This window comes from Salvia miltiorrhiza, chromosome 3 (genome assembly GCF_028751815.1).
Source record: "Salvia miltiorrhiza cultivar Shanhuang (shh) chromosome 3, IMPLAD_Smil_shh, whole genome shotgun sequence".
Taxonomy (NCBI): domain Eukaryota; kingdom Viridiplantae; phylum Streptophyta; class Magnoliopsida; order Lamiales; family Lamiaceae; genus Salvia; species Salvia miltiorrhiza.
In genome coordinates, this window is record NC_080389.1 from 39,640,530 (window position 1) to 39,701,477 (window position 60,948).

Sequence of the window (60,948 nt, forward strand, 5' to 3'; positions counted from 1 at the left end):
GTATTTTCCTGAGAGCTGACAGCTGTATTTAATAATACAGAAAACTGAGAGGGGGCGCCAGTTTCTATGTGAGGGCCGAAAATCTGCCCTACTTGGGCTAGGAGACATTGGGCCAGCCCAGGGACCAGATACAAGGAATAAAGATGGCCCTCAAATAAATTAATTTATCTATGGTCAGCCCAGACCATAATTAATTTATAAATATCAGTTCATTCCACTAGAGAACCGATACTGACTTACCCCTTTATTGTCGGTGATGAGTCGGGGCTTGTATTTAGACTTATTAAATCTCCGTATTTAAAATATCCGACATCCATTAATTAATTAGAGCTCTGACAACTTAAATTAATTAATCTCTTAATAATTCCTTAAGCAGTACCACTCAAACTTTATTATTACGCCTGAACTTAATCAACCTGCAGGGTTTAGCGTAATAAACCTTATTGAGCTCCTTAAGGGGATGTCATTATCCTATACCGGATACGGGTACTAATACAGATAATCAAATATCATATATTAACCGCTATCACCCAAGATACAGAGTAGTCGAGTTAGTATATAACTTTCACCCATAGTAAGTCAAAGTGATATACGAATTAACATATATATCTGAATACTTATTAGTATTAAGATCTTATAAGTCACCGAGATCTTGATTCTTCACTTAAGTCAGATAGAAGAATACATCTCAACTGTGGTCCTATCAATACGTAATGACGTACCAGTATAGACAAGTAGCCAAGACAAACTACTTCCATCTATACTGCAGCCTAAACCAATAACTTGTCCTAGAGTTATTTCGGCTGTGATCATATTATATCTCTTAAGGTTATTCCAATTATATGGTCTTCTGTGATCTACAACACACCATATAATCTACTTATATAGAGATAAAGAACATACATATGCAATCATGAACACAATCAGATAGGAGATTAGATAGTGAACTTAGGAAACATTGTATACAAGCATAAAACGTTCTTGCTTTCAGTATACAAATCCAACAATCTCCCACTTATACTAAAGCAAACTTTTAGTATACAATGCGTCTATTTACCAATCACCTAACACTTCTCCCACTTATACTTAAAGTCTCCTAAGTGGGTGGCATCAATCTGGCATCAATCGCATTCCCATCTTTCAATGACCATTTGCGATAAGCCTTTTGTGAAAGATCAGTAGGTTTCTCCAATATGTGAGAATTTATTCTTTGAGCACAAAACCTCGATTTACGAATAATCGTATAACTTGGTACTTACTCTCCATGTGTTTAACCCCTTGTGGTTCTTGGATTCCTTAGAGTTCGCAACTGCACTTGAGGTATCACGAAGGTGATGCTCCCACGCAAACTAGGAATTACCCTTAGATCCTGGAGGTAGTGGTCAAACCAAAAGGTTTTACCTCCCAAGAAAAAACACATAGCTCGAGGTAATTATTCTTTGTTCCGGTCAGCCTGGAAATCCGAAATCATATAATCCAAAAAGGAACTAAACTGTCTAACTGGTAAACTATCCTTATTCTCTAGTCAGGGACTTGAGAATATAGTTTACCACAATTCAGTGTCCTTAACTAGGACTATACTGATATCTTACAACCATGCTAACTGCATAGCAAATATAAGATCTCGTACATAGCAATCCATACATGAAGCTATCTACTGCGGAAACGTAGAATACTGCCTTCATTTCCTCAACCTTAATAGGCATCTTAAGACATAGTCTTTAGATAAAGGAACGCCATATCTAAAAGTTAGCAATCCTTTCTTGGCGGTATTCATACTACAACGAGTATTCTCAGTATCAATGTAAGACACTCGAGATAAGCCCAACATCCTTTTCTAGTGATCCCTTATTACTTTGATCACAAAGATGTATACTGTACCTCCTTAGTCTTTCATATGAGACTGTTCGGATAACCATTACTTTATGTCTTGACAATAGCTCCATATTGTCGCCAATTAGAAGGATATTGTTTACATAAAATGCAAGATAAACCACATCACCGATGACACGAGAGCGATTGACACGAGATGCTTCTCTCCCTCCCTCACGTAACCTTCAGGTTGTTGTACATGGCTGTCCTTACCTTTTTCAAGGTAATATATATGACATCCATTTGCCAGACCTCGATGGTTTAAGTGAGCTGCTATGGGTAAAATGATCCTAATGTTCTGAGCATGGCACTGGCGAAAATATCATCATAACCTATACCCTTACACTGGGCATAACCTTTCGCCATCAGTCTAGCTTCGAAAGCTACGACCTTGCTCATTCGGGCCTGTCATTATCTTGTATACTCACTTACAACCTAAGGCTTTACAGCCTTCTGGTAGCAAGATTTTCTAGTATACACCCATATTCTTAATGGATTGCTCCATTGAAGCGTGCCAAGAATCTACATTCTCGTCTTCCACTAATTCCAAGTAGATATCTGGGTCGATTCTCTTATATTCACTACCAGGGACTGAATCTAAAGATCTTCCCAAGAACATAAATCGATCGGGTTGTCTCACAACCCTTCCACTACAATGGATCTGTGGTGGCACATGTGTGTCAACAGTGCGTGCAGTGTCTTGTGGTACAAAACTCTTGCACACTTGGCTTGGGTGATGGAATCGCCTGTCTAATGTCTTCAATTTCTTGAAGCACACTATCTGACTTGGATTAGTGATTACTCCCATAGTCCACTTCTAAGAATCGTGTGTCATTGCTAATAACCACTTTCTGATTCTTTAGGACTAATTGCAAAGATACATAACTCATCATCGAACATATTTTTCCAAGAGTGACCTATTTCTTCTCTCCACCACACCATTTTATATAGGGATTACACGGTGTAGTAAACTGGGTTGGAATCCCAAACACTGACAATGAATCAGAAAAGATCATTCCTAACACATTATTGGCCCTTTATCCCCTTTGCCATTAATGACCTGGTCTCCATCTTTTCCTCTATATAGGATTCGCAGGTTCCAAATAGTACAACCTGGATTGAATCCAATGTACTTATTTAGACACGAGCCTTTGGATCCTGTTAAGATAGATGTGACCTATTTCTAGGGTATCAATATATGTGTAAGATCCTCATGAGAGATTAGCCTTAACTTTTCTCTTTCTTTTGTTCGATGATGTAAATGCAATATAAAGGTATTTTGTAGACAAGTTATAGTATGAAGAGAGATGTTCAAAATACCAGAATAGACAACTTTGTCATTTCTTATGATAGAAACACCACTATCAAAAATGACATAAGATCCATCTATTCAAAATTTTGGAACATGATAAGGAACTTCTCAAAAACTAAACTATGTCTTTAGAACTTAAAGACAAGTCTCCAATTGCAACAACTGCGACTCTAGTCACGTTGCTTATGAAGACAATCATCTCATCACTTCTCAACTTCCTTGTCAGCCTAAAAGCCATGCAAGGTGCAACAATCATTATCAGTTTCTCTCGTTATCCACTACTCACAACTGAGTAGAAAACGAGCTGACATGTCTCAGTTACTATAGCAAGTGAAGTACCTTAACCCTTTGCCTTGAGTATTGAAAGAAGAAATCTCCAATACTCAATCTTATCACACCACTACTCCCACTATTTCCCTTGTTTTTCTTGTCCCTTGGACCCTTCTTCTTCCCGTCATTCGACGAAGAAGATGGCTCACCTTTGGCAATAACAAGTGCTTGCACATCTCTTTCCCACAACTTACTTAGTCGTAACTAGAGCATTCAACAACTCAAAAGAAGTATTTTCTTGCTCATAACAGCATTGAGGCGGAAGTTCTTAATTAAAAGACTTGGGAAGAGAGTTCAGGATAACATCGACTTTTGCCTCACCGTCGATACTCCCACTGAGCAAATCAAGTCAGTCAAAAATTGCATGACATGCTCGTGCACTGAGCTGTGCTCACTCATAAAAATAACAAGATTACTCTCATCAAATTTAAATGAGCAGCTCAGTCTGACTCTCCGAACACTTTCTTGAGATTCAGCATGATGCTAATAGCATCGTCCATGCCCTGATGTTGGAGCTACAAGGTTTGTGACATTATACTCATAATATAGCATATAGCCACATTATTCGTCTTATGCCACCTTTTATGTAATTCCTTTTTCTCATCAGTTGACCAATGTTCGGACCATAAGAACGTGGAGTAGTAGGCAACACAAAAATTGTGTTTAGTTTGTGATAAAGATAAAAATCCAAAACTCCGTTTCCATTTTATATAAGTGGACCGATTAAAAGACTTTGTGCAAGAATAAAGAAACAGGAGACATAGACATATCTGAAAGTAACGAACATAAAGCACATAATTCGTAACAATAATATTGTAACCTTTTGATAAAACAATATTAGTGAAACCTCCAACGGCTCAAAGAATTCCATATGTAAGCCACGTGGGGTGGACAGTTACACACGAACTCCTCAACCAGACTATTCACCTAGTCATTTAATTTCCATGTCAACTTAACCTTTTGACAAAAGAAATTAATAGTTGGCACCTTAACTAGACCATATCATCATCAAGAAGGGACTCCGTGGGGGAGTTGTACATTGTACTTGATATGATATCTAAGCAATGACCACATTTTAACCTTGAAAATTAAATTCTCGAAATTGACATACTCACTCGGACCATGCCGCTTTCAATTTAATTTTCTTGGTTATCTTATTTAATACCATTCTCCAAAGTACTTGTGAAAATTACACAAGTAAGCCACGTGGGGTGGACCGTTACTGCATAACTCGCACTACTTTAATGGTTTAAATATTTTTATAGAAACTTCTTCTGACAAACTTATGAGAAACAAATACGAAGTAAGCCACGTGGGGTGGACCGTTACTCATATTGCTAAACACTTTGTCTAGAGACCGCATGTGGAGGTCTACATAATTTTAAGAATAAAAATTAATAAGAAATAACCACAATTTAACTTTGAAATTAAATTCTTGAATTTGACATACTCACTCGGACCATGCCGCATTCAATTTAATTTCTTAGTTATCTTATTTAATTCCATCCTCTAAATACTTGTGAAAATTACACAAGTAAGCCACGTGGGGTGGACCGTTACTGCATAACTCCCACTACTTTAATGGATTTAAATATTTTTATAGAAACCTCATCTGACAAACTTATGAAAAACAAATACGAAGTAAGCCACGTGGGGTGGACCGTTACTCATATTGCTAAACACTTTGTCTAGAGACCGCTTGTGGAAATCTAAATAATTTTTAATCATCCATAAAATTATTAAGCTTAGTCTTTTTTCTTTCAAAAGGTTTGATCATGCTCAACACATAATCCTAAACATGCTCATCTAGAACGCAACATGTAAAACATGCAAACAGAATTCTAAAACATGCTTAAGAAAACGATAAACCTAGCATGCTTGTCTAAGCGCAGTTAATAAACACATATTAACAAGCAGAGACAATAACAGCATGCAAAGAGCATAAAGGATTAACACCACGACATGCAAAGAACAAAATTAAAGAATTAAATTCTTCGTGACCCATTCGTGGAACCCCAACATTTCTAATCTATTACAAAGAACAGAAAAGAAATAAAAATTCAAAAACGTAAACTCGGCCCGAAAAGCTTCAAACAGGTCCGTCTTTAAAAAAAAAAGGGTTTGGGCCCCCTAGGGTTTGGAAAACTCGGCCACCTAGGGTTTGGAAACCCTAGGCGCCGCCGCCTCCCTTGGCAGCCGCCCCTCCACCGCGCAGCAGCCACCCGGCGCTGCAGCAGCGCCCCGGCGCTCAAGGCAGCCCGGCGCTGGCAGTAGCCTCCTCGGCAAGCAGCAGCGGCAGTCGGCAGCGCTCGGCTCCTCCAGCAGTAGCAGCAGCAGCAGCCCTCGGCGCTTCCAGCAACAGCAGCGCACGTCCAGCAGCAACAGCGCACGGCGACAGCAGCGGCAGCGTGTCGCCCGCTGGGCGCGCAGCGCGCAGAGCGCGCACGCGCGGCCCCGGGCGCGCACCGCCCCTGCCGGCTGCCTCCTCCGTCTCGCCCAGCCACAGCGCGCAGCAGCTCGTGCAGCCTCGGCAGAACCAGCGTGAAGACAGCAGCCTCGCAGCAGCGGCAGCGTGTCGCCCGCTGGGCGCACAGCGCGCAGAGCGCGCACGCGCGGCCCCGGGCGCGCACCGCCCCTGCCGGCTGCCTCCTCCGTCTCGCCCAACCTTGCTCGACCAGCCTCGGCAGCACACGGCGCACACCAGAGGCCACAGCAGCGGCGGCCAAGCATCGCCCGACCGGGTGCGCAGCGCACAGCGCGCGCGCGACCCTCAGCTTGCACAGCCCCCTGCCTCGCCCTGGTCTGTCTCGCCTCTCACACGACATCTGGTAAGTCTCAGCAGCCGTAGGCGCGCGCGCAGCAGCGCACGGGCACGCGCGATAGCGCCGCCCGGCGCGCCTGCGGCGCATGCCGCCTCCCGGCGCAAACTTACCTCCGTGGATCTTAACTCCAATCCGTCCTTCGTTATTCCGGTCTGATCTTCGTCGTCTTCGTCTTGTTTTCCACAATTTTACAGATTACAAAGGAAAAACAAATACAATTTGAAATCCTAATCTAACCACGGATTTTCTCGCGGTAAAAAACGATTACAACGTCAAAACGACGTATCCCACGAATCAACAGACCACGAAGAACAACAGCAGTAAAAACAACGCACATTATTAATCGTACATAAATTAATAATAGAGCCAAGAAATTAATCCTGGGCTCTGATACCAATTGAAGGAATATTAAACTGAATTAATGCTCCGTTTGCCCGATGATCGTTTCTTGGATTATTATTAATTTATCATACAACGATTAATCCTAACATGCTCCTATGAATTTAACAACTGCACGTTGGAGTTAGAAAATACCTGAAGAATTCCTAAGAATTCGTCAATCTGTCGCTGAACAGGTCAGTCAGCTTCAAGCCTTCGTTTGAAGCCTCAAACGTCCTCAAATCGTATTTCGCCCAGAAATAAGACTTCTTCGTCTTCGAGAGAGCTTTCCGTGGCCGCCTGATTCGTCTGAATCGGAGTTCTGTGGAGGAAGTTATGGCCGTTTTACGGAGACTGCCTGAACTTGATTTCCTGCGAAAAACTGACTCCAGCTCTGATCTTCTCGACTGTATCCCACTCAATTCCCAACGTTGGATGGACAACGAGCTATGGAAATTCCCATGACAGAAATCACCTCACGTTTTCCTGCGCCTCTCTCTGCTCTCAAAAACCCTAATTTTATCAGTGTATTTTCCTGAGAGCTGACAGCTGTATTTAATAATACAGAAAACTGAGAGGGGGCGCCAGTTTCTATGTGAGGGCCGAAAATCTGCCCTACTTGGGCTAGGAGACATTGGGCCAGCCCAGGGACCAGATACAAGGAATAAAGATAGGTCTCAAATAAATTAATTTATCTATGGTCAGCCCAGACCATAATTAATTTATAAATATCAGTTCATTCCACTAGAGAACCGATACTGACTTACCCCTTTATTGCCGGTGATGAGTCGGGGCTTGTATTTAGACTTATTAAATCTCCGTATTTAAAATATCCGACATCCATTAATTAATTAGAGCTCTGACAGCTTAAATTAATTAATCTCTTAATAATTCCTTAAGCAGTACCACTCAAACTTTATTATTACGCCTGAACTTAATCAACCTGCAGGGTTTAGCGTAATAAACCTTATTGAGCTCCTTAAGGGGATGTCATTATCCTATACCGGATACGGGTACTAATACAGATAATCAAATATCATATATTAACCGCTATCACCCAAGATACAGAGTACTCGAGTTAGTATATAACTTTCACCCATAGTAAGTCAAAGTGATATACGAATTAACATATATATCTGAATACTTATTAGTATTAAGATCTTATAAGTCACCGAGATCTTGATTCTTCACTTAAGTCAGATAGAAGAATACATCTCAACTGTGGTCCTATCAATACGTAATGACGTACCAGTATAGACAAGTAGCCAAGACAAACTACTTCCATCTATACTGCAGCCTAAACCAATAACTTGTCCTAGAGTTATTTCGGCTGTGATCATATTATATCTCTTAAGGTTATTCCAATTATATGGTCTTCTGTGATCTACAACACACCATATAATCTACTTATATAGAGATAAAGAACATACATATGCAATCATGAACACAATCAGATAGGAGATTAGATAGTGAACTTAGGAAACATTGTATACAAGCATAAAACGTTCTTGCTTTCAGTATACAAATCCAACAATAGGGACATGACCTCCATGGACTTCCCTCTGCCTGGAGGAAAGCTCTGGGTAGGGGTAGTCACCCCAGCTATGTCAGACACCGTCCGAGAGGTGTCCATCCCCGAGCCAGCAGGCTGCTCGGCTGTATCTATCCTGGAGCTGGTGTCTCTAGAGCCCTGCCCTCCAGCGCCAGATGGATGATCGGCTAAAAGAGTGGCCCGGCACTTCTGTCTCCACGACATGCCTGCAAGACATACAACATTACCTTATCAGGATCAGAGTAATGATTATATATATATATTTACTAACACGTTATATTACCTATAGCTGTGGGTGGATACAGGGGGAACAGGTCATTGGCTGCTAGAGCCGAGTTGCTGTGTGTAAGCTGTTTGCAGGGGAAGGGGTTCTTGTCATTGAGGGCGTTTAATTTGGCTATCACCCCCAGATCAAAGTCACTGGGGGTTCCCTGGGAGGAAGGCTTGTGCTTAGTGTGGAGCTCATCCCACTTTAGCTCTTGAGCACCGTATTGGCGCCAAGTGCCAGTGGAGGTCACCACGAAGCAATAAAAGGGCAGGAAGCCCTTGTCGTAGGAATTGAGGGAGTTGAGGAAAGTAGTGGGATAGGTTTTGCGGGCGGCGAAGCTGTATAGGGGACCGCCCTACAATCTCAAGGATTTGGGTTTGAAGAAACAATTTTTTGGTGTCTTCGACACCGTGAGCTCTACATAGAATATGAAAACAAAATAACCTCCGAATGGCGGAGGGAGTTATTTGGTAAAAAGGGATTTGGAAATTGTTACAAACCTCCACTAAGAGTGGAGGAAGAGGAAGCCTCAGGCCGGCATCAATCTGGGCTCGCCATATGGCCGCATTGTTCATTGGCATCCTACGGAGCGACTACAAGGATTTGGACTGGGGTTCAAATCTTAGGCCGGGAGGATTCCTACACTTCTCGGCCATCCTATTCATAACTGCGATATCCAGCCTGGAATCGGGAACGGGCTTCGGCATTTTAGGAGTGGAAGGAGTAGATTCGGGGGAGGCCGAAAGGTCTTGAGGGTGGGGAGGGGCAGATGAAGTCGGAGGGTCCGGGAAATGCTGGGGAGCGGGAGAGGAAAGTGGAGAAGCCGGAGGAGAGGGAGAGGGAAAAGAGGAAAAAACAGGTTGGGCGGCGGAGGAGAAAGCTATGGACGGTAAAATCTAAGGTTTACACGCTTAATCAGAGCACCAACAGATTTAATATGACTAATCTATACTGAATATAAGTACCAGGGGAGGAAGATGCGCGATTTACGTAGGTAAGTTGGTGGAGGGGACTGGAAAATGAAGGTCGCGAAGTATACGCCGAAACTGAAGAAAGAGGATCGCCAAAAATTGGGAGAGCAGTTGAAATAATTCGAAGTGAAAGTGAAGAAGATGAAAAATGAGAAACTAAGTTTGAAATTGCTAAGTATAACCTACGCGGGCAACAGCAAAGTAGCGGGATGAACGACACGTGGCACCTAGGAAAAGGATCGACGGTCAAGGATTTCTACGGGAACACGAAAAGATGGAAGGTCTGAAAAGATAACCTTGGGATACGGAAAAGTATGCTGCAGGAAGGCAGGCATTTAATGCAGGTGACGTCAGCAACACGGGTGAATACTTTGACTAGTTACTTCGTTTCAAAGCAACTAGCTAGACCAGAGGGGGGAGTAGCTGATGAGGAGTAATATATGCAGAGCAGAGGAATCAACCTGAATAGAGGAATCGTTCGGGTCAGATGAATCATCTACATCAGAGGAATGGACTCAGTCAGAGGAATGAACTTAGTCAGAGGAATCGCTGAAGTCAGAGGAATGCTCTACCATATAAGATAATCAATGATAAGAATGACCGCTTTACCCGGGAAGCACCAGAGCAGAGGAATTGTCCGTTTACAGAGAAATCGCCCGATTACAGGCGATATTACCACTATACCCTGACCACGCGGGGAGCATGTCCTTTAGGCTGAAATTACTATTTTACCCCTAGCATGTATTCTATAAATACCCATGCACATGTATCTTGTAAAGACACGCTCTCTCTTAATACTACAACAATTTTACTCTTTTCCAAGCAATTCAACTCTTTCTCTCGATTCTCACGTTCAAACGCTAGGTAAAATCCGTAATCTAGATTAGGTGTTGATAAGATACTTTATCAGAAAGATGGAGGAATTATAGAAGGGAGAGGAGCAATATATATATATATATATATATATATATATATATATATATATATAGGCTAAAGTTCAATTGAGAAGCTCAAATGTGTTGAGAAGTGAGAAGGAATTTACAAGTTAGTACATTTTGATGAACTTTACTGTAAATTCTTATGAACTCGCGGTTGATCTGGGATCAATTCTTGGTTGTAGCATCTTTTTTAACAAATTAAATAGATTTGTGGGTTCGTCAGTTATATTGAAAAGTTCATTAATCTCATTTACAGCTTCTCACTAGAATTGAACCCTATATATATATATATATGTGTGTGTGTGTGTGTGTGTGTGTGTGTGTGTGTGTATGGAAGAGAGCCGTTGAACGTCTCTCTGCAAAAAAAATGGCCATTTTTTGAATTTTTGTCAAATTAATTAATACTCCCTCCGTCTACGGAAAAGAGTCTCATTTAAGGATGTACACGAGTTTTAATAAAGTTGTTAAAGTTGTTGTAAGTAGGATAAAAGTACAATTTGTAAGTACAACAAAGTAGAATGAAAGTATATTTTTAGTTAAAAAAATAGAATTACAGTACAATTTATAGTTAAATATAGGAAATAAAGTATAATGTGATGGTTCAAAAAGTAAAATGAGACTATTTTTTTTGACAAAAAAAGAGGTAAGTATGACTATTTTTCGTGGACGGATGGAGTATTTATTTATTTACTTATTTTAATCGGGGTCTTTTTCCTGATTGGGTCGTGAGAATCATGTGCTGAATCCTTCGGCCTTCTGCACCAGGAGCGGAGCTAGGCATATGTTGCACGAGGGGCGGGTGCGGACGTGTGCTGAATCCTTCGATCTCCTACAAATAAAGTTCTTTTCATTGCCCATTAACAAAATCAATCGAAAATTATGAAATTACAATGCATAAAATAAATGCAGACAAATTCACAAAAAATAATCAAATTAACGAAACCACATCTGCCCCCTTCCAATCAACAAGATTGAAAAAATAGAATCAATTACCAAGCAACAAGATTGAATAAGTTCTTGCCTTTAATTACCAAGCAAAAAGATTCTAGAATCAAATTTATGAAATTGTAAAAACATCAAATCGTAATTATGAATAAACAAAAATGAGATCGATCTGCATAATCGCCTAACATAAATGAGATCGAAAACTGTATAGTCACCAAATCCGTCCTTATAACAAAGAGATATGCATATCCCAAACCCACAAACAAAAATAAATTAATTCAAGTAAAAAGACGAAAATTCACTCAATTCAAAACAATCAACTGACGTGTGGAAAGGGCTTTCGGCAACTCCGATCAAAAGAACTCGAGCTTCTTCTTCTGCGAGGTCACGAAAATCTAGAACTACACCTCCTTCTCCGAAGTGCCTTCAGCGAAAAATGAGATCTATCTCGAGATGGACGATTGCTCGCACTTCGGCATCGAGCCGCTGCTAGAGTTTCACTCAGGGGGGGTGGACGGGTGGACGATGACGGCACTAGGGTGTAGGTGGACGAGGTGGCGCTAAACTCAACGAGTGGAGATGGTAGAGGAGGAAAATCGCAGTAGTGGCATGAAGGCGGTGGAGGCAGCGCAAGGTTGAGGGTGTTGGAGGCGCAAGGGTGGAGGGATGGGAGGCAACGAAGAAGAATAGTAGAGAGAGATGGGATGAGGCAAAAGTTTTCACAGAGAGAGACATAAAATAAGGGATTCATTAAATTATTAATTAATCCATAATTTTGTCCCAAATAGAAAACAGACCATTTAATTTGGGACTCCCCTAAATAGAATACGAGCCATAAATAATGGGACATAGGGAGTATTTCATAAGACAACTAATTTAGGTCAATTTCAAATAAATGTTACATTTTTTATTTTAAAATAATTTCATTTAATAATTTATTTTAGTAAATGGAATTCATGAATAAAAAATTGCATTAGATAATTTCAATAATTTATATAATAATATTTTTCCCTTGGTTTTTCAAATAATTCTTAAACTACTTATTTATATAGTAAAATAAACAAAATCGATAATTTAGGCGACGCACCTCTCACACAATCTTAGGGTTCCTGAGAGAGCAGAGAGCTCAGTGCTTGCAGCGCCGTTATAGTATAGAAGGAGTCAGAATTTATGGAAATTGATTTTCTGGCCGAATGCGACGAACTTTGTAATTACTTGTCGGAAACTCAACAGTATGATTAATTGGCAGACTATTATTTTAATTTATGGTGCGTATGGTTGAAAATCAAAATAAATGGCTCAATGTGCAACTCGAGTTAGCTTTTTAAAAAAAATATTTAAAGTCTTGGATAAACTAAAAGCACCTGCTGCATAAGAAATAAACTAAAAGCACCTGCTGCATATGAACACCGTCTGTCAAGTGTTTTATAAAACACCCGAGCCAAAAATAAAAGCTCCCTCTGCATAAAAAAACATCGCTTGCCAGGTGTAAGATAATTAAACCAAGCCAAAGACTGACCTCCCCAACTCCAGATGGACACCGGGAAGTAACGAAAGTCCAATGGCGTAAATTAATTTTGACGAACATAGTTGTGCATCGACAAATCCCTGGTAACGATATCACGAATAAGGTCAATACTATGAGATCACCAACCTTCCGGGGTGTGAGGGCTTGCCATGATGTCAGCGGGAACATTTTTTTCCCCGAAAATATGTGAGATTCTAAAATCAATATTCTCAAGAATCTTGAGGGCTCTGTTCCATATGGTCGCGAAACACCATGAGATGCGGCGTGACTTTGTAGACAAGATGTGGACCACATACGAGGAATCCGCCTCAAACCAAATCTTCGACCATCCGCCCCTATGTGCCAATTCAATAGCCGTTATGATACCCAAAAGTTCTGCTTCAAAAGCAAAAACCTTCCCTCTTTCCACATGTAAAAAACCCCGAACGAAGCATTTCCAGTCTCTAAACACCCCACCAGCATAGATGCGACCCGGAGCACCGATAGCCAATCCATCCGTATTCGCTTTAATCCAAGAAAAAGCCGGCGGTGACCAGTAAACCGAATCCAACTGCGGGGGTGGCCGTTGACGCACCCTGATACCCAGCTGCCTTACTACTAAGTAATCCGCCCAATAATTATAAATATTGCCTATTTTAGTGAAGGTAGCATCAGTTTCAATGAAAGTGGACTTAACAAAACTGAGGACGACTTAACTTTGGAAGCTAACATCCCTCAAAATGGCTATGGTTTCGGGCACTCCATAGCGCCCATATTATCGACATAACACCAAGCTTCCAAAAACAATTAAGTTGCGAGCTCAACTTAATCGACCACGAGAAAATGATGAACCCATTAATATCATAGCAACGCTGCCCCTCCAATTGATTAAACCACCCAAAAAACTCCACCCAGATCGGCTTAACTTTCTCACAAGACCACAAAAGATGATCCATATCCTCAGCAGTCTGGAAGCATAAAGAGCAGTAATTAGGCGAGATAAGCCATCTTTTGATGAGCTTGTCACGAGTAGGCAGCCTGTTAAAAATAATCCGCCAGCAAGTCATAGACCGACAAACCAGGATATACGCTTACTAAAGCCAGGGACCCCAGGTAACTCGCGGGAAGCGATGACATTGTGATGTAAACGCCAACACCGAGGTAACAACTCCATGCATCGAAGGCTTCCATAAACAATATTAGGGGATTCCTCCACAAAATCTGGAGAAAAATGCAACCCCATTATAGAAGTAATCTGCCACTGTCTACTGCAATCTAGAGCACATAAAAATCAGAATCTGAAGCTCGTCAGCAATCGAATACCCAAGCCAGTCATCGTGCCAGAAATAAACCGACGAGCCGTTCCCCAAAAGGCAATAAGAGTTTTCAATCAAATCTGGAACCAACTATTTTATACCACTCCAAACCGAGGAGGAAAGAATCGATGTACGCCGCGGCCTACCAAAGCTATCCAAAATAATGGTTTCGAATGATATCAAAACTAAACTGACGCCCCAAGATCACTTTCCAAGCAAGCTTCATGATGAAAACGTTATTGATCATGTCAAATGACCGAATACCCAAACCGCCCTTGTTGGGACACAAAAAGATATATCCAACCTTCTGGTTTTGATGATACCAAAATTGATAGAAAGTCTCTCTAGATTAATACTCTTTTTTGGACTTAAGTGTTTTAGTCCTCAACAGTTTAGACTGAAGCGGCAAAGACTGGAGACTAATGCCTGAAGACACTAAACTGAAGACTGAAGATTGTTGACTGAAGCATGAGATTGAAGATACATGATCAGCAGAGCCGACTGAAGGAATGACACTGAAGACTCATTGACAATACTCGGACTGATACTTTAGAACGCATCAGTCCGTTCCTCAAGAAGCTAAAGTAGTCAACCGCCATACATGGTGAAATTAATGCAAAGGATAGAAGCATTAAATGTCGAAGATAGGAGATCATCCTTCCTGACACAAAGTTTCTTTTGTCGTGTCACGTCGGCCTGCAACACCATCTCCAAGAGAAAGAAGACGTTACCTCTTTCAGCCTTATGGAGATCAGAAGACAGAAGACTTGAGCCCAAATTCAAGCTTGTCTCACAACGACAATTTTGAAGAACATCTCCTCCAACGGATCTATTCAAGACATTGCCTATAAATAGGCTCAACGTTCAAGTTCACTCATCACCGATTCAAAGACTTACGCTGAAGCTCTACCAAAATATCGAGTCAGCCACTTACTTAGCAATCAAACTTGAATCGAGGAAGAGAGTATACCCTGTTGTAAAAATCAATTGTCCTGATTTTCAAACACTCTCTTAGAAACGTCTAGGCAAACATTTTCATACATCCTTAGCCTAGCCCTTGATTATTCGAGAGCCTGTTCTCGGTAATCCTAGTTGAAATATTTTCAAACTCCTTTTCTACCGAGCGAAAAGAGTGTTTGAGTGATAGAGTTTTAGACGGTTGTCTAAACTCGAAGAGTTCTCAGCCCCCGCAAGCAAGACGAGTGAAGTCTTAGCATATCTGTGAGATTGAGAAAAGAGACGAGAAGTCCAACCCAGTTTGTTGGCACTGAAACAGTTGTTTCAGTCGTAAGGTTAGTTGTGCACCCGTAAGCACAAGCGAGTACTCATCAGCCTGATCGACTGACCGTGGATGTAGGAACGTATTTCTGAACCACGTAAAAATCTTGTGTCATTTACAACTTTCAGTATTTTCTTTTGATTTTCGTTCTCAATCATTCTATACTGAAACTGATAACTTGAAAAGAGAAACCTTAAAATCTGTAACTTGTCGCACTAAAGGCTTTTTGTGTACACTTGCTTCTGCACCTGTGCGAGAATTTCTACTGATATTTCCTCGGACTATCGAAAAGAATTCTCACCTTACTATGTGTTTATCTTTACTTGACTGAACTCTTTTATAAGCAATTGAAACTCCCTTGTGTGTCAGACCAACAATTTTAGTCTTATTTCTGACCCCATCAGTCGAAAAAGTTTTAAAAAGCCTACTGGTGTATCCCCCCCATACACCAGTTCTATAGCACCCCGGGACCCAACAACCCTCTTCTTTAATCCCACAAATGCAATCCCAACTAACGGAGCTTTAGGGTTTCTAGCTAATATGACCCAACCAAATGAAATTCCTGCAAGCCGTATCAAGCTCCTTAATAAGCGAGCGTGGCCATCTATCAATCATCATCGTATGCACCAGAGAACTCTGAATAACCGAACGCACCAGACAAATCCTTTCGGCATCGACACTTGTAAGCCGTTCCAGCGGAAGAACTTATTGACAATACGATCCTTCACAGCAGTGAGGAGAATGAATTTTAGGGCTACCCGTAAAATGAGGCACACCCAAATAAACCGTAGGAAGCTTTCCTACCGAAAAACGAAGAATACGATCAATCTGTCTTTGATTACAAGAGGAGACACCTTTGGCAAAGTAGATATGCGACTTCTCGCGACTACATAGTTGCCCAGAAAGAGAACCATAAAGCTGAAGGATGCCCCAAATAGCACAAGCATTTTGAGTAGAGGCCTTGCAGAAAATGAGAATGTCATCTGCATAAAGTAGATGGGTGGGGGGGAAGCAATGTGAACTACTCATTTTCGTAGGCGTCAACTTGTTAGAGGCCACAGCCCTCAAGATTAAGCAACTAAGAACGTCTTCAGCAATACCAAAAATAATAGGCGCGAGGGGATCGCCCTGCCTCACTCCACGCGAACACGAGAAATAACCACATAGCTGACCTTTATACAAAATCGAGAGGTTAGCCGAAGAGAAATGGTGGAAATCCATCCTATGAAAGAATGCTTCAAAGCCCATCGCCTGCATAACACATAAGATAAAACGCCAGCTAATGGTGTCAAAAGCCTTCTTAATATCAACTTTGCAGGCTATGTTTTACAAAATCCCAAAACTCCGGGTGCAGCAACCACATCGAAAAAAACTTGAAGTGATGACTCCGAGCAACCCCTCCCTCCTGACATTGAAAGATGAGAGGCGAATAGTCTGAAGTCAACCGTGGAAGGATATAAGTGTTGAGAGAATCCCACATAGAAGCAAAGCTGGTAGAAAATAAGTACTAATCTAATAACGACTCCACATGTGAAGGCAAGTGTCGGCGCCCACACCAGGTAAAAGGAAGACCCATAGTGCACGACTCAATGAAACCTGATGCAGCAATGAAGTCACAAAACTCCCTATAAGACGTCGCGCTCAGTAAACATATGATTTTTTGCTCGTGAGCACCTTTAACGGCATTAAAATCCCCAATGAAACAGGTGTTGCCCACACTATGATTCAAAATATCAATCCATAAATGACGACATTCAATCAACGAACAATCCCCGTGAATAAAAGCTACCCTAAAATGATGATTGTACCAGGAACAATCAACAATTGTCGTTTGTCTGGACGAAAAAACCAGAGAAGCAACAAGCTGAGGCCCCACACAGATCCAGATGTTCGAACTCATACCTTGCCGAAAATTCTGAAAAAACTGAAACCATATTAATCGACTTCCAGAAGGCCAAAAGAATATTAGCTAAAGCAGTCTTGGGTTCAAAAATAGCCATAATAACCGGCGAAAACCATATTCATCGTACGCATGTGAGGGCTATTTGCTGGATCAATAACAAAATCCTGTGGCTGCTGCTCGGTGGCATGGGCCAGGTTCAGTTGCTCGTTAACGACCTCAATCCCTGTCTTACTCGAATCATGTTTGTAACTTTGTAACGACCCTTTCCCGGATCAAAACCAGTAGCCGCCCTGCTCATCCCCTTGGACTTGGGTAGAATCTCTTTGGTCTGAACTCCCATATTGGCCGCTTTTACATTAGAGCACATAATGCGTTTAGTAGACATCGTGTTCGTAGGTTTATTCACTACCGCATCCATCTTGGCCTGAATTTAGTGGCTTCGATTTTCTTGGCCTCCGATTGCCTCTCTTTCTCCTTAACCCACACCATTTCCTCTCGGACTAAAGAAGTGACTGTCTCCAAAACTTGTGTTGCATTCATGTTACCACCCTCCTTCTCGATCCTATTCTCTCCCTCCAATGGTTGAAGGTCATCTGCATCATCTTCACTGGCGTCGACTACCTCAATATTCTCCTTCGTAGTGTCATTGAGAACAGTACCGTCCTTGCCATCCCTCAGCTGGTGTTTGTTAGCGGCATCAATACTCCCACCAGTCACCGTCGGGACAGAACTTCCGAGCTGATCAATAGATGGAGCCTTGGCGTCTTGCTGAAATTCCTCAACTGCCTGCTCAACACCAACTTCCTTATCATCCGGCAGCTCGTCTTCCGGCTGATGACTGCCCAGAGCGTCAAATGTGTTTTTAGTAAGGACATCTTGTTTCTCAGCCTTCTCAGCCTTTTTCCAATGTGGTTGCGGCTTAACAAATTTACCCGGTTTAATAGGTTTCGGTACTCCACTAGTAGGGTCTTTAATCTCAACATTTGTAGGCGTCTCAGCCTTATTTTCCAAAGTGACGTTCTTCAGATTGTGAGTTTTTTTTTCCGACATTTATCGGAGGAATGCCCCATTTTCCTGCAAATACCATAGAAATATGGTAAATTTTCATAAACGAGATCAAGCTCAAAGGAGGAAGAACCTCTATTGATGTTCAAGTTATAGATGATATCTTTAGTCGCTCCATCTCAACGAGGACCCTCGCAAAATGTCCCACGGTGTCAAGGAAAGTTGTGCTATCGATTTTATGGGAGTATCGACTATACGCGAAATCCCTGTGATGATCTTCGGATGCCACACCTCGTGTGGGAGATAATAGATACGCATCCAGACGTACAAAAGAGAAGTCGTTTCCTTGTAGGGATTGAAAAGCGGCGTCCACTCACGAATTTTTCAAAATTCCCGTATTCAACTTCCAAAAAGGTTTGGATTTTGCCTGCGCCATATCATTTTCACCCGAAAATCTGAGTGTGAAGAACCCCTTGCCTAGAGGTATAACATGCCAAGGCGTAGCAACAACCCAAAGTGCTTACAATTCTTGTTTGATATCATCCGCGAATCGGGGATAATCTCATTTCTGCAGCAATAATCGCCCATGATGCGCAAATTTAAAACGTTGGAGTTGCTGATTATATATATATAATCAGGGATATCAAAGTTGGGTATATTGTTTTCGCAGCCCGCCGTCTAGCCAGTGATAGCGTAGACTGGGTATCGATACGACTAAATAAAAGGAAGGAATAAAGACTGGGAAAAACTTTTAGTTGGGGAAAAATTCCCGAAAATTTATTTTAGAAAGCCAAGAGTATACTATCAAACATTGTTGATTCAAATATTCATAATTAAATCACATAAATAAGTTATCTCAAATAATAGCATTCTTGACAAACTAAACTCGGAATTCCTTCGTAAGAAAATTCTCAAAATTTCAACTTAAGCTCACAATCTGCCCAAGAACATGAATATACAATCATACGACTCATGAAAAAATCAAACTAGACTTCTCTCTTTTACTCATCATTTTCGGTCCTTATACCAAATTTTAGAGGATGGTTCGTTTCATCTCATATCGTAAATATAAACTCAAATAATCATCACATAGCCATATATGTTCACATCAAGCACTTAACTCATCGCATATGAGAGATCTCATGTAAACACACAAACTAAACTCGGTGAAAAATCACATTTCATTGAAGATTCACAATCTAATTATGTCATGGTCCTATTTGGGTTCCAATTAAGTTATAAACATCATTAACACAAGTATAGATCTCATAGATCAAGAATACCCAAATTCTAGTAAACTAAACTTAAGTGAATTCACAAATAAGCAACAATTAATCAAATTGATCATGGATACTTAGTCTAGACATGCTTTTAATCCATTAATCATAGTCAGTTTAAGCATATGTCTCATAGATCAAAAGTCTAAATTTTAAGTAAACTAACTTTTTAGAAAATCTTTAATCATGCTCAATTAACCAATTAAAACTTCCGATCTAAGCAATTAGTTCACTCAAACACAAATATAAGCATTCACATAACCATTTCAAGCACATAAGTAAAAAGACCTAATTTCCATCAAACTAACTTATTTCAATTTCCATCAATCACTTCCAATCATCAATCCAATCCATCAATTATCACCATAGAAAACTCAACACCTCATATAGACACTCAATTCATCAATTAAGTCAAAATCTCAAAGATTCCCAAATTTGGATAAACTAACTCAAAGGAAATTTCATAAATCTTTCACAGGCTTAACAAAACACATGGAAATCATTTTAGTACACTTCAAATCATGCTTATACACACATATATCTCACTATAGAGTCTAGATCCATAAGATTAGAACACTTACTCAAAGATTTTAAAAGAAAAGTAAAATCTTCCTTGGCTCCACTCTCTAAAATCTCTTCAATCCTTATTCATAAATAAATGAGATCTAAACTCAATTTAGTGGAGATCTATGGAGTATTTTTGGATTTTAGAAGCTTGGATGATGGACATCAATGGTGGTGGTGAGAGAAAAGAGTGAGAGAGAGAGAGAGAGAGAGAGAGAGAGAGGGCGAAATGGAGGGGGAGAGAAGAGAGAGTGAGATGTTTTGTTTTAATCCTAAACTTACTCCCTAAGTTAATAATGCATTAAATGCTCCATTAATGCCTAATCCATCCACTTGGCCACTTGTTTTATCTCACATGTGAAATTAATTAAAATAATTAAGTGAGAGTGTAGGAATGTGTGGTGAATATTAAACCATATACAATCACATACTAATTAAATCAAAACCGTACATTATGCATTCATGTGGCCATATAATAATAATAATCACTTAGGCAATTATTAATCAAGCCCGTACTTTATTCTCATAAAATAGATTTTGAGAAATTCCATTAAGAAAAATCATCTCGATAGTGTCATCACTATTCACCGATAAAATGTATTCATCTCGTTCATGAATTGAATTTAATGAAAATCAATCTTACATACTATTATTATCACGAAAGTCGTAATTACTTAATTATAAGTACACACGTATCAATTAAGTCACGTAATGATCAATCAAATAGCTCACACAAAAGTCACATCAAAATCGCACGTCATTCATCGACAATCCTCTCAACACTCGAAATCGACTCTATCTCTAACATTTCTGCCTCTCTCAAATCAATCAACATCTCTGACTCAATTCTAATCTCTTTCTCAATTCTATCAGCATCTCTAAATCACTTACATTGCCATCCATCAATAAACTTCCTATCATCCTTAGTAAGCCAGTGTATACCTCTCAGTGCTCTCAAAAGTATCTCAACATTTTTTATAGCGAGGTAAATTACGGGGTGTTACAATTGTTCTTCAAGAACGGATGTAGCGAACAATAATCCTGAGCAAGAATGTCCTGAGGTTTCGAAGCAACCCTATTTAGTTTCACAGCGTATGAAACCCTAGCATGGTTAGGGTTTGTAGTTTCTGTAGTTTCAGTCATCTGTTGCGTGATCAGGAAAGATGAACTGCCCCAGATCAGGAGTCTTCTCTGCTAAGGGAGCCCCATTGGTAGCAACGGTAGTAGGGCATGAAAGGATCAATTTCTTCGGCAAGGAGTTATTTGAAATAGGCGGAAAGTCTCCGTGATTGAATGAGGAGGATGCCATAACTAGCAGTCCTCCGGCAGCGATTAGCATCATAAGATTGCAACCCTAGTGGCGGCAGCAAGTAGGGTTTTCATCTTCTCCTGGATTCATTTACACAGTATGGATGTCACTAAATTTTATTACACTGCTGAATTATAATTTTATTAAAAAAGGAAAGAGAAAACCTAAAATACCCTTAGAGAAGACAAGGGCCGAATCTCGTTAAAATCTCTCTAAGTAAAACCCAACGGGAGACCGTAGAGAGAAAAAAAAAAGTACCCATCTATTTACAAAGCAAAAAAACGAAGCATAAGCAATGGTGGGAGAGCTGAAATGAGGAGACTTCGAGAGCTCTGGCCGAACCATCGCCCCCAAGTCTTCCCGGCTCTTGCCGACCATCCGACGCAAACAGAAAAAAGACAAGGAAAACCCAAAAAGTGAGGGACACGCTCGACCCCCATTGGCGAAGAGGAAGAAACCCTCCAAATACAGAGATGAGAGAAACGTTATTGCTAGAACTGGAAACATGAAGAGCAAATAAACACTAATGGAGCCCGACCAGGCCGGGGTTAGAGTCCAGCGCACCAGAGCTCTTAAAAACTCCAACCCGACACTCCGAAATCCACAACCAAGCAAAAGAAGCGCAAGCAATCCTAGCACTGATTTGGTCCACCGAAGAGCATAAAAGGAAGAAAGCAACCACCAACCTAACGAACCACCTGCACAAAAGAGGGAGTGTGAACGTCATCATGCACTAATTGAGAAATCTCAGGGATCGAGTGAGGCCAGAAACCATTCCGAGACATATTGGAAGCCAGGTAATCGGCAACCCTATTGCCCTCATAATAAATGTGAGAGCACCTGAATGTTGCAATGAGCCACACCCTTGAGAGCAGCGAGCCAACAGCCCCGGAAACGCCAAGGCACCGAAGCCGAACGACTGTCGAAGGTATTGATGACATAAATGGAATTTGATTCCACCCAGAGATTTTACCATTGATTGACAGCCGCCCTCTCAAGAATAACAAGAAGTGCAAAGAGCGTTTCAAAGGCAAAGCCCGCTCCAGCCGAGAAATGAAAGCAAGCAACGACCGTATTGAAAGTGTTTCGTATCACACCGCCGGCATGCATAGCAGCGGGCTCCTCTCGCAGAGATCCGTCAATGTTAGCCTTGAGCCGAAGAGGCGGAAAGAGCTTCCAAGAAACCTCGATAGCGACGGGGGTAGGCCGAGGGTTAGCCGGGACACCAAGACGGCCAAAAACCACCCCTAGCTCATGCACTGAATTGGCCATACTCCCCAACTGAAAATTACTCGCGGCTTCCGTGAAGGGGAGCTTAAGAAGACTAACCATGGCACGAAAAGAAGCCGCAATACTATGGAAAACTGCTTGATTACGGGTGAACCAAATACCCCAAAGAAGTGTGACAATCCCAAGTCTCCAAAGGCAGAACACTTGCGCACTGGAGCTATAGTGCATGGCATGAATAATAAGACTACCAACATCGTGAACAACAGGGATGTCCATCCTAAACCAAGCAAAAAATTAACTCCAAATTTGCTTAGCAAAGCAACATTCCCAGAAAATATGATCAATATTGTCCGCGGCATTGTGACAAAGAGTGCAATAGTTCGGGCCTATAAAACCGCAACGTTGAAGAGCATCCAAAGTTGGTAGACGACCTAAGATGATACGCCAATACATAATAGAACGGTGAACAGGTATAAAAGGCGGCCACATCCATTTGCCCCAATCGACAGAAGGAAAAGTATGAGCGAGGTGGTCAAAAGTAAGGTCAGCCGAGAGCTTCCCAAAATGAGAATGAATGCCCATTTATCCTCATCATCGATGATCGGAATCAAAATAATATTAAAGGCAATATCTGGGAAAACCTCCATAAAAGACTCAATGAAGTGCCATGTACCATCGAAATAATAATCCGACACCCGATGCGAGAGAAAAGAAAACATGTAGTTCGTAATCTGAAGCCTATCGGAGAGCTTATAGCCCAGTCAATTGTCATGCCAAAAAGAGATAGAATCCCCTATACCAATGATGCAGAACGTGTCATTCACAATTTGTTGAATCGGCTACCGCACCCCTAGCCAAATAGAAAATGAAAACCAGTGGGAAATCGGTCGCAACACAGAGGAAAGATACCGCCGGCGAAAAAGATCTAACCCCAAGAACTGCTCCTTAAGAATCTGCTAGCTTAAACAGAACATGAAACTATTATTGATGTCCAAGAAACTTTTAACACCCAGGCCCCCCACACCTTGGGCGCACAAATACGGCTACAAGCGACCGAGAATCGAGCCTTAATCGTGATGTAGCTAGTCCAAATGAAGGAACGACAAGCTTTATCAAGCTCGTGAAGAAGCTTTGCCGCCCACTTATAAATAAGCATCTTGTGCACCTCCGTACTCTGGATAACCGAAGAAACCAAACAAACACGTCCCGCCATAGACAATTGAAGGCCCTTTCATCTAGAGAATTTAGAGAGACTAAAATCTCTAATCTTGATCAGTTGAGAGGTCGAGATGCACCTTGGAAACACAGGCACCCCCAAGTAAGTGAGAGGGAGGGAAGTAATAGAGAAGTGAAGAACACGCCGAAGTCGCCGCTGAACATGAGTAGGGACACCTTTACCAAACTAAATAGTGTGGACTTAGCCTTGTTGCAATGCTGACCCAAGACATGAGCATAGAGCTATTAAATAGAGTTAATCATAATACACATCTCTTAATATCACTAAAATTATGTTACTATTTGACAATTTTGTTGTAGTGCAGTAATAATAATATAAGTATGTTTGAGAATATGAGTCATAGAGCATCTGCAGTGCATAGCGCTCTGCTCCGCTCCTGAGATTTCATGGGCCCGAAGCGAAATGAGAAAAAAATGCCTTTTTAATTGAATATGATTGTGTGCTTGTGGGCTATTTTTTTAATGGAATAGAATTTAAACTTTTGGACTCGTATGTATATATATATATATATATATATATATATATATATATATATATATTCCGGATTCAGGCCCAATGTGTGATTAAAAAAATTATTTCAATATAGTAATAAAAATTAAAAAACAATAAAAATTGGGGGCCTATTTTGCCCTGGGCTCTATGCGATCGCACCCCTCGCCTAGGCCCAAGGCATTGGCGCTAAGAGGTGGCGCCTATGATGCACGGATTCTTCAAAAATTAGCATGTACGGCGAATCAGATTCTTTTAGGGTGCGATTCTCTCGGATACTCGTCGGATTCGCACCCGATTTGCCACGTGGCGTATCTTTTAAAACAATTTATAAAAATAACCGGATTCGCAAATTCCATAGGCGAAATTCACATATCTCGTACACGAAAGACCTACACAAGGTTATTTTGATAATTTTATTTCCAGTTATGACTTATATATTGGACTAATAATATTTGAATCGTTATATTGTTGCTCAATTAACTTATATAATTGAAAATGTTTAACTTTTTGGTAAAATAAAATGTAAATTACATATAATTAATTTAAGAAAATTTAAATTGTATATATTGTATAAGCATTATATATCATAAAATTTTAATAATTAGATGTATCCTTGCCGAATCGCACCCTATAATTTTTAGAAACCCGTATCCCCGTACTCGTATCGTATCGCCCCCGCATCCGCACCCCCATACCTATGCAACATAGGGTGGCGCTAATTGGTGGTCCTCACCTTAGCGCCACCCATGTCTAGTGCATTGGCGCTATAAGTAGCGTTATAATCTCTATTTCCATCTAATCACATTTTTACTCTTCTATTTTAAAACTCAACATTATATTAATTAAAATAAAATATACTAATTAAGGAGAAATTAAGACGTGTGATTTGTGTTGGAAAGAATGAATTATTTATAAATATTGAAAAAGAAAAATAAATAAATAAATGGAGGTGTAGGCAACGGCCGAATTTCAACGGCCCAATCAATCAACAAAAAAAAGGAAATGTAAACACTGCTCGACAGATTTCAACTTTCACCTTTTTTTTTTTTGGGAGATTGCATGGGACGCGCCTCACATAAATGGCGTTCGTGCTCGACACTTCGCAACAAGCTCAGCTCGCGCCAGTCCGGCGCTCCAACGCACGCCCACCTCATCTGCGCTAGCTCGAGCTAGCCCTTTCCAAAAGCGCTGCGGATGCTCTAAGAACATCCACACTATACCACACCAGTGGACCCCTTAAAGGTCCTCTTAGGTGATCCCATCACTTATGACACTTCCTCATATTGGGGTTCACCATTTCTGGATTCTTTAATTTTATCTTATTTAAAATATATTTTTAAATTAAATTAAATAATGAATTTATCAACAAATTTCATTAAAATTAAAATTTCACATTACATTAATTTAGAAAATTACAATAATAAAAAATGATTAAAATATATTAAAAAATTAAAAATAGAGTAAAAACAGATTGAGAGGAAAAAAAAATGTGGCCTATTTCAAATTTCCCTATTGCTATTGATGATGTAAGTATTTAGAAGTCAGATTTCTCGAGCTGGATTTTAGATATTCTTCATTGGAATTTAATTTAAGCTTCTTTTTTGCCTCAAAAAAAAAAAAGTGGCCATTTCAGCCAAAAAAATTGAAAATCCCTTAATTCAAGCGATCCATAATTCAGATATATAACATTTTTCTGTTTTAATAAAAGCTGAAGCTCAACTTGTCATCGAAAAAGATAAAATAAAATATGAAAAAAATATATATGTATATAAATCTCTTAAAGCTCGTTCAATCTCGACTCAATTATCAATAAAATAAACTCAACGTAATTTAAAATCTCGATAACCATCGAACTCATAATTAATAATTGTATGAAAACGCGAAATACTGTTATAGGTCGAATCTGATACTAAAAAAAAAAGGAGCGAAAGTTTGATCTTTACCATTCATTTATCGAATATAAATAAATAAATAAATAGTTAACTTAATTGCAATAATATAAAATGTTGAACGAATTATGTATAATATTTCGTGTTTTTGGTGGAATTTCCAAGCATTTGCTACCTTTTAAACCCTAATACATATAAATCTCTCTTTAAAAAAATCAACTTTTTTTAAGGGATAAAAAAATTTAACTTAATTACATGTATTATAGAAAATAAAATAAAGATAGTTGTTTTTTCTAATTAGTTGCTGCACGAATGGGTCACACCACATAAAAATGACAGAATTTGACGTATTTTCAATCTAACGAATATGCCAGAAATTTTATAGCAGCATGAAATTAATTTTCTGATATAGGGGCGTTAGGTCGTAGGTATAATAATACTGGTTATAATTAACTGGCATCATTCATACCAAATTGGAAGTTTAATGTATGTACTGTCGCACTCACACAACGCAAATCTGCTGTTTGCATTCTTTATAATTGGTAGAGCTATTACATAGGTAGTCGGCATAGTCGAGCAGTCTACGTACATTCATCCGGGCGGATATATACTAGTGTATGAAAATATATTAATTAATAGTAGTAACTTTTTATTTTGATAAAAGACAGACCAAGTAATTAAGTCAATAAAGCAATTGATTTTCAGAGAGCGTTTATTTTAATTGCAAAATTTTTATTAGAAAATAATGAATAATTTAAAAAAAAAAGAATTTTTTTTTTTACTAGAAATGAACATATGAGAAAATTTTGAAAAATATTTTCACATCACTATCCAAAGATAATATTATTCAACATTGAAGATAAAAGGAGTCGTTCGAGAAAATATTTCATCATATCCGAAGAAAATTTCCTATCATAGTAAACATGTGAATGGTAGAAAAATAGTGAAAATATATATTATATCTTATTTTCATGAGTTGATCTCGCCCAGATAGTGTTCTATTAGAGGAGAGTTATTTAATCAATATTCCTAAAGAATATTAATATATAATAAATACGATTAACTAATTAAATTAAATAGTATTTCATAAGTCCAACTCTAATAGGCTCACTTTTTTTGGACCCGGAAATTAAGAACCTTACACCCCCAGTCTCTGTTTTTAGTATCCAATTGAGAGTGACACAGATTTTAATAAAATGATTGGGTGTGTTGTGAGTAGAATAAAGGTTCCACATTTTATGTGAGTGTCAAAATAATTAAAGTGGAACAAAGGTCCCATTTTTACTAAAAATGGAAATGGATACTAAAATGTGGGACGATCAAAAAAAGAAAGATGAATACTAAAAGCTGGGTCGGGGGAGAATTTTTTAGGAGGAAAGTGGTGTGGTCCTCATCAATTAAATACATTTTTTCACTCAAAATGAAAAACGGACCTATTAGAGTGGGATGGAGGGAGTAACACATTTAGTTTTAGAGTAAAAAACTTGGCTCAATACGCTGGTGGTTTAGAACTAGTCTACAATTATGTGCAGCTAAACTGACGTGATACATCTTCGTAATGAAAATAGAAATCACATATCTAATAATAACAATTTAATAAAACAATAAATGATGGGGTAACCAAGTCTAACTTGCCAAAATGAGTTGACCGACCAGCTCACTCATAAGATTGTCATTGCATTAACATGTTCATGAGGATTTTGGTCAAACGTTCAAGAGGGCCCCAACTACATGCACTCTACATCGAGCGATAAATAAATATAGCAAATATTATGCACATAGGAAACCATGATAATATTATCTTATACTATAAATAACGCAATATATATATATATATATATATATATATATATATATATATATTGATTACTATTTTTAGCAACAAAAATACCACAATTAATACGGTGCAATTGTAGTATCAACAGTAAATCGAGTATTGTATTCACAAGACTAACAAATGAAAACACAATGAATAATCCAACACAAATACTACTTAATATTCAAGCAAATAACTAAAGGATGGTGAAGATCTAAACAATACACAAATCAAAGCAAATAAATAGGGAATAAATCAAATGATAAAACACTAACTCTAGGGAATGTAATATTAATTAAACCTATGCAGTTAATCTATTTATCCAATTACCAATTTTATCCAACTCTAATGAAATATCACAATACTATTCATAACCTTCTTTAACGAATCAATTAGAAAAATGGATTAATTAAATTATCTATCACATTCAAGACTAAAGAGAATAAATTAACTCCAAAAAGCACACAATGAATAACTTCCTATAATCCACATGTCATATTCAAAACTCAAGATAAAATTATATAATGCAATCCTGAATCGACTGAACATGTTATCACATTAAACACTCAAATTGAACATTTTCACATGCAAACTATTAATCAAATAGTAATTCACAAAAAATAGGCGGCATAAATTATGAATCACAAACTGGAGGGCAAATTGATATGAAATCCTAGAATTTTTAATCTTGCGAAAATCAAATCCAAGCTCTACAAACTATGAAAGCATTCGCTAAAAAAGAATATTATGAAAGCAATTAATTCTAAAGGCAATTAATTGCTAGGAAATTCATGAATTTTGATTCGATTATGATATTTTGCATATTTTGTAAATTACTGTATTAATTATAATATTATTTTAATAATAAAATATGACGATTAAAAATATAACATTGTATGATATCTTTTCCATACTTTTTATTTTTTGATAATTTAATATAATTAAATAAAAAATTAAAGATCGCACCACGAAAAATTTAAACTTAAAATATTTGATCTTAAACCACCTAAAAAAATGATCTTACACAAGCTAACACAACAAAAGTGACATGTGCTAGCCACAAGCCGAATGACATTGTATAGGTATTATTGATGTCAAAATGTTGTCGGTACACATCAGGTTTTCTTTAAGAATGGAAAATAATCGTGAACGTCATAATTTTGGTCGTTGAAATTATAGAATGTCTATTTTGCTACAAATCATACGTGATGTTATTTTCACAAAAAATTATAAAATTTGTCAAAAATCAAAATCAGTGTTAAACTGTGAATTTTTGTAAAAGGAACCGTAAAATTTAAGCACTCTCCCTTTCAATACCCCCCTATAAATTATTTTCACAATCTATATACTATATAAAACATCACTTCAACGGTAACATATTTGGCGCCTTAAATACAAAATTTTCCGCAAAAATTGAATGACAGTTTCAACAACTTTGATACTTAAAAAAAAACGTCTAACTCATTCAAAATTTTGACTTTTTTAACAATTTAATTCCAAATTTCATATGCCAGCTGTAACCATCAAATGTATCCATATTCCTATTTATTAGCGCCACTAACCCTTGCAGTTTATTAATTGTATTTAAAATACTAATATTTTAATTAGCAAATGTCTAACAGATACAAAAAGATTTACATAATTAAGCCACGATCAAGAATTGGTTTATCACATACAAAAGAATTTCGGTGAACAGAATCAAGAAAAATAATAAAATTAAATATATTATAATTTTAGGAATCCATATCCCATAATCCCATTAAGCCACGATCAGTAATGAGTTTATCACGTAAAAAAAATATCACAAAATTCCCAAGTAGTCTAATACATGAGTTTTAATTATAATATTTTTTTTAAATCCAACTTGGTGTAGGAGTTTATATTGGTTTATTTTAGAATTCTTAAATCTAATAGAAAAAAAAAAGATAAATTCATTCCTATTAAAATCTAAATCCCTCGCCATCTATTACTAGAATATTATGTTTTCAATATCCTAGTCGGGCAAAACGTCAATGGAAATTCAATAAATAATGAAAAAAAATGATTATATATAAATCTCAATACTGAAATTCTGCCATTGTAGAATGTAGACCCAAAATTTACTCCAACAACATTCACATAAAAAAAGGTCACATTTCATAAAAATGAATTCAACAAATAAACGAACTGTAGCTGTGAAATTTACAAAGAATTGCAATGCAATGAGCCTAATGGCTCCAAGTGATGCAGCAGCGGCTCGTTTTCGATCTATTTATGCACAGAACAGATTCATCAAACTGTATAAACACCAGCAAACCTGAGACGAGACGACGGCCGACTGTCCGATCGTCGATAGAGCCGTACACGTGACGGGGGAGGGGCCATCCAATCACCGACAGAGCTGCACGCATAGTCCTTGAATTTGACTCTGTGATGGATTGAATAGCGAATACGTGCTGTTTCTGCCGTTGTTCGAGCATGTCAACGTATACTGGTTCCCGAGCGATTCCGCCTTCAATTTAGTGAAAGATTTAGAAACACAAACAGAAGTTAAGAGACGAGAGAGCGCCATTTTGAAGTGGGTCGTCAGTGGTTCCTCACCTGACATGACACAGGTTCTGTGTTGCAGTTCCATTTTGAAGTGGGGACGCAGCTTAGGTAATGGCACCACGAGCAGTGATCGTTCAGATCAACACCACGCAGAAGCAGCACCATCCCCACGGTTAAACTACGGGGCAAATGGGATAGAGTGAATAATTGGAGACTCGGAGATATAGAATGGGAAAATACAGATAGAAGAGTCGGAAGCTTACCCAACAACGAGAAGGATCAGCGAGAGCACCCATAACACGTACTGGTAAGTCTTAAATTTAGGACTCGGAGATTGTGAGGGGTATCCAGCGGGGCTGTATCTTCGGTTAACCCATCCAAACTGCGGGCGGATCAGAAATATGAAACCAAGAAGGAAACCCGAGAAAAACCCTCCAATATGGGCGAAGTTGTCCACGTGCGGGAGGATTCCCACGGCTAAGTTGATAGCAATGATTATCACAAGGGTGAATAGAGCGGCGACCTGCACAATCATTTAGAGGTGTGAACAACCAATCAAGACTTCAATGATAAGTTAGTTATGATTGGCTAGAATAGGTACCTTGTTAGCGTATATGGTCCAGTTAACAATTAGCTCAGCCAACATTCCTCCCAATAAACCGAAAAGAGCACCAGAGGCACCGACTGATATATTGCTCTGAATAAAGAGAGCGGATAGCAAACTTCCGCCCAATCCAGAGATGAGATAAAGCAAACCGACGCGCACTGTAAATATCGCTCATAGCATCAGGGCTTATCAAAGTACAATTAATATCTATTAAGAGCATGGAGCTACTGTCCCTTTCATGATAACAAATAACTAATATTCAGAGGAAATCAGGTGCCTCGTTGCTGAAACTCGAGATATATCTAAGTACAGAACTGGCATGTGTTATTTTCAGGGGAAGGTATGACATGCACAAGATGAAGAAAAAATCAATGCAACAAATATGATCGCATAGGCTTAATATGGAATGCACAAGACAGAAGAGCAGTAGCACATGACTATCGAAAACAGATGCATGAGAACATAAAAACCAACCTGTATAGTGAATAGTCGAATTCAATTGGCGAAAGCTATGTACAACTACAATTGTAAAGCATCTAATGCAAGATAAACAATGATAACCAACTATAAGTAGATATTGCCGCGAGCATTGATGATAAAATTATGAATCGTCAACCTCATCCTACAGGGACAAGAGGGTCATTCTTGATGAAAAATAGCAAACATTTTATACGAAATCAGCATGCTATGGCACCCTAGAGTTGCAAAATAATTATAGCCCTTTACTTCTAAAGCTACTCAGCAAAATTATATGGCAATCTTGAGGAAGAACCGAAGATGCAATTTAATAAAATACGCCAATTCTTAGGCACCGTTGATGCAAATAATGTGTCCTCAGACAAAGATGACAATAGAACCTCCTGTCTTAATCAAGTACAATTGTGCTACATTTAGTCTTAGACAACCAAACACGAACATCATTATCATAACGACATTATTAAACAGAGCGATTATGCAGTGTGGTTCACTCACCAAATCCAAACTCTTGCTCGAGACGAATGCCAATAACTATGAGGCTCAACATGTTTGCAAGTAAGTGAAAGACTCCACCATGTAGCCACATACAAGTGATGAGGCGCCACCCTTGGTGTTTATCCACAACTTTACTCACATCTAAAGCTCCCATCTTCAATAACCTAAACCAGAAGAACATGGTGTTCAAACATCAATGATCAGCCATGATAGATCATAGTTTATGCAAGTAAGATCATAGCTTTGCTTTAGCTCCAATCTGAGCATATAAATAGTTTACCATCATTCAATTCCAAAATTTAAACTACTTCTCTCACCAAAATCAACCAAGTTCCAAAACCTAATAATCCCAACTTGAGCAGAAGCTAAAATTGAAGCAAAATAGCTCAAAATAAAGTCTTACGCCGAAGACGACGGTCCAAGAAGGGGATTTTCCTTAAAGGGCTGAAAGGAAAACCTTCCGAGAAATCGAGCGACGCAGGAAATCGAATTCTTGGGGCAGTTGTTCACATACATGGAGATCCCGAACATCACCACGTTAGCGACTACGAAGGTGGGAATCAGCCATGGAAACCATTTCTTGAAATGCTTCACCTCCCTGTAGGCGGCGGCGGCGGCGGCGGGTGATGGAGACTCCACCGAGACGGGGTGGATGGTTTTGCCGCTCCGCCGCGACTGACCGAGCATTGGGGCGGTGTCTGATATGGCGGCCATCGGCGAAAAAAGAGGGCTTTTTTTCGTTGAGTTTGAGCTACCGGAAAACTGTTGGTAATGTAGGTTTTTTAGAGAGAAATAGGTTAGGTGGGAATGGTGGTTGTCTGGTTGAGAGAGAGGGAATTAGGTGATTAATGAAATCATGATGAGAGATAAAGGAAGTGTTTGATTTTGTTGAGTTTACTTTTTTTCTTTTTTTCCGTGAGCAGCGGCCTTCGCAAGAAAAGCTGTAGCTTCATCTTCTTCCTCTTAATTTTTTATGATTTCTTTTATTGACTTCTTCTCCAATAATTCATTCTGTTTGAATTTGAAGTTTTCAAACACAGACGGAGCAAAGGAACACACAGTCACACACCGACCTGGTTGTGAGGGTGCCTCTAGTCATAAGATTTCCTCTTTGTTAGAAATTCACCTACTTTTTTTTACATCTCCTCCAACAATAAATCAATTTCTTACTTTTTAAAGGTCCCACTATAATACATATTCCATTGTTATATCTATATAAACATTAATTTTATTTCAATTATTAAATTGCGATTTTATTAAAGAAAGAAAGAAAAAACCAAAGAACCCTTGAAAGCACAAGAGAGCAGACTAAGGGCCGAGCCTCATTAAAACCTCTCTAAAGAAAATCCAAAGGGAAAAACCTTAGAGAGGAAAAAGAGTACTCGTCTAAGACGAAACCAACAAGAGGGAAACAAGCGGAAATGGAACCGCTTCCAGAACTCCGGCCTAACCATCGTCCTGAAGCAGCCCCGGCTTGTTTCCCTAACCAAAAAACGCAGACCAGAGACACAGCGAGCAAAGGAGAAAAAACCATCTCGAGAAATAGAAGAAAAAGCAAGCACCAAAAAACGAAGACGAACAGACTCAACAAAAAAGAAAACAACAGCAAAACAAACCATAAGGCAGCTCCACCATCAGCAACGAAGGACACGGCAGAAGCAAAGACCAAACCAAGATCTTGCCAGAAAACTCCTGTCGCTGTCTAAAACACGACGCAACTAACGGAATCTGACTCCATATGGCCCAGTATCTAGCGCACCAAAAAACTGAAAAAGACCATATGGAACATTCCCACAACCAACCACCAACGCAAGCCATCAGCGCATACGAGTATGACTGTGAGTTGCTATATCAAGCCGCACAGCTTCCTTAATCTCCTCAATAGCATAAGGCCACCAGCCTTCATCTCTACTATAGTTAGCCATAATATCAGCAACTTTGTTTCCTTCCCGATAAATGTGAGAAATCTGAAGATTAAACTCAGGAAAGAGACAAAGAACCTTACGCCATAACGCAATGAAACGCCAAGGCACCGCAGTAGAATGCTCTCCAAGCAGATGAACAATGTACATAGAATCAGACTCAACCCATAAATGAAGCCATCCCCGATCATGAGCAATGAGAATAGCTTTGATGACCGCAAGAAGCTCCGCTTCAAAGGCAAAACCAACTCCACCCTTATAATGAAAACAACCACGGACCCAATTAAAGTTATCACGGAAGACTCCACCAGCCGCAATTTTTCCCGGAGCTCCCATCGCAGAGCCGTCCGTGTTAACTTTAATCCAAGGGGACGCAGGAGGCCACCAGTGCACGTCGATGAAATTCGGAGGAGGAGCAGCACGTGTAGCAACACCTATCGATCTGAGAATGGTATAATCTTTCCAAGAATTATTCATATGGCCAAGACTAAAATTATTCTCCATCTCCTTAAAAGCGACTTTGACAACATGTATGATCCGCCTTTGTTCAAACCGTTTGTTATCAAAGATGCAAGAGTTCCTCTGAGTCCAAATCGCCCAAAGAATAGTGATAATGCCAGCACGCCAGAAACTGTCCAGCTGAGAGCTCAACTTGTACCCCCAGGCCCTAACCAAGAAACTATGCAAAACAGCAGCATCAACAGCCTCAGATAAATGAAACCAGCTCAAGAACTCGATCCAAATAGGTCTAACACAGCCGCAAGACCATAAAACACGATCCATAGTTTCACCCGAGGAGAAACAAAGAACACAGTGATTGGGCATGATCATACCATATCTAATCAGACGATCATAGGTAGGAAGACGATCATGGAGAATCCGCCAGCAGACTAAAGAACGTCTAACCGGAATATAATTCTACTAAATCCAAGAACCCCAGCTAACACGAGGAAAACGATGACATTGATTAGAGAACGCAAGCGCAGCAGTGACCGTGCCATGCATAGAAGGCTTCCAGTAACGAGTGTCAGAATCCTCTCCAATAGGAAGCACCAAAATATCACCAACAATCTTAGGGAAAGCATTAATAAAATCCTGGGTGAAATGCCACACCCCATCATAGAAGTAGTCAGCAACAGAATGTCTAAGCAAATCTTTGACATAATGAGGAGCCCTGCATTTCTCAGATATTCTGTAACCCAGCCAGTCATCGCACCAGAAGTTCGTGGCCGTGCCATCACCAATATAGTTGTAGGAATTCTCAACCAAGTCACTCACCTCTTCCTTGAGACCAAGCCAAACAGACGACGAGATCGAATCACATCTCACCTGTCTGAAATTGTCCAAGTACCTCTCCTGCAGAATTGAGAACCCGAAGCTCTTGCCACAAATAAGCTTCCACGCCATCTTCATCAAGAAACACTTGTTCATTAAAGAGAAGGACCGGATACCAAACCCCCCCTCCTCCTTGATGGCACAAACACGGTTCCAGCTCACCGAACAAGAAGGTGTCTTTCTAACATCACCCGTCCAGATAAGATTGCGGCATTTCTCATCCAAATCTTTCAACAAGGATCTGGGCCATTTATACACCATCATAGAGTGCGTGATAGAACTCTGAATGACCGACTTAACCAGACAAAGACGACCAGCCATAGAAAGAAGACGCCCACGCCATCTGGAAAACTTTGCTAAAATTCGGTCATGAATCGGTCTGAAATAAGAAGCACGGACACGCCCATCAAAGATCGAAACCCCCAGATAAGTAAAGGGAGCCACTCCCTTCACAAAATTCAAATCTCTCAGAACTGAACGCTAAGTCACAGCATGAACCTTAGCAGAAAAGTAGATATGAGACTTTTCACTGCTACAAGTTTGCCCAGAAATCCAACTGTAGTAGTCAAGAATCTTCTTAATCGTCCTCGCATTCCGAACAGAGGCTTTACAGAAGACCAGAATATCATCCGCGTAAAGAAGATGTGTGGGAAAAGGCTGCGACCGAGTCATAGACATGGGAGTAAGATGGCCAGAGGTAACACAGTTGCGAAAAAGAGCACTTAGAACATCCTCAGCAATCCCAAAAAGAATAGGAGAGAGAGGGTCCCCCTGCCTCACACCGCGCGAACAACCAAAGTAACCATAAAGCTTCCCATTATAAAGAATGGAGAGCCGGGCAGAAGTAAGAATGATCTTGATCCAATCAATAAAGCGCACATCAAACCCCATAACCTTAAGGACATTCAACAGAAAATCCCAACGAAGAGTATCAAAGGCTTTGCGAATGTCAATCTTGCAGGCCATATTCTGCCCTCTGCCCGTACGTTTCAAACAGTTAAAACCTTCAGATCCCAACAGAATGCAATCATGAATCGAACGACCACTAATAAACCCAAACTGATTCTGAGAAACATAAAGCGCTGCAATCCCGCTGATCCTTGTAGCCAACACCTTCGAAATGATCTTGAACATGAAATTGGAAAGAACAATAGGCCTAAGGTCAGAAACAGAAATGACATTCTCTTTCTTCGAAATGAGAATGAGAGTGCTGAAATTGCATCCCGACGGAAGATAAGACCTTAGAAAAAAAGTACGAACCGCCGCCCAAACATCATGCTTAATAATAGCCCAACAAGCCTGATAAAACTTCCCAGAAAAACCATCAGGCCCAGGCGAGCTATCAGCATCCATGCTAAAAACAGCAGCTGTAATCTCCTCGTCCGAAGGAGAAGCCGAAAGAACCGCATTATGATCATCAGAAATAACAGGGTCAATAACAGCCTCAATCGCCTCAATACCAACATCAGAGCCACTATCCTCAGTAAAAAGAGTGGTGAAATAATCCACAATATGCCCACCGATTCTGTCCTCGTTCGAATCTCTGGCCCCATCAATCATAAGCTGTGATATCTCCCTGGGCTTGTGCTTATAGCGGAGCGTAACATGAAAAAAAACAGTGTTCCTGTCCCCATCCGTAAGCCACGAAATGCGGCTTTTTTGCTGAAGCAAACAGTTTTTACGAGACAAGGCCACATTAATATTAGCCTAGGCTTGAACCTCCTTGTCAAACATCTCATCCGTATAACCATGAAGCGAAATACTCGTCTGGATATCCATCAAATCCCTTTGAGTGTCGTCCACCAGCGCATCAACGTTACCAAACACGTTCTTGTTCCAACTCTTCAGCTCCTTCTTAAGCCGTTTAAGCTTAAACATAACCTTATAAATCGGACACAGGGCCCCAGTATCTTGTCTCCAAGAATCCTCCACTAAAGCATGAAAATTCGGATGCATCGCCCACATGTTTAAAAATCTAAAAAATCTATGTCTGGTCTGGGGCGGTAAACTGCACTGAAACACAATCGGAGAGTGATCAGAAGTCAATCTAGCCAAGTTCAGAGTATGAACAGAATGCCACAAAGAAAAGAACAATTCCGAGTATAAAGCACGGTCAAGAAAAGACTCCACATGTTGAGGTATAAAGCATCGACCAGACCAAGTAAACCGAAGCCCAGAAGTAGCCGACTCAATAAAACCAGTGTCATCAATAAAGTCACAGAACTCTCTGCAAGAAGTCTGACTAGGCATACAACTACTGATCCTCTCGTGGGCACCTTTAACAGCATTAAAATCCCCTAAAATCACCATACTGTCAGCAGTAAAGTTAATGAGATCAGCCCACAAAGACCTCCTCTCGGTATGAGTAGAGGCACCGTGAACAATCGCCACCCGGAAATCAAAAGAGTTCCAATGACAATCTGCAATGACCGTCTGCTCCGAAGAAAAAACCAATCTGAACGCCACATCAGGATGATGTAAAACCCAAATGTTCGAACACCTGTCCTGCCGCTCATTCTGAAAAGCAGGGATCAAATTAAGAGAAGACCAATAATTGTGGTTAGAATTTCTGAGATTCGACTTCGGCTTAATAATACCAAAAACAATAGGAGAGAAAGTACGACAATGCTCCCAAAGGAGGCGCTTAGACTCGTCCGTCAGACCCCGGACGTTCCAAGCAATAACATTCATGAAGTTAAGGAAAGAAGGCTGGGGTTATTCCCCGCTTCCACTTCATCCGCCCAGCTTTGCGAAGCGATGTTACTCATGGATCTAGCACTGGATGATCCGCTTCTATCCACCACATAATCTCTAAGATTATTGCCTGCATCAAAGGAAGCTTTGAGCTTATTTTGAATAATCTGTTCCGATCTGGCATTGGGCACCTCCGGAGGCTTCCTTAAACGTCCTTTAATACTATTCTCCGCACAAGGCTTACGAATTTGCTCCGACTTGGGAGGTCTTTCTCTCGGCCTCTTAGGTTGCTCCGAAGAATTTTGCAAAATTGAAGAGGCAACTCTCTGAACTTTTATTTGATTTTCAAGAGCCAAAACCTTCGTTCTCCGACTATCCGATATCGTCCCCTGATCCTGTTGTCTAGCAGCTGCGTTCTGATCATCGAAAACGTTCTGACCATCGAACTGATTTTGAGGCTGCTGATCGGACGTCACCTGCTGCTGCTGCTCGGACATCACCTACTGCTGCTGATCGAAAAACATCGTCTGCTGCTGCTGCATCTCCATGCTCGGCGTCTGACCATTGAACTGATTTTGAGGCTGCTGATCGGACGTCACCTGCTGCTGCTGCTGCTCGGACATCACCTGCTGCTGCTGCATCTCCATGCTCGACTGCTGCTTATCCAAGGGAGAATTAATGTTGTTCACATGAGTCCGCTGCTTCTCCTCCCTCGGTTGTTGCCTATCATGATTCCTCTCGCTGGTAATCACAAGTTGCTCGGCCTGAACGTCAAAGTCCTGGTGTAAAATGCCCTTCGGTGTGTTTTGTCCCGAAACCGGAGACGGCAACCTCTGCCGGTCGAAGACAGCAGGGTGAGCTTCCGCCTCCTGTTGGCCATCAGCCTGCTCCAATATATCCAGCCCTTGCTGCTTATCTTCATCAACACCGCTATAATGCATCTGTTGCCGCTGAAAGCGAGACTCTTCTTCCTCACGATCCTCCTCGTCTGAAGAGCAATCCTCAACAAATCCCTCACTCTCCTTCCCGTAAGTTTTAATGACAGTATGGTGTAAGTCCGGTCCCGAAATCCTTGCCTTTTGCATCACATTCTCCTCCTCAGCGAGCGCGGCAAATCCATTATCCGCAGGTACATCATACGTTCCTCTAGGCTTCCAGTGCGAGACTTTCTTTGCCCTCCTGAAACCATCATCCTTCGTCTCATCAAAAGTTTTCAACTGACATTCCCCCTCAGGCATGATCTCAACTTCAGCCGCCTTCTCCACGTCCTCGTTTTTCTCCTCCGACTTGTTAAACTTCCTACATTTTTCGACGGTATGACCTGTGATCTTGCAGTGAGAACAGAAAAACGGAAGTTGCTCATAATAGAACTCAACATAATAAGAACCATCATCTCCTTGCACATGCATAGATTCCTGTAATGGAAGCACAAGATCAACTTCCACAAGCAAACGGGCGAAATGTCCAACGTCGCCATAAGCGGAGGCTCCATCAATTTTAATCGTCGTTCCAACCACATTGCCGATCGCCGTAATGACTTCAGGATGCCAGAACTCCACAGGAAGATAATAAATTCGAACCCAAACATAGCAAAGCGAAGAAACTTCCTTGTAGGGATTAAAACCTTTAGTCCACTCACTGCATACGAAAAGTTCCCTGCGACAAATTCCAAAGGGTTCGAGCTCTCGCCATTTTTTTATCCTCCATATTCTGAAACTTGAGCACATAGAAACCCTTACACATAGGTATTAGTTTCCACTCTGAAGAAATTTTCCAAAAACCTTGAAGTTCTTGTTTCAAATCCAAAGTCGAGCGCGACTTGTCTCCTTTTTTGAGAAGCAATCTTCCAATCAAAGCGAACTTGTATTCCTCAACACGAGTTTTGCAGAATTCCGATGGCAAAGACAACACATACCCGTGTCCAGAATCATAAGCACGAAGAGCGGTGAATCGATGAGCGGGAACCTCCGGCCGCTTAGCAAGAGTAGGAGCCGTAATCATGGCATAAAAGCGTCTATTCCCATCAGTCAACTGTCGATTGCCTGCGCCAGCCCTATCAGAAAGTGCAGCCGGATCAGTCGATTCTCCTTTGTCGACAGCAGCAGCCACAGCCGAACCATGCAGGCCTTGCTTCCTAGGGCTCGGACCTTCAGCATTAGGGTTTGATGCCTCTTCCCGCAAGGGGAGAGAAGGGAAACCAGTCGTCGAAAAAACCGCAGCAGAAGTCGAACTAGAAGCGATAATAATCTGTGGAATAGTTGAAGGAATACCAGTAGGGTTTTTGTCTTGCGAAAAATGAGAAACAACAGCAGCAGGCGTCTGAAAGTTATTGGAGATTGGAGGAAGGTTGAGAGCTGATCGATCTGAGATGCCCGCCATCGCTGGAGCAAAAATCGGCGCCGAGAACAAAGGCGGCAGAACTAGAATTTCAGAGAAACCCTAGAGAGAAAAACGTCCATCTCTGATTTTCAATAATTTTCTAATTTTTTTATTTTTTTTTATTTTTTTTTATCATTTGAAAGAAATTCTAAAGTAATTTTATTTCAATTATAATTTGTACATTATTTACATATTTTAATTATATATTTAAATTATCTAATATAATAAAATAACTTTTTAATTCCATAGAAAAATTAAAATTATATAAATAAAATTCGAATTACATTACTAAAATTAAAATTACATTACAAAAAGCAATAAATGGGCCCCATGAGATGTCAGCAGAAACTAGTTTGGAGTTGGCAACTCGTTTCTCAAAAAAAAAAAAAAAAATTGGAAACTAGTTTCTTCATTGCCCAATGGTAATTTTTAAAATAAAAAACTAGAAAAACTGCCCATTGAAGGCACCCTGAAGTTTAGAGCAACTTGTTATTTTTCTTTTCTTTTTTCTTTTGAGTTTTTTTTTTTTTTTTTTGAAATTTAGAATTACAAGTGGTATCTGAATATTATCAATTATGCAGGCGGGAATACAACCACACAACTGTGGGAAAACTACACCGCACGCAGGCGAGAATACATCATCACCTAAAGTGGGAAAACTTCACCGCACGTAGGCAGGATTGAACCCAAGACCTCTCACAAGATGAAATAAGCGAACTACAAGAGCACACACGCACGCACGCATTGGATGCACTGAATAAAAGGCACGAAAAATACTCTCAACTAGCAGTAGAATATCAATAATAATGGCAGCCTTCATGAGTCCTCTTCATTGCATATATATAGAGAAACCCTAGCAATACTCATGCTCGAATAGGACTCTCTAAACGAGTTGCAGTCTTGTTGAAGTTTATCTGATATAGTGACCGAATATTCCCATCTCAAGATGTAAATTCAAATCCAAGTCTATCCACAAAACATGTAGAAGATAACTCCAAAATATATCACAAAACCGTAAGGTATAAGGCTGTTGAATGTCTCCTTTAATACTTAGAACATCGAAGGGCACAATTCTAACTTCACAGAAGAACGGTCGGAGAGACACACACACTTTGTCTACATAATGACAACAGATGTTAAGTATAGCAAAAATACTCTCATTCGTCCACGAAATGATGTCCTAATTTGTCATTTTGGTCCGTCCACAAAAAGTTGTCATAATCTATTTTAAGTAGATTTGGAGGTCTCTTTCTCCACTCACTAACACGCGAGCCCCATTTTTTACTCACTAACTTAATTAATTTTTTCCACTTTGCTCTATTTAAGGGCCACTTTCTCCAATAACTAAATAAATAACACAAATTTTCTTAAAACTCGTGCCTCCTTCCCTTAGGACAACATTTCGTGGTTGGAAAGAGTACTTTAACAAGCTCCTCTTTTGTCATTGATATAGACAAAACCAATTTATGCACAAAACATGAATAAACTTGTAGCAGGAAGAGAAAATCATTCAATCATCTCAAAAGCAGCAAGCAGATGTGAACATCAACTCCCCCTTAATATAAACATATGCTCCCCCTTATAAAGACATGTTAAACATATAATCAACAAAAACAATAACCCACAACCATAATCAGCGCAGCAGAGAAGAAAAGCACCAAAAGAAACTGCCATGTAATACTCTCTTTTTTTTTGTCTAAACATCAAGGGCAAGGGGATCATCATCAAGCCTCTGTGTCATCCTCATCTTCAGAATCCGTAGCAACACCTGCAGCAGACATATTTCCAGGCAGACCATGTTTGAGGTCATATAGAAACGACTCAACTGCAGAACGACGTTGAGTAATCTGAACAATAATAGCATACATGAATACAACCTTGCACTCCCAACTCACGAGCTGACTGAACTTGCATGAAAGCCGAGGGAAGAGTGGGACCACCCATGAGCTTAAATAACCAATGACAAGAATCTCCGACTATGAGATCTGGACCGCAACATAAAAAGATATCTTCTTTAGAATGAATAACAAACTATCATTCCACAAAAGCATCAAAAATAGCAAGAGAAAACTCAAAGTATTTTCTCTTGACAAAGACGTGAAACTTGTTAGTAGCACAGTCAACAATTATGGATTTGCTTAATTTTCAATAAAATTCTAACATCAAATACAAAATGTGAGTCCAAATAGGACGAACCATCTTAGCAAAAAAGTTTCAACAGCTAAATCCATAATGCTCATTCTCATCAAATCATAGGGATTCACATACTTCTTAGCAATCGAATTCTATTGACTTGAATTGATATGGAGAAGCTCGCATAAGTAATGAGCTTGAGTAAAAAGCACCTAACTAAATAACCCATATCGTAATAAAATCTGAAGAAATAAATAAACCCAAATCCAGAGAACTACAACAATACTGAATAGTTGTATCAGTGAATTTACCACATTTTCGAGCAGTAGTGAAAGAAGTTTGGAGCATAGAAGACTCATCTGAACGAAGAACAGTAGCGGATACAGATGTATTTGCTGGCTGAACTCCATAAAGGCAAAGTGCATGTGTTGGTGTAGTTACATATAAGATGGGCTGAAAAGGAGATGGCCCAATATGAATAATTCCATAAACAAAATGATCCAAAAATGATAATTTCTTTTGACATAACTCCTTCTCGTTGTATCTATAAAAGTATCAACATACGAAGCCTTTATAGAATATGAACAGTTGCAGACACAGATGCAACTTTTAACAGAACACGATGAAGAATAAGTGCACTTTCTGAAGTTGAGCCAATGACAGTGTACTTGTGTTCTTAGTACGGCTAGTCATAAGACACATAGCCCAAACTCTCCGCGTGATTTATCGAATCACTCTGCATCCAATGGTTTAGTAAGGATATCAGCAATCTGTTTATCAGTTGGCATGAATTCAAGCCTAAGAATTTTGTCTTCAATTAATTCTCGAATAAGATGATGCCAAATTTCCATGTGCTTCGTCCGTGAATGTAGAATCAGATTCTCTGTGATATCAATCGCACTTTTATTATCACAGTATAATGTGTATGTACTTGGTGGAAAGCTATAGTCCTCCATCATGTGACTCATCCAAATGAATTGGGTACAAGCACTACCCGCAACTATATACTTTGCTTCGGTAGATGATAATGAGACGCAATTCTGATTTTTACTGTGCCAAGAAACGAGATTATTTCCCAAGTAGAAACAACCACATGTATTGCTTTTGCGATCATCAAGACTGGCTGCTCAATCAGCATCCATATATCCGGCTAAAGATGTTGTGCTGTCCTTTGTAAACCATAAACCCAAATTACTTGTCCCTATGACATATTTGATAATGTTCTTGACAACAACTAAGTGGCTTTCTTTGGGATAGGACTAATGATATCTAGCGCAGACTCCAACACTGAAGCATATATCAGGTCTACTAGCTGTGAGATAAAGCAAGATATTAATCATACTTCGATATAAAGAAGGATCAACATTTGTTCTTTCTTTATCTTTGCTAATTTTTGTACTAGTGCTTATAGGAGTTCTTCGAGGTTTTGATTGCTCCATCCCAAATTTCTTTACCAGATTATTAGCATAAGTGGATTGATCACAAAAATTCCATCGTCACTTTTCTTGACTTGAAGACCCAAAAAGAAGCGCAATTAATCAAATAGACTCATATCGTATTCACAAGTCATGGGGTCAACAAATTCTTTGATGAGAGCTTCTAAGCGAGAACCTAATACTATATCATCCACATAAATTTGGATAATAATCATGTCTTTTCCATCATGTTTGACAAACAAAGTTTGTCAGATCCTCCACATGTGTAGCCTTAGGAAAGTAAGAACAATGAGAGAGTCTCATACCAGGCTCTGGGTGCCTGTTTTAATTCGTACAGTGCCTTCTTGAGACGATGGACATGCTTCACGTGGAGTCTTTGTTCTTTTGAAATTATATGACCAGTTTTGTGTTTTAGTTTGAATTGTGTAATCAATCACACTGCGTGGCTTGTATGATTTTAATTGAAAGATGTTTGATGTTTTATATTGTTTTTAAGGTTTACAATATATGTTTCTACATGTTATGTGATGAATGTAATTCCTCCGTCCCATTGATCTTGTCTTATTTTCCTTTTTGGATTGTCCCATCGATATTGTCATGTTTCTATATTTGGTAATGATTTTACACTACAAACAATATGGCCCCACCCTTTTACTATACTAATTATACTTTCCTTAATAATTGTGCCCAAAAGAAATGGGACAAGCCTAATGGGATGGAGAGAGTATGCTTTATTTTTCTCAATGTGTCTTACAACTCACTTGCCTCTATATTCAAGCATGGCTACACCCCCCCCCCCCCCAAATTACTATTTTTTGATCCCTTTATTCCAAATAGCTCTCTCTATCATTCGTCACGCTTTAGCTTTTCACATAGTTCTTACTTTTTTCGGCATAGAAATACTTCTCGTGTTTACTATGAAACACAGATTTTGAAGAAGACTAACATATTCTACAACTTCTCGTCTCATCCCAAATATTGTATAAATTTTCTAAAGTGTTTTAACACTCATAATAGGGATTTCAAGTCCTAGTACTTTTTTGTTGAGGTCCACGCCAGTGACTGAGGTCGTGCTTTTGATCTTCGATCTACTCACTGGCATTCGATAAAACACTCTCATCTCGATCTCGGTACTAACCCTTCTCCCCGAGTTCTATCCATTTTTCATGAAATAACAACCTTGAGATTAAGGAAGCCTTTTAAAGAGCCTTCCTCATAAAGATTCCGCTTTAGCCTTTACAGGGTTGTTCAACCACTTTCCTTCCCACTTGATTGGTAATCTTTCAATATTATCTTTTATTTTGTCTTTGCTGGCCTGACTCGGTTTGATTACTAGGGATTCTTCTTGTTTACTTTTTTCTTTGACAAATATGGGTGGACAAAATAGGGCAAAGTTGAGGCGTCTGCAACAAGCCAACTCTGTCGAAGAGGCTGCAGGGACTGGCTCAGAATCTACTCGTTCAGAGTCCACACATTCCTCGACCAGTGGTACTGTCTCTACCTCCTCGGTTTCTTCTATCCTGTTAACTTATCCTCTTCAGAGCAACAGGATGACTACTCACCATTCCCAAGGTGGTGTTAAGACAGGTACTGTATTTGAGTCTTTAGCCCCTAAGGGAGGGAATTTTTTCCAGCTCCGTGATGAATCAGATGAGCAAGATGTTGTTGGGGTTGATCCTCTTGATCCCAAGCATAAAGCTGTTGAGAGTCCAAACATCTCTATGCATCCTCAGCAAAAAAGGTCTAAGCGTTATCAGCTTAGAAGTACATCTCTCCCTACGGGAGTTTCGCAGCCCTGAGAAGGGTACTGTTGGAATCCGTGACTCTAATATGAATTTGTCTGGTCCAGACCTTTATCAGCGATTCATGGGTCGTGGCCACGAAAAATGATGTGGCCAAGATACAGGGTGAAGATGCAAACAAGTTTTGTGTCGATACTGCCCGCCTCAGTGAGCTGGTAAGCTTTAGCAATTTTGTTTCCTGCAATTTCTCAAATTTTTATTGTTAGTTCTTTATTTGTTTATTAACCTTTAGGAGGATGTCCGAATCCGTGAGCTGATGGCGCGCTCGCTAGAGTTGGAAAGGGTGCAGGCTTCTCTTGCTGAGGCGGAATCAACCCTGTAGCAGCGGGATCAAGATTTGGTCAAGGTAGTCACTGAGAGACTCAGTGACCTTGAGATGGAGATAGAGACCCGAGATTAGGGATGTCAATCGGGCCAACCCACCGAATTTCGGGCTAGCCCTATTGAGTTACTAGTTTTTCAACCCTAACCCTAAATGTTCGGGTTTCGGGCTAGCCCATTGGGTTAGTCGGGCTCAATTGTTTTTTTTAAATAACTAATATATTTCTCTTGACAATATTATATTTGTAATAAATAAATACATACATGTTGGGAACTTAATAGAATATCCTAATCCTTGTTTTGATGATACCAAAATCCATAGGCCTTAATTGTAATAGACTAGAACTGTTCGAACTCAAGTGTTAGAGTTTCTTTCTAGTTTAGTTTGTTGTTTTGAAGACTGAAGGACGAAGGACTGAAGACTGAAGACTGAAGTTACCAACTGAAGTATCAATTGAAGAATCAGTCCGGAACTGATTACTTAATGTGTGCCACGTGGATACAACGGACTGATACTTAAGTCAAGTATCAGTTAAACATTCTTCATCGGACTAAACCTCCAACGTTCAAAGGATGCCACGTACTCCAAAAGTACAGCCGCATTAAATGCAGAGATCTCAGGATCCTCCTTTCTTTGCAGAGGTCATTCCTATTTGGTGGCTACTTTATCAGAGACGTCGCATCTCCTGCTCTTCAACATAGCCGTTCTCACCAAACAAAGAACCTCGAAGATTGAAGCCTCAACCCAAATTCAAAAAGCTCTCCAACGGAAGAAATCTTGAAGACGTTCTCCGCCAACGGATCTATTCAAGACCTCTCCTATAAATAGCGCTCGATGATCACTTCAATCTTCACCGATTCAACAACATAAGCTGAAACTCTACCAAAATTGTTTCTCAGCTAAAAGCTTAACCTCTCAAAAGCTTGAATCGAAGAAGAGAATACCAAAGCCAAAAATCAGTCACTGCTGATTACATACATTCTCTTAGACCTTAGGCAAACCCCTGTTTACCCAGAGCCTAGGTCAAAATTAACTCCAAAGAACTTGTTCTTTGAAGTTTAGTTGGCAAGATTTCAAACCTCCCTTCGACCGATAGAATCGAGTTTTTGAGTTGAAAAGGAGTTCAGGAAGGTACTCTGACTCCGTGAGATCCTAGTGCCAGCTCGTGCTAGGAGTGAAGTGTTGGTACTGAAGATTGGATCTTCAGTTGATTCGGTGGTGTGCACCTGGCTAAGCACACAGTTTCGGTTTGCAGTGTACCCGGCTAAGCACTTGCGGAGTAAAGTTGTTGGTCTGATCAACCGACCGTGGATGTAGGAAGTGTTTTCTGAACCACGTAAAAATCTCTGTGTTATTTACAGCTTTCAGTTTTACATTCCTACTTGTGCTCTTACATTTGATAAACTAAATACTGATTAAAAGCAAAGAGAATCCTAAGACTAACAACGTGCTCAACACAGTCTGACTGATCTATCCTCCGATAGTCAAGAAGACTTGTAACATCTCTGTTTTAGCAAACTCGACTGAAGCCTTAACGTGCATCAGTTAAGTTCCAGTGACTTAACTGATAACTCAGTACTGAAGAGTATTTCAGTATCAGTCGTCAATCCTGTTTGGTCAAAACTCTTATCTATAAATAGGCGTCTAAGTTTGCGTGTAAAGTTTCGTTTTGATCTCTATCTTGAGATCCCTCTGAATTTTTGAATAAAAATAGCCTATAGGTGTATTACCCCCCATACACCTATTCGAGACCTACTGGACCTAATAATTGGTATCAGAGCAGGTTGTTCGCAAGAACAATTATGTTTCTGATTAGGTTCTAATTGAACTAGATCCTTTTTCTCAAAGGTCTCGAAAAACTTTTCTCTTTCTAAAAGTGCTTGCTATTTGCTCTATCTGTTGTTACATGTTCTTTTTTTTTTATGGAGACTAATCACAGCAGATTATCCTCTCTACCTATGTTTAGTATTGAAAAATATGACATATGAAAGTTTCAGCTTGAAAGCTTCCTCACCGCCCAACATTGCCGAATGTGGGAAGTCATCACCAACGGACCAATTATCATCACTGAAATAGTCAAACAAGTTCCCGTTGACCCAGCTCGGGATCCATACGATGAGGTCCCGATCAAGCAGAAGGCAGACTTCTCCACAGAAGAAAGAAAGCAAGATGAGCTAGACAACCTCGCCAAAAGTATCATCTCCGGCACAGTTCCAGACAAGCATGTCACCAAGATCATCAAGTGCAGAACTGCAAAGGAGATGTAGGACATTCTTGAAAGAATATACGTAGGATCCAAGGAAATCAAGGAGAACAAGCTGTCCATAGATTGTCAGAAGTTCGACTCCTTCCTCATGCTCAAGAATGAATCTGTCGACGAGATGGAACTCAAATTCAACCAAATCCTGAATGAAGTTCAATACATCTCGAAGGACAAATACACTCAACGAGAAATCAACCTGAAGATTCTTCGAGCACTTTCGCGAGGAGATTGGCAAATCTATTCAGTCACTCATCAGAACAAGCCTGGATTCAGTCAGCTCCCGACAAACAAGCGTTTTTCTCTGACCTCTTGGCAATTGAGTTCGACATCCAGAGAAATCTTGGAATCAAGAAGGCTGGAGGATCAGACGAAGATGGTCCATCAACCTCAAGAGGAGCAGCACTGAAAGCTTCAGCGAGAGAAAGCAAGAAGCAGACAAAGGAACCAGCGGAACTCAAGCCCGAGGACTTCTTCAGTCAATATGCTCTGTTGACTGAAAGATTCAACAAGATGGAGTCCAAATTCCGCAAGTACAGAAGGTTCCTCAAGCATCACTACAAAGGAAAAGAAAGGGAAAGCAACCCCAGATATTCCACTGATCGAAGCGGAGAAAGAAAGTCAGCCGCCTTCGACATGAAAGATATGGAATGATTTGGATGCAAAAGGAAAGGGCACTTTCGAACTGAATGCCCTGAACTGACGCAGTCTGAGCGCAAAGAGCTGAAAGCCAAGAAGGATCGCAAGTATCCGAAGAAGAAGGCCATGGTTGTTGACAATGCTGAATCTTCCGAAGATACATCAGAATCATCCGACTTCAACTCTACCAGTTCAGATGATGAGAGCCAAGCCCTGATGGCCAACGAAACTGAAAGCGTGGCTGACAACAGTTACGACAATGGAATGAATGGCTCAAAGGTAAACTCTCACTCAAAAACTCCTTATACTGATAACTCCCTGGTGTTTTGAGGAGATCATTCAGGATCTCGAGAAAGCACAGCCGATAAAACTAATGAGTTCGATCAGCTCATGACTGATCACTGTCAGTTGAGGAAAATGTTCGAAGGTTTCCTAAAGCAGAATCAGAAAATGAAAAGGAGATCAATGATGAACGAGCCAAGAATCAGACAATCATCTACTTTCCGGATGAAACTTGTCTTGATCAACTAATCATGGAGAACAGTCGACTGGAAGAGAAGCTCAGAATCTCCAACTCAGAATGTGACAGAGCATCTCATGAAATCAAGAGGCTCAATCACAAACTGGAAGAAACAGTCAAGGACTGCATGATGAAGTCTCCCATGATGAGCAACTTTCCATCAAAAGGCCTCGTTGAAAGCATTGGAGGAAAGGTTGCTGCAATTGATAAAGGAAAGGATATCATGATCAACGCAGTGGACGATGCTTCTGAAAACAACACTTCAGAATAATCAAGAGATCATGATATGGATGAAGTTCGGAAATGCAAACTGATGGCAAGAACGAATGTTCCTCCTCCACGAAGCTACAGACGAGCAAAGGAGGCCCCCAACCAGATCATCCTACTGAGAAGACTGGAAAGCAGATTTTAGTCAAAGATTGGGCAAGGAACATCAGGACTCAAGAAGAATCTTCCTCACCAGTCCAGGGGGAAGAACAACAACATCAGTCAGAAACTGAAATCAGTTCAGTTTCAGAAAGAACAACATCTATGGAGACAAAGCAATGATAGGCCTAGACGAGCCAAACGCCAATCACGACGACAAGCTACTGGACATCATATGACTCATGTTCCATAACATCAGTCAAGTCTCCATCAGTCTAGAATGACTCAAGTATCTCAAGGAAGATACTATGTAGAGCAAAGAAGACCTCAACAACTCATCAGACAAAGCTTCTACAAGAGTGAGGTTCTGAAAAGAAAAGCTCAATAGAAGATTGCTCATGTGCCAACTGAAGCGCCAACCAGACAACCAGCAAAGCGCAAGAGATCATCACCAAGATCAGTTCTGAAGCAGATATGGGTTCCAAAGGGAACACGAGCTAACATTGAAGGACCCAAACATTGATTGGGTACCTAAAATTAACGCTTCCTTGCAGGTCAAAAATAGGAAATATAAAAAGAAGGAAGAAGTTAAAGCTTCAATCAGAACATGGTATCTGGATAGCGGCTGTTCGAAGCACATGACGGGCTACAAAGAATATCTAACTCAATATATTGAGAAAGCTGGATCAAAAGTTGCATTCGGAGACAACTCAATCGGAGAAACAAAAGGCTATGGTGTGCTCGACATGGGTAACGCCAGTATCAGTAATGTTAGCTTTGTTTCTGGTCTTAAACATAATCTATTATCTGTGAGTTAATTTTGTGACAGCGGTTTCGCAGTGAAGATCAAAAAGGATGAATTCACTGTTAGAAATAGTCAAAGAAAGGTGGTTCTGAGAGAAATCAGACAAGGAAGTCTCTACGTCGTCTCATGGGAAGACAACCCTCCAGAAACATGTCTCATCAGCAAAAGCAGCTCGAAGCTCAACTGGCTGTGGCACAGGAGACTCAACCACCTCAACTTCAAAATGATCAACAAGCTCGCTAAACATCAACTGGTAGAAGGCTTACCTTCTATTGTGTTCCAAAAGAAGCAAGAATGTGAAGCATGTCAAAGAGGAAAGCAGACAAGGACATCATTCAAGTCAAAGTTAGGACACTCCTCTGAAAGGATTCTTCAACTACTTCACATGGACTGTTTGGCCCAATCTCTCCCAGAAGCTACAATGGTAAGAAGTATACCTTAGTTGTCGTGGATGATTATTCACGATATACGTGGGTTATATTTCTCTACACCAAGAGAGAGACACTGGTGGAATTACCAGAGCTGCTGAGAAGACTAAGCATTGAAAAGGAAGTCAACATCATCAGCATCAGATCAGATCGTGGGACTGAATTCCTCAATACTGTCATTCGTGACTATTGTGAGGAACAAGGAATCAGTCATCAAACTTCTGCAGCAAGGACTCCTCAGCAAAACGAAGTAGCTGAAAGAAGAAACAGGTCTTTGAAGGAAGTAGCAAGGACGATGCTAGCCGAATCAAAACTCCCCTTGAAGTTTTGGGCTGAAGCAGTCAACAACGCATGCTACACGCAAAATCGCTCCTTTCTCACTCAAAGACATGGGAAAACTCCATACGAGCTATGGAAGAACAGGAAGCCTTCAATCTCATACTTTCATGCTTTCGGTTCTAGGTGTTTCATCCACAACAATGATAAGAGAAGATTAAACACATTTGATAGCAAAGCTGATCCAGGAATCTTTCTTGGATACTCTGGATCTGAACGATCCAGCAAAGCCTATCGAGTGTTTAATTCTCAAACTCTCTGTGTTGAAGAAACACCACATGTTGTTTTTGATGAGTCTACTGATGATTTCAGGAAACAGGAAACTGAAAGAAGTGTTGAGAACACTGAAGTTTCCATTACTAAAATATTTAACACCGAACCTTCTACAGTCTTGGTGTGGGGACCAGGAAAAGATGAAGATACTGAAAAGCTTCAGTATCAGAAGATCAGTCAAATGTCTGAAGATCAGACTGGAGCCACAGTAGATGGCATCAGTCAAGGGGAAACTCCAATTGCCAAAGAAAGAGTTGAACATGCCGAAGCAGCTCCAGTTCAACTCTCCCCTGTTCAAGACAATGCTCAACAACTCATAACCATTTTGACTGAAGAACCTCCACCATCACCAGAAGAGATAAAGAAGTATCAAAGATGGTTTGAACTCCATTCAAAGGAGAACATCATTGGAGAACCATCAGACGGTGTCAAAACTCGAAGATCAATGTGCAACCTCGTCTTTTATATCAACCAGAATTGCATCAACGAAGATAAGAATTTCAACTGTTTCTTATCATCTATAGAGCCTAAGGATGTTGAAGAAGCTCTGAAGTCCACTCAATGGGTCATCGCAATACAAGAAGAACTCAATGAATTCAATCGAAATTCAGTTTGGGAGCTTGTGGATCGACCAAACGATGCAAAGGTGATTAGTTTGAAATGGATTTTCAAAAACAAGAAAGACGAAGAAGGAAATGTTGTGAGAAACAAAGCAAGACTTGTAGCAGAAGAAGGAATCGACTACGATGAGACGTTTGCCCCAGTTGCCAGATTGGAAGCAGTCAGACTCTTCTTAGCCTTCGCAGCTCACAAAGGATTCAAGGTACACCAAATGGATGTGAAGTGTGCATTTCTCAATGGAGTGCTCACCGATGAAGTTTACGTGGAACAACCTCCAGGTTTTGAGGTTGCAGAACCAGAAAAGGTGTACAAGCTGAAGAAAACGCTCTATGGCTTGAAACAAGCTCCAAGAGCATGGTATGATACTCTCTCTGAGTATCTTGTTGAACAAGGTTTCAAGAAAGGATCAGTGGACAGAACGTTGTTCACTCTCAAAGAAGGAGAAGATCTCCTACTTGTTCAGATTTATGTCGATGACATAATTTTTAGATCCAAATCCGAACGCATGTACAAGAAGTTCGCTGATATCATGACCAACAAGTTTCAGATGTCCATGATGGGAGAAATAAATTTCTTTCTTGGATTACAAGTTAAGCAGACCAGCGAAGAAATACTGATCAATCAGTCAAAGTACGCCAAAGAACTGATCGCCAAGTTCGGTATTCAGCACATGAAATCAGTCAAGATCCCAATGAATACAAACTGGAAAGTTGATCCAGGATCAGAAAGAAAATCTGTATCTTCAACCAAATATAGAGAAATCATTGGATCATTGCTGTATTTGACTGCGAGCAGACCAGATATCGCATATGCAGTCGGGGTCTGTGCGAGATATCACTCAGATCCAAAGGAAGCTCATATGGATGCTGCAAAATGAATTTTGTGATATCTCAAAGGCACACTCAACTTAGGATTGTGGTACCCAGTTGACGATGACTTCAAGCTCACTGGATATTCAGACTCAGATTTTGCAGGATGCAAGATTGATCGCAAATCGACTTCGGGAACTTGTCAATTCCTAGGCAACAAGCTCATCTCATGGTTTTCAAATAAGCAGACTTCAGTCGCCACCTCCACAACTGAAGCTGAATATGTTGCTGCGGGAAGCTGCTGTTCACAACTCCTATGGTTAGTCCAACAGTTGAAGGACTATGGGATCGAAGAAAAGGAAGTCCCAATCTATTGCGACGGCTCCAGTGCTATTGCAATCTCCCAGAATCCAGTTCATCACACCAGAGTCAAGCATATTGCCATTCGACATCACTTTATTCGTGATCACGTCGAAAAGAAGGATATCTCTGTTGAATGGATTCCGACCGCAGTTCAGAGAGCAGACTTGCTGACTAAAGCTCTTCCAGAAGAAAGGTTCAACGATCTATGTGGAAGGATCGGCCTCATCAACCCCGAAGAGTGATTCTATGTTTGAAGATCTCCTCAAACAGTCATGCTGACTGGTGGTCAACCAACTACTGATCTACGACCGCTGACGTGGAAAGCAAAAAAGACAAGTCCTCATCTGAAGAATACTCATCCTGATAAGTCAACCAAGATCAGTGGTATCGACTGACTACAATGATCAGTCGATCAATAAGTCTTTTCAAACTTACTATTTAAAAATAAGTTATTTCAGTTATGAGTCTTTTGTTTGAATTCAAAAGTTTTCTCTAACTGATCAGTTTATTTCAAAATCTTTAACTGATTGTTGGAAAATGAAATTCCTGAGAAGGACAAGTACTTTTTAAAAGGGAAAATTCGTATCTGATTTAACATGTCCTGATCTTTTCTAAAAATATTTCCAACCTTTTGCCTCTGTAATCAAATTTCTTGAGAATCTCATTGACATGACATAATGCAATGATATTTCTCACCTTTTGAAGCTTCCGTTCTCTACAGTGACGGCGGACGTGAATTTTTATTTCAAAAACATTTTAGCCGTAGTTTTCGAAAAGCCCTTTCATCTTCCTCTTGGTAAAATTTGTGTATTTATACCTTGATGTCTTCACTTTATTTTCTGCATCAACTAACAACTCTCCACAGCCTTCACTGTGAGAAAAATTTCCAATCTTTCCAAAGTTGCAGGAAAAATTTTGTTCCGACAAAAGAAGATTTCAATGACTGCAAAGTCATGGAGTGGGAGAATGACGCTCACATACTTGGTCTTCACCGGACCCTTCCACTGGATCTCAACGTCTCTCCGACGTCAAAGCTTGCTCTATTCTCACTTGTATCCAGCGACGCAAGTGTCTTCCATCCTCATGCCCGGCCCATATGGTTTGAAGTACCTGTCTCAAGAAGACGGACTTCACCTGGTTCTCAGGAGAGCATCACAATCTTTTGTGAAGCTTCCATGTGGAGCAACAACAATGAGCAGGAGCTCGTTGTCAATCGGCGCAACATCGACAGTGCTAGTCCTCACGACTACCACTGATTCGATTTTTCCTTCCTCACTTCCACTCCCTACATGTATGACGAGCCATCTTTTGCACTACTTCTTTCACCAAAGGCTCGTCATGCATTTCTTTCATCTCCCTCCTCACTTCTATCACTCTTCTTCCTCACCATCCCTTGTCTCTCGCCCTCTCCCTTAGGTTCGTATGCATAGCCGCATTACATGAATATCTCCAAAATGCTATGCATACTTTTCCTTCCTTCACTTCTCCGTCTCCCTTCTCATCCCTTTCTCTCCCCACTGGCGTCTTCCTCTTCTGCATCTCTGGACTCATCCTCTTCTCAAGTCCTCCCACAAGTGCTTGAGAGTCGGAGTTGAAGTCCCATCCGATCATAGCTTCCATCATCAGCTCTCTTTTTGATGTTTCCAAAAATGGGGAAAGTAGAAAGTCAGAGAAAAACCTTCTCGAAGGTAATTCCCTGCATCTTCTTACTAGACTGAAGATGGTAAAGCAAAAAGATCACCAGAAGTTGTAAGGAGGACGTTCCAGTAGAGACCTCAAGTCAACGGAAAACAAGTGTGAATGGAACAAGCTTAGGAACATGAAGGCTGAGATGAAGATCAAGAAGTTCAAAGGCGCAGCCAAGCAGACTGCTGGAGTCCATAGGTTTCCCATGTATTTTGTTTTATTTTTACTCCCTTGTAAGTCTTGCTCTGTACCTTGACTGATGTCTCATCAGTCTTACTTTTTAATGAAAATAACTTCTTTTGATCTCAACCTGAAAACAATAACTCTTTGTCCAGGCTCTGATTAATGTTTTTCTGTTTTCTCCTCGTTCTGTGTTTGAACTGTGGTGTTCTTTCTCTTAGTACAAGTTTTTAGGTTCTATTGTTAAGGTGGAATAGTATTCACCCTGTTTTAGAACTTGTGCTCTGAGTTCAGTCTTGTGTTTGTCTAGAACTGTTGTGTGGTTTTGGCATCATCAAAAAGGGAGAAATTGTTGGGAACTTAATGGAATATCCTAATCCTTGTTTTGATGATACCAAAATCCATAAACCTTAATTGTAATAGACTAGAACTGTTCGAATTCAAGTGTTAGAGTTCCTTTCTAGTTTAGTTTGTTGTTCTGAAGACTGAAGGACGAAGGACTGAAGACTGAAGACTGAAGTTACCAACTGAAGTATCAGTTGAAGAATCAGTCCGGAACTGATTACTTAATGCGTGCCACGTGGATACAGCGGACTGATACTAAAGTCAAGTATCAGTTAAACATTCTTCCTCGGACTGAACCTCCAACGTTCAAAGGAAGCCACGTACTCCAAAAGTACAGCCACATTAAATGCAGAGATCTCAGGATCCTCATTTCTCTGCAGAGGTCATTCCTATTTGGTGGCTACTTTATCAGAGACGTCGCATCTCCTGCTCTTCAACATAGCCGTTCTCACCAAACAAGGAACCTCGAAGATTGAAGCCTCAGCCTAAATTCAAAAAGCTCTCCAATGGAAGAAATCTTGAAGACGTTCTCCGCCAACGAATCTATTCAAGACCTCTCCTATAAATAGCGCTCGAGGATCACTTCAATCTTCACCGATTCAACAACATAAGCTGAAACTCTGCCAAAATTGTTTCTCAGCCAAAAGCTTAACCTCTCCAAAGCTTGAATCAAAGAAGAGAATACCAAAGCCAAAAATCAGTCACTGCTGATTACATACATTCTCTTAGACCTTAGGCAAACCCCTGTTTACCCAGAGCCTAGGTCAAAACTAACTCCAATGAACTTGTTCTTTGAAGTTTAGTTGGCAAGATTTCAAACCTCCCTTTGACCAATAGATACGAGTGTTTGAGTTGAAAAGGAGTTCAGGAAGGTACTCTGACTCCGTGAGATCCTAGTGCCAGTTCGTGCTAGGAGTGAGAAATCCAACGCGAGTGAAGTGTTGGTACTGAAGATTGGATCTTCAGTTGATTCGGTGGTGTGCACCCGGCTAAGCACACAGTTTCGGTTTACAGTGCACCTAGCTAAGCACTTGCGGAGTAAAGTTGTTGGTCTGATCAACCGACCGTGGATGTAGGAAGTGTTTTCCAAACCACGTAAAAATCTCTGTGTTATTTACAGCTTTCAGTTTTACATTCCTACTTGTGCTCTTACATTTGATAAACTGAATACTGATTAAAAGCAAAGAGAAACCTAAGACTAACAACGTGCTCAACACAGGCTATTTCGAAACAAAGTTTTTTCGCTGCGTATGTTATCAGTCTGACTGATCTATCCTCCGATAGTCAGGAAGACTTGTAACATCTCTATTTTAGCAAACTCGACTGAAGTCTTAACGTGCATCAGTTAAGTTCCAGTAACTTAACTGATAATTCATTACTGAAGAGTATTTCAGTATCAGTCGTCAACCCTGTTTGGTCAAAAGTCTTTTTTGTAAACAGGCGTCTAAGTTTGCATGTAAAGTTTCGTTTTGATCTCTATCTTGAGATCCCTCTGAATTTTTGATTAAAAATAGCCTATAGGTGTATTCCCCCCCCCCCCCATACACCTATTCGAGACCCTCCGGACCTAACAATGCATAAATCTATAAAATTTCATCACCGATTTACATAATAAAGAAATAAAGTTGCAACATTTTGAGCAACATCATGTATGAGAAACTAGTTGATTTGATTTATTTACTGGTTGTGGGTCTGTCTAACCCCTCACCCTTTGCTGTTTTATTTTTTTTAATATATATATATATGGGAGAGTTCAATGGAGACCACTCCCCTATATAGAGAATGAAGACCAAATCTGGTTCCTTGATCTAACTTAATCTAATGGTGGTAATTTAATTGATTAAATTTATTAATTTTAATTTATTTTATAATCAAAAGGTTAAGCATGTCATTTTCTATTTAACCCTAATCTCACTCACTCTCTCTCATTCACGCTCTCTCTCTATCTCTCTCTCTCAATCACTCTCCCCCCCTCTCCCGCCGCCTCCCCCAATCCCCTGTTGCTCCGCCGCCTCCCCATCTCTGCTGCTCCGCCGCTTCTGCTCCGCTGCCATCCCCTCCATTCTCCCTTCCACCGCCTTCCTCCCCTATCGCCTCCATCTCCTCCTCCTTCTGTTGCTCCGTCGGCGTCGCAGGCGGAGGATTCTCGAGGCTGTGCTGCCCCGGCGTCGTCAGGGTGAAGCCGATGAAGACGACAATGGTAGAACGCTCGTGGTGGCGACCGTCGTGCCGCGCCGTCGCCGGATTTGCAGATCTGCATATCGTCAATGAAGTGTTCGTAGAAAATATCAATGAACATTCTGATGTTCGTTAATATGTTCGTAGAAAACCAATGAACATACTGATGTTCGTCGATATGTTCGTAGAAAAACCAATGAACATACTGATATTCGTCGATATGTTCGTAGAAAAACCAATGAACATACTGATGTTCGTCGAAATGTTCGTAGGAAAACAATGAACATACTAATGTTCATCTATTATGTTCATTGACGGATTAGGTCCCAGAATGGAAAAAGATGAATTTTTGGGATTTGTTCAATGGGATCCCATATTTCAGTAGATTTGAGTGGACGTTTTTGCCCTTTCTGGATTAAATAAATGTAATTAACCATTATTTAATTACATGAAAAATCAAATCATGAAATAATCTGGATCATTGATTGGATTGAGATGAATGGCCTTGATTTGGTCTTCATTCTCTATATAAGAAATGGTCTCCATTGAATGCGACCCTATATATATATATATATATATATATATATATATATATATATATATAAAGATGCAACATTTTGGGTAGCGTCATGTATGAGACACTAGTTGATTTGATTTATTTACTGGTTGTGGGTCTCCCTAACCCCTTACTCTTTGGTGTTTTATTTTTTTTAAATATATATATATATATATATTAAATAAGTATAATTTTTTAATTCTTATATCTAAATATTTTATGTTAAGTATTGGATAAAAAATATAGAGAAGTGAAATGATGAGGCTTTAAAATATTTAATTATTTTTTATTTTTATATCTAAATATTTATGTTAAGTATTCAGGTTTCGGGCTAGCCCATCGGGTTAGTCGGGTCGACCCTATGTCGGGTTATTCGGTTACGGGCTAGTTGGGTTGTAATTTTTATCGGATTGAAAATTTTCAAACCTAACCCTCTCGGATTGACGGGTCAATCAGGTCAGCTTAAGGGTTTCAGGCTGGATTGACATCCCTATACCCGAGATGCCCGAGTGTCGTCGGACTTAAATGTGCATATGGCATCTTACGAGTCAGAGATTCAAAGACTCCAGGCTGACAGGGAGGATAGCCTGTTTAAGCTGCAGACAGAGTACACACAGCTGCTCTGGTCCCTTATTGTGAAGTGGAAGGGTAATGCAGCCCAAGGTTCGTCGTTGAAGAAGCAAGAGTTGAAGAAGAAGCCATTTGAAGATGGTGGAGTTGGATGCGATTTCGATTTATTTGCATTTGGGCCGAAGTTGGAAGACTTTATTCATTTTATTTTCTACATTGTTATTTTAGAGCCCAATAGTTTAGTTTTTATGTTATTTTCGAAAATTAGGGAATATGGGCCTTGTTTGGCTGATTAAGGTTTTATTTAATTTGTTTCCTTATTAAACTAGGTTTAGTTTTCGCCTATATATAGGGCTTTTAGGGTGTGGCCGAAAACTGAACATTATTTTTATCAAAAACTGTGAGTTTTATTTCTCTCTTGAGAGTTCTCGAATTCCTCTTGAATATTCCAAGAGAATTCATCTATCGGCGTAACGACGAGTCAACCAACCCTCGTCGAGTGTCATTCATCGTCCCCGAGTTGCTGCGTCAACGTCACATTGGGGTATAGGGATTCCATCGCCTATATCATTCCGTGGATTACATTCAGAGGTTTTGGGGTCTTCCATCATCTATCGTTCGTTAGTTTGTTCTTCAGTCTTCCGCTAGCGTGTTCGTTTGAACGGTCTGGCAAGGATCGTATCATTTGGCACCAGATCCGCGTTCGTATCCATGTTTCATTTTTTTGTTTTCGTGTCAAAGGGCAACGTTGTTTTTAGGGTTTCTGTGTTTTGAGATTTCTACGTCTTTCAGTGTCCGTATTTTTTTTCGTGTTTTGATAGTAGAGTTAGCGTCTTTCTACTTTGAGATTTTCCGTATTTTGCATATTAGTTTCCGTGTCTTTCTGCATATTAGGGTTTCGTTTATTTCAGATTTAGGGTTTCTTTTGTTTGGTCCTTTCCGTATTTCCATATTTTTCCTATGAGATTATCATACACACCCATACTTACCATACCACCATACTTACCATACACACCCACACTTATCATACATGCCCATACATCAGATTTTTCGTTTTCGTTCTTGATATTCTCATAAACTACAGCCTGTGATTAGAGAAAAAAATATAGAAATTTTCGAAAATCATCTTGTGCAATTTTTTGTTCCTTCGTTTCCTTGGGTAGTTTAGTCTTTTGGGACAATTTCTGCGAACACTTTTTCCGAATTTTGATTAAATCTCGTAGTGTTTTCTGGGTTCCTTGGGTCATGTAGAGCCTGTTGAGACATCTTCTGCGTGCACTTTTTTCGAATTTTCTTTGTGTGCAATTGTGATTTTTGGGTTCCTTGGGTAGTTTAGAGCGTGTTGTGACAGTTTCTGTGCAGCACGTTTTTTAGTTTTTAGTTTTCGTTTCTTCGTGTCTTTCGTCTTCGTTGGGTAGTTTTGAGCCTTTAGAGTCAGTTTTGTCTCTGTGGTGATCTTGTGGGACGTTCTTTTGGTGGTTCGTTTGTTATTGTTGATGTTGAGTTCAGCTGGTAGATTGAGGGAATTCGATTCCTTGAGGGAGAATTTTGAGTGAAAAAGGGCAAGAGAGAGTGAGATTATTAGAGTGAAAAGAGACATACACGAGTGCTGAGTGATTTTATTATTGAGTGATACACGAGTGCTTGTGAGGTAGTGAGGTCCATTTGTT

General features: G+C 40.0%; 2 protein-coding genes across 2 annotated transcripts; both read right to left on the reverse strand.

Annotated features, from left to right (window-relative positions):
• Positions 1–30,240: 30,240 nt before the first annotated feature.
• LOC131016660 (RHOMBOID-like protein 1) lies at positions 30,241–33,382 on the reverse strand. Its single transcript, XM_057945364.1, has 6 exons — positions 32,724–33,382; positions 32,321–32,484; positions 31,343–31,506; positions 31,005–31,264; positions 30,793–30,919; positions 30,241–30,703 (listed from the first exon to the last, which is right to left on the reverse strand). Exons 1-6 carry the CDS (start codon positions 33,032–33,034, stop codon positions 30,581–30,583), a joined length of 1,149 nt encoding a protein of 382 aa, XP_057801347.1. The 5' UTR covers positions 33,035–33,382; the 3' UTR covers positions 30,241–30,580.
• A 2,675-nt stretch (positions 33,383–36,057) lies between these two features.
• On the reverse strand, positions 36,058–38,268 carry LOC131018790 (uncharacterized). The gene is made up of 2 exons (XM_057947499.1): positions 37,297–38,268; positions 36,058–37,239 (listed from the first exon to the last, which is right to left on the reverse strand). Exons 1-2 carry the CDS (start codon positions 38,266–38,268, stop codon positions 36,058–36,060), a joined length of 2,154 nt encoding a protein of 717 aa, XP_057803482.1.
• Positions 38,269–60,948: the final 22,680 nt, after the last annotated feature.

What these genes read in the sequence shown, in the direction of transcription:
- LOC131016660 (XM_057945364.1), bottom strand. Translation starts at nt 33,034, where the DNA reads ATGGCCGCCATATCAGACACCGCCCCAATGCTCGGTCAGTCGCGGCGG. An exon ending in GGACCATATACGCTAACAAG is followed by an intron (nt 31,265 to 31,342) that starts GTACCTATTCTA and finishes ATGATTGTGCAG; the next exon opens with GTCGCCGCTCTATTCACCCT. An exon ending in CAGAACCTGTGTCATGTCAG is followed by an intron (nt 30,704 to 30,792) that starts GTGAGGAACCAC and finishes ACTAAATTGAAG; the next exon opens with GCGGAATCGCTCGGGAACCA.
- LOC131018790 (XM_057947499.1), bottom strand. Translation starts at nt 38,268, where the DNA reads ATGAATGTTATTGCTTGGAACGTCCGGGGTCTGACGGACGAGTCTAAG. An exon ending in ATGAGATGTTTGACAAGGAG is followed by an intron (nt 37,240 to 37,296) that starts GTTCAAGCCTAG and finishes TGTTTGCTTCAG; the next exon opens with CAAAAAAGCCGCATTTCGTG.